Here is a 70990-nt window from a genome sequence, read left to right on the forward strand (position 1 = left end):
CTCTCAGGCTGGCAGAGAGTAGAGAGAATAGGTCCAGCACTGTGTGGAATAAAATTCCTGAAGAGGAGTAGAAAAATGCAGTAGGAGTCATGGTGGGGGGAAGGAGAGGGTGTTCACAATATATTAGGAATCAGGGAAGCATCTATTGCAACCAAGGAAAGCTAGAGGCACCTGGGTGGCTCAGTCAGTTAAGTGTCAGACTCTTGATTTCTGCTCAGGTCATGATCTCACCATCATGCAATCAAGCCCCACAAGGGGCTGTGCACTGAGCATGGAGCCTGCTTAAGGTTCTCTCTCTCTTTCTGCCCCTCTCCCTCTCTCTCGCTCTCTTTCAAGAAAGAAAGAAAGAAAGAAAGAAAGAAAGAGAGAAACGCAAAGCTGGGCATGGGCTAAGAGAACTGCAGTTTCAAAGGTGCAGAGGCAGGAGTTTCAGGGGGCTGTTAGGGAAGACAAGAAAGACATGAAAGGTTGGGGACTCATTGTGGAAAGCCATAATGCTGGAAGAAGAAGCTGGAGTCCAGTCCTAAGCAGCAGGGGGCCCTGCAAGGTCCATAATCACATGGGAACCTGCCTGAAACTTTACAGAAAAGAAGTTTGGCATCCGTTCACAGGTGGATTGGTCAGGTCAGGAGGCAAGGGACAAACTAGGAGGTGACTGACTTCCACAGTTTGGGGGGAAGATTAGGTTTAAGGGAAGATTAGGGGTCTGGGCAGGGATGGCCTCAATGGAGGAGGAAAATGAGCCTGAGAGACTCATTGGATTGTGATGAGAAAACAGGAGGGAAAAGAAACAGAGTGATTTTGAGGCCCTGCTTCCACTTCCTAAGTGTCAGGAGCCAGAAGGAAAGCAGGTAAGGGCAGCTTTTTCTCTGAGAGCTGTAGAGAGGTGTTCCAAGTCCTGCTCACAGTACAGGAACTTCAGCCCCCTTATTCCCCAATTAGAACCCAGATGTGCAGTGCACAAGACAGGTCTGAGTCCTGAGGACACACTAGCCAAGGGCAGGCAGGCAGGCACGTAGTCCTCCTGGCTTCTAGCCACCAGACTCACAGGCTTCCAGGAAAGGCTGACAGGGACTGCTCTGTTCCTTTGAATCTGAGAATATGTGACTGAGGAAACCTAAATTAATTAAGTGATTCTGAGGCCCTGAGGCCTTCCTGAGGAAGCACACAGGGTGAGTAGTAAGATCAGGGTAAACGGCACCCCTCCCCCAGTACTGGAATCCAAAGAGGCTTCTGAGCTTCGTTGGAACTAAGCCTGCACTTAAGTGGTTCCAGGGAGACAAAGAAATAATAAATCAGAAGCAGGTGCCCCGCCCACACACCGCCACCACCACTATCAACCTGCTTCTCTACAGAAACATGGTCATTTTGAGTCTCTAAGTCCAGATGTCTCAGTGAAACAATAAATGGAGTGGCCCTGGAATTAACTTGGCCCATGACCTTCTATAAAAGATTCCAGGATGGGCTGATGCCTTCCTCCAAAGCAGCACCCACATTACAAGTCCCTCAAGATCCATTCTGGAATACACACGCCATACCTCACCCAGGCACATGTGCAGGAAGGCTATCCTTCCACACCTTCCTCATGGACACCACTACTCCCCAAGTCCACAGCAAGCAACACTGGGACACCAGTTCAAGCTTGAGGAAAGGACTATGTTCTAGCAGACAGAGGCCACAACTGTATCCAATGGATAAAAGGAGAAGAAAAGTTGTCAGGAAATCACCAAGCTGTCTCTATCTACACAAAACAATAATAATTAAGCTCCTACTAAGTATCGGGCATTGAACTAGATACTTTCAAGTAAGTTGACTCATAATCTTCAGCCACCCTGGATCAGGACAGCATGGCAGTTGAGAGCTGGATGCTGGAGCTAGATAGCCTGCATTTGAATCCTGTCTCCACCACCTATGAACTCTCCAACTGTGGGTAAATTACTGTCCCTTGATGTCCTTGCCTGTAAAAAGGCAATATGAAGTTTGATAAGAGTATTAAATGAGTTAATGTTCTAAAATGCTTAGAACAATGTCTAGAATGTTATAAGTACTTCTATGTGTCTAAAAAATAATTTTTTTTTCCTTTCCTCATTTGACTTACATTGAGTAGCAGATAGGTACTCTGTAGCAACAGTTCCTATATCTAATTGAGAAAGGAGAGAAGAAAATGTTGCCATTTTCTCCAACAGGATTGGATGGGAAGTTCTCTTTTGCCTGCAAGTTATGGTCAGATAGAGAAGTCTCTGGAAAGGAATTTACCAAGAGTTCTATTGAAGAGCAAGCCACAGACACAGGAAGCCCAGAGGAGCAGGGCCTTTGTGTAAGGCTGGTTGGCCAGAGACGGAGCAGGGACCAGCACCCTGGACAGCTCCCTGCCAGCCAGGGAAGGGAATCCTTCCCAAGTTCTGCCAAGGCTAGGGCCCTAGCCTTTCGCTGAGGCAGGGGGTCCTCAACTCCCAGAGATGCCTGCTCCCTAGGTACTGGGGCTGCTGATCAAAGGGGTAGGGGATTGCCTTCTGAACTGGAAGTCTGAGGGTGAGGGAGTTTAGTGTCCCAGGAGCTTCTTTAGGGACCAGCCAAGCCTTCCTCCTCCCATGGATCTTGATCTGTCCCTCTCCCCTACACTGCCAGGTGTGGCTGCCTTGCAGTTGGAGCAGCAGAGGCACAGTGAAGAACAGGAAATAGGAAGGCATCATGAAAATCACAAGACAGGTGGTTTAAATCCAGGCTCTACTGTTGGGACCTTAGGTAAGTGACCTGATTTCTCTCTGCCCAGCTTCCTCATCAGTAAGACAGGGAAAAGAACACCTGCACTGCTGCAGGACTGAGTGAAATTAAATAATACAGCACACATAACACCCTTGGCACAGAGTCCTCAATAAATGAGTCTGTTTCCTGCCATTGGTGAACGGAGGACTGGAGAGTTGGGCATAATCTCAGAGATAACTTGGCTCCATGCTCAAGAAGAGTCATGAATTATGAGGGCCAGTGGGCTGGGAGAGGTGTCTGCACCTTGAAGTCTCTGGAAAAGTTTCCTTTCTCTAAGATTCCTCTAAGTTCTAAATTCTTCAGCCACTAGACAGAAAAACATCTGCTTTAAACCATCCTCCCCCCCCCCCATTAAAGCAGACAGGGCAAACAATATATGCATAAATAACAATTGCTCTGCAGGCTGGAAGACTGATCCTTTATTTGTATTTATTTATTTATTTATTATTTTTAATATAATTTATTGTCAAGTTGGCTAACATACAGTGTATACAGTGTGCTCCTGGTTTTGGGGGTAGATTCTTGTGATTCATTGGTTACATACAACTACTCAGTGCTTATTCCAATAAGTGCCCTCCTCAAGGTCCATCACCCTTCTTTCCCTCCCCTGCCCCTCACCCATCAACCCTCTGACCCTTTAAAAGCCTCACAATGGGAGAGTCAGAAGAGGCCAGAGGTCTGCTTTGGGAAGCTGGAGCTGGTATACTCAACTGAGAATATGCAGATTATGATCTGCTGAATGAGGAAGTGTAAGCCACCCACACAGGGGCAGCAGGTAGCCCCCCACCCTCCACCCCCCACCTCCCCAGCAGCTGAGCTCTCACTCTGGGAAAGTGAAACCCATGGGATCACCTCAATTGAAGGTGCAATTTCAATACACCCATACAAAGGAAGTAGAGTCACAGATATTACTTACAGATCCCAGAAGCAGAGGGGAGGCTGCAAAGAGCAATGGGGGAAGGGCAGACTCTGTCCCAGGTCACCAGTGAGCAGGAGATAGTAGGGTAGCAAGCACTTTTTACTTATAAAGTGGTTGAGGCAGAGGTCACTAACATTTTGTGTGCTTATTTTTAAGTGGTTATTTTTAAAGGTGCCCCAGGAAAAGCCATGTGAGAACTTAAGTCAGAAATCCTAAACTCAAGTCCTTATCTAAATGTCCAGATTCTGGGGGTGCCTGGGTGACTCAGCCAGTTGAGTGTCCAACTTCGGCTCAGGTCATGATCTCTTGGCTCATGAGTTCGAGCCCTGCATCAGGCTCTGTGCTGACAACTCAGAGCCTGGAGCTTGTTTCGGATTCTGTCTCTGTCTCTCTCTGCACCTGCCCTCCCCACCCTCCATCTCAAATATAAATAGACATTAAGGAAAGCTTTTTTAAGTGTTTAAATGTCCAGATTCTAAATACAAATCAAAACCACACTCAGATATCATCTCACGCCAGTCAGAGTGGCCAAAATGAACAAATCAGGAGACTATAGATGCTGGAGAGGATGTGGAGAAACGGGAACCCTCTTGCACTGTTGGTGGGAATGCAAATTGGTGCAGCCGCTCTGGAAAGCAGTGTGGAGGTCCCTCAGGAAATTAAAAATAGACCTACCCTATGACCCAGCAATAGCACTGCTAGGAATTTATCCAAGGGATACAGGAGTGCTGATGCATAGGGTCACTTGTACCCCAATGTTTATAGCAGCACTCTCAACAATAGCCAAATTATGGAAAGAGCCTAAATGTCCATCAACTGATGAATGGATAAAGAAATTGTGGTTTATATACACAATGGAATACTACGTGGCAATGAGAAAAAATGAAATATGGCCTTTTGTAGCAACGTGGATGGAACTGGAGAGTGTGATGCTAAGTGAAATAAGCCATACAGAGAAAGAGAGATACCATATGGTTTCTCTCTTATGTGGATCCTAAGAAACTTAACAGAAACCCATGGGGGAAGGGAAGGAAAAAAAAAAAAAAGAGGTTAGAGTGGGAGAGAGCCAAAACATAAGAGACTGTTAAAAACTGAGAACAAACTGAGGGTTGATGGGGGGTGGGAGGGAGGGGAGGGTGGGTGATGGGTATTGAGGAGGGCACCTTTTGGGATGAGCACTGGGTGTTGTATGGAAACCAATTTGACAATAAATTTCATATATTAAAAAAATAATAAAAAAAATAAACAGGTACCTTGCACATAAAAATAAATAAATAAATAAATAAATAAATAAATAAATGTCCAGATTCTGGGTATGAGTAGGGCTATCAAACCGTAAAATGCCTACGCAGCAACTTAGAAAAACAAAAGTTGTTTTTCTCATCCCCAGGTTTCAAACTCAAATGACTGGACAAGCAGGTAGGTGACCTAAATGTGCAAAATCAGTCGGAGGGACACTGTGATAAGCTGAAGAGTGTGTGCTAACTCAAGGCCTTCAAATAAAATTTACAATAATTCTGTCACCCTGAAAAGCCCTTCTCCAGTACCCATTTCCCCAGGAAATGCAGTGGGGGAGGGGCTTTCCTCTCACCCCTTACTTAACAGAGACAAAAGCTGGAGTCCAGAGAGAGGCTGTGACTTGCCCAAGGTCAATCAGAGCCAGATCTGTCTCCATAAGGGGCTCTTTTCCTGTCTCAGACACAGGGCAGTTTGGCCACTGCAGAGCACATGCTGGGAACTCCTGAAGTGGAAGGGTTTCTCCTCCTCTCTGGGGTGCCTGGGTAGGTGGAGAGATTGAGTAACAGGTACCAAAGCTGCCGGCTGTCATCCTGACACCCTGGTCCCTATCATCTCAGCCCACAGCCATCTCAGGGATAGAAGATAACTTCCCAATGCCCTTGGGCCTCCCATCAGCTAGGACAGAGCCTGGAATCACAACGCCCACCTAATCACAAGGACTAGCCAGGAAGCCAAGGTGTCCCTGTATCTTTTACCTGCTCTTTACAAGACCCACTACTGTGGGAAAGGAAGATAAAAGAACACATTTTACAGATAATAATGACAATAGCAAGCACTTGCATCACTCTTACTATGTTATGGGCAGTTGATACAATGATTACCCCGTTTTACAAATAAAGAAACAGGGGGGCAGAGAGGTGAAGTCATTCCCTGACGCCCTAACTGGTAAGTGGCAGAGGTGGGAGCCATCTTCAGTCATTTGTCTCTAAAGCCCAAGTTCTTTGCACTGCATCACCAGTGCCTCCCTCAGGGTGGGGAGCACGGTAGAGAAAGAAGATGGATCTAATGCTAGTTTACTTTTGAGACCAGAAGAACGGGACTCTGCAAAGGACACACTGTAATCTCAACGACACAAGCCCCCCAGTCCCAGCTGCCTCAGAGCCTTTCCCTTGCCAGCCCGCAGACTGGAACAAGGACTCCGTGTGCCATCTAGGGTCCACGCTCTTTGGGGGAACACATTAGGCTCAGCGCACAGCCAGGGAGGCTCAGCCAGTCTGCAGAGAATGAGGTGTCTGGGCGTTGCAGCCCTCTCGGCAGGTGAGCCTCCCTCCATCCTCTGATGAGAGCAAAGCTGCTGGGTCCTGCCATGGGAGTGGGCGCCGCACCCACTCCCACGGGCTTTCTTACAGCTGCCAAGAGAGGACCCCGGCCACGTAACTCCCAGAGCCTACCTGGGACTTGGAGGCAGCTCTGGAGACGGGGGGCGGGACCTCACTGAAACTGAGGGAGGACTTGTTCGAGTGCTAAGAGGGGCTGGGAGGAGTTAGAATGGGGAGGGGTCAGGAGGAGGGAAAGGAGAAGAGGCGGAGCTGGGAAACCCGGACAGTTAAAGCTGAAAGGGGGAGTACGGGCTGGGAGAGGGTGGCGAAGCTGTACGGGAGGATGGGAGGGGCAAGGCTGATATTCGGGGCCCCGGGTGGGAGGAGGGTGACTTCTCCCCTCGATCCCCAGAAGCTAACAGTCAGGAATTCTCTGCTATGACATTCTCCCGAAGGGCCGGTCTGTCGGAACCCGGCCCAGCAGTCTCTGCGTCTCCCCCTCCCTTCCCGAAGGTGGAAGGGGCCAAGGGGGTGGGGCCGGAGAAAGGGTTGGGGGGATCTATACCGGGCCCCCCACCAATAGCAGCCCCACATTCCAGCTGCGAGAACAGATGGACGCAGCGGCGGCTCACCTCGGGGGCTCTTTGCCGGCTGTGCGCGGAGATCCAGGCTGAGGCGGAGATCTGGAGTCCCCGGCGCCTTCCTCTCCAGCAGGGCTGGAGGGTTGGGGGACGGCCGCTAAGCGACCCTCTGGGGAGGGGGGAAAAGAACGGGTGCAAACCCCTCGGGTCCTAGAACTGAGAGGGGGCGGAGGAACAGACAGCCCGCTCCTCGCGCGGCGCATCCATCCTCCAGGGCTTGACCAGTACTCTCTTCACACCAAGACCCCTTTCTAGGGTTTCCAGTCCTGGCGCCTCTGGGAAGGGGACCCCTGCCCGGCCGCGCCCCGCCCCCGGCCCCCGCCCCGCCGACGTCGCATTAGCATGAGCAACGCAAGTGGCCCGGGCACCACTCGGGGGCCGAGACTCGCCGCGTCACAGCCCCGAGTGGAAAGGAAAAAAAGAGGAGGCGGAGGAGGAGGAGGCAAGAGCCGACGCGAAGGGAGGGGAGAGCGGCGGCGGGGCGAGTGAGCCAGCGGGCGGGCGGCAGCAGCATGCCCTTCGGCCCGCGCGGGAGGCCTTTCAACGCTTCGGGGACCGCGCCTGACGAGCCCAAGGCGCTGCGCGCTCAGTCTCTGGCCCCAGCCACTCGGCGCGCCCACCTTCCCTGACAGCCCCCGAGCCCAGCAGCGGCGGGTCCGGGCTTGGCTGCGAACGGCCGGAGGCGTCTCGCCGGACAGGGTCTTTGCCTTTCCCGGGACAACGGGCCATGAGCCCTGCAGCCACCTGAGACACAGGGGGCGCTGCGCCGCGCGGACCGCGCCCGCGAGGTTCCGTGCCCTCGGCTCTGCACTGCAGGGCGCCCGCGCCCAGGCGGCCCCAGCGGAGGCGTCCTCGGAAGAGCGGCGGAGTAGAGGCAATGGAACCCGCGGCGCCCACGGGCCAGGCCCGGGCGGCAGCCAGCAAGCTGTCGGAGGCGATGGGCGCAGTGCTGCAGGATCCTCGGCGGCAGCGGCGCCTGGTGCTGGTCATCGTGTGCGTGGCTCTCTTCCTGGACAACATGCTGTACATGGTCATCGTGCCCATCGTGCCCGACTACATTGCCCACATGCATAAGGCCGGCAGGCCCACCACGAGCCCCAAAGTGCACACCCTGCAGGCGCCCACTCCAGCCAGTGGCAGTGACAACATGGGCAACACCTCAGAGTCCCCGACGGAGAGTGAGGACGTGAAGATCGGGGTGCTGTTTGCCTCCAAGGCCATCCTGCAGCTGCTGGTGAACCCCCTGAGTGGGCCCTTCATTGACCGTATGAGCTACGACGTGCCGCTGCTTATCGGCCTGGGCGTCTTGTTCGCCTCCACCGTGCTGTTCGCGTTCGCGGAGGACTATGCTATGCTCTTCGCTGCACGCAGCCTGCAGGGCCTGGGCTCAGCCTTTGCGGATACGTCCGGCATTGCCATGATCGCCGACAAGTATCCTGAAGAGCCGGAGCGCAGTCGTGCGTTGGGCGTGGCGCTGGCCTTCATCAGCTTCGGGAGTCTGGTGGCGCCACCCTTCGGGGGCTTCCTCTACGGGTTCGCGGGCAAGCCTGTGCCCTTTCTGGTGCTCGCCGCTGTTTCGCTGCTCGACGCGCTGTTGCTGCTGGTGGTGGCCAAGCCCTTCTCGGCCGTGACGCGGGCGCGGGCCAACCTGCCGGTGGGCACACCCATCCACCGCCTCATGCTGGACCCTTACATCGCCGTGGTGGCCGGGGCGCTCACCACCTGCAACATCCCCCTCGCCTTCCTCGAGCCCACCATCGCCACGTGGATGGAGCACACGATGGCGGCGTCTGAATGGCAGACGGGCATGGCCTGGCTGCCAGCTTTCGTGCCGCATGTGCTAGGTGTCTACCTCACCGTGCGCCTGGCGGCGCGCTATCCACACCTTCAGTGGCTGTACGGAGCACTAGGGCTGGCAGTGATCGGCGCCAGCTCTTGCGTGGTGCCTGCCTGCCGCTCCTTCGCACCACTGGTGATCTCACTCTGCGGCCTCTGCTTCGGCATCGCGCTAGTTGACACGGCACTGCTGCCCACGCTCGCCTTTCTCGTGGACGTGCGCCACGTCTCGGTCTACGGCAGCGTCTATGCCATCGCCGACATCTCCTATTCCGTGGCCTATGCTCTCGGGCCCATAGTGGCGGGGCACATAGTGCACTCGCTTGGTTTTGTGCAACTTAGCCTTGGCATGGGCCTGGCCAACCTGCTCTACGCGCCGGTCCTGCTGCTGCTGCGCAACGTGGGCCTCCTGAGGCGCTCCCGCTCTGAGCGCGATGTGCTGCTGGATGAGCCACCGCAGGGTCTGTATGATGCTGTGCGCCTGCGTGAGCGCCCTGTGGCCGACCCAGACGGCGCCCCTCAAAGCCCTTCGGGCCCCTTTGACGAGTGCGAGGACGTCTACAACAATTACTACACCCACAGCTAGCAGCCCAGCTACTCTCCCGAGCCATCCCCTCACCGCCCACCCCCCGGGTCAAGGTGGCTACTCTGTGAGAGTACTGGCCAGCTTAGACTCAAGGCCCACCCCTCCAACGAGTATCCTACACTCTCGCCCATCTTGACTTGCCTGCCGGGATCCCCCCACTTTGACCCTTTCTGTGTTTCCCTCCCTCTAGTCCAGTGGGACGTGGAGCACGGAAGCATACAAAACGATACACTCCTGGCAGAGATAAAGAGGTGCGCAAGCCGCCACCTCGGGGCTCCCCTGTGTAGAACCGTCCGTCTGTCTGTCTGTCTTTCCTTCCGTTCCTCTCAGTGCCAACTTAGCCCCCAGCACCGCGGTGCTTCCGGCCCGAATCAATAAACTATATCTGTTCGAGACCGAGTCTCTTTACTGATGAGGGTGGGCGGCCCGGCACAGGGCCAGGGCAGAGGGGAGGGCAGAGGGGAGGGTGAGCTGAGTCTAGCCACGATCCAGGTCTGAGCCTGGCAAGCACTCGGGAAGCCTGTGGCTCTTGCTACCTGGTAAAGGAGATACGAAAGAAGCAAAACCAACAAGGGATCCCACCCTCAGACACCGTGTGGTACACGGCTCTCTTCCCTCGAGACAGCCCCTCCCTCCCAGTCCCAACGCAGCGCCCCAGGGCGCCGCCCGAGGGAGCCTGAGGATCCGCTCCCTCCGGGTACGCTAGTCCCCGCCCCTTGAGGACACTCCCAGTGTCAGCCACTGAGCTCTGAAACGCCAGAGCCCCGCATCCTGCCCGGTCCAGGCTCCGGTGAGGAGTAGGGGCCGAGCTGTTCCGGGCAGAGATCCGCTCTCTGGAAAAGCGCTTGTGTCGTGTGTGCTCGTTAGAGAGTTAGGCTCTATCCTTTGAGGAGTGGGGGAACTGTTGATGTGTCTGCTGTGTCCTGGCTGTGCGGGTCTGAGTCGTGACTGAAGAGGGTGCCAGTGTGGGAGCTGGTGCCAACCCCCCACCCTTACCCCCACCCTTACCCCCACCCTTACCCTGGCCTTGGTGGAAGCAGCTGGCCAAGGCTGTCAGAATTCTCCCCACCTTGAGCGCAGGTCTCCGGAGCCGCAGGCCCCTGTTTGCAGGCCACTCCCAGTCCTGGAGCCTGCGGCCTGATGAAGGCCGAAGAGCCCTCCAATTCTGGCAAGGAGAGGCAGCAGAGTTGGGGTACGCCTGTGTATTAAACAATGCCTGCGAGAGTCTTCACTGCTGGTGTGTGCACGTCTGTCCTCGTCTGTGTGTTGGGCTGTGTTGCGTGCGTTTGGGCAGGGTCTGTCTTTGTGGGTCTGTCTGTATGTGTTGGTGTGTAAGGATCTGTATCTGGGGTGGGGGGAGGAGTGCTTTGTCTGGGAGGAGTGTCTATAAGCATCCCCAGGTCTGTATCTCCACTCCCACACCCCATAGTGCCAGCAAGGATGGGGTGGGAATAGAAAAGGAAGGAGGACCTGCAGTGATCAACAAACAGGATGATAATGATGATGATGATGATGATGATGATGATGATTTTGAAAGAAGTTGTGGTACGGTTTGAGCCTGGCCTAGACGGCGGGGAGGGCAGATTTCTCCAGACCCAACCCTTCCCAGGGTGGTGCGGACGCAACCGGGGCTTGGATAATGGAGTTGGGAGAGCGCGGCGACTGGGGATGGCTGGGCGGGGTGCAAAAGGCAAGGCGGGTGGGGGGGGGGGGGGCAATGTTCTGCACACCCTTCCCCGGCCCGGATTCCGCTGCCCTTACACAAACTCATCCGGGAAGCCGTCCGAGCCGGGGCTAGGGGCCGGGAGATGGGCTCGCGGTAGGGAGCCGCGGGGGCGGGGGCAATGAGGAAGAACGGGAGAGACGGGGTGGGGCTGAGGGAGGGAGGAAAGAGGAGAGAGGGGAGGGAGGAGGAACAGGAGGAAGGAGAAGACAAGAGCGGCCGGTTCGCCGGCAGCCAGTAGGGAGGCCGCAGGGACCCGGCGACGTCGGAGGCTCTAAGGTGGACAGAGGCCCCCACTTCCGTACTGCTGACGCGCCCCTGGATCCCTTCTGGCTCACACTCGCGCCCCCAGTCTTGCTTGGTGCCGTGGAGCAGCGGCAGAGGCGGCAGATCCGAGGAGGGCAGGTGAGAAGGGCTGGGCTGGAGGACCGCAGCGCGGGGAGCAAGCAAAGCTCAGAGACCGGAGGGCCGCGGAGTGAGGCTCCGTCCAAGGACCGCGCCGGGGGCGAGAGACCCCAAGATCCTCGGGATTTCCGAGCCCTGAACTGAAGCGGCCGTCGGGGAACTGCCAGGAGACTGGGCTTCCGCGGCTCTGGCTCTTCCCCACCAGGAGTGGGGGTAGGGGGACAGGGAGCTGAACGGTGAGAAGTTGGGGGGAAAGGGCTTGGAGAGAACTTGACCATCAGGCTCCGAGGTTCCACGTGCGTATCCTCACTTCTCTCTTCTCCTAGATCCCCATCTGCTAAATGCCAAGGTCTGCACTTTCTGTGCCCAGTCAAGGCGTTGGCGGATCTCACCCAACCAGACCCCTCTGAATCGCGGGTGAGCACCCAACTCTCGCGAAGGCGGAGGTGGGGAGCCGCCGCAGGTGGCGAGTATGAGCTGGGTCCCAAGGAGTCTCTAGAGAGCACGGACTGCCTGTGTTGCCCGGGCGGAGCTGGGGTTGGGCCTCCTGGGCAGAGCAGAGACCCCTCCTGGCAGTCCTCGGAAGCCATGCTGGTGGCAGCAGAGAGTGGAGAGCACCAAACAGAGACAGAAAGATACACACACATACACATACGCCTCCTTGTTGTGGGCCCATGGCCCAAGGAGGGAAAGCAGCTCTGCCTCACAAGGACCAGGCCCTCCCATTTGGTCCCCAGGAAGCTGTCCCTGCTCCAATCTTACACCTTTCCAAGATATGGGGTCTCCAAGAGCACTAGGGCTTTTACCAACTTGCCCTTGCCCTCAACAACCTTTCCAATCTCCGCCGTGCTGTGATGGACCCTAACTAGGATGCTGCTGCTTTTATTTTACTGGGAGTGGGAGCAGCTACTACCCTCCAGGGAAGGTCCAGGGACCACCTAGTCTGTAGCATCCTGGCAAAGTGTTCACATCTCTGCCTATAGTCTCTGCCTAGCACTGCCAGGAAGGCTAGGTTCCTCCATTCTGGAGCCTGATTCATCCATCTTTCTGGATGCTCTGCTCTTGGGTCAACTGTGCCTGGACCCTGGCTCCCACCTGGGCCATGCTTGCCTGGGGGGTGGGGGAGGGCGCAGGGGATAAAATGGGCTAAGCATCAGCTTTCTGCTCTTGGGAGAGAATAGGCAATGGGTGAGTGGAAATCATGGGTGCATGGTTCTGAGGCTTACGCTTAGCGCATTCTCTGAAGGTAGAAGGTAGCCTTAAAAATAGGCCTTTGCCCCCTCTTGGCCTGTGTCACTTGTACTGTGAATAAAAAATTAATCCTCTTCTCTCCAGGTTGAGTCAGGTGGTCCCTAGGGGCCTGGACTGTGCAGCTGCCCTGTCCCATCTCCCTCAGCATTCCCATGCCACCTGCTCTAGGAGCCTGGGAACCAAAGATTGCCTAAGTCCAAGTCTGTCCAGCAGGCCCCAGGGTCCTCCACTCCCACCCCTGCCTTGGCCAGAGGCCAGGCTCCCAGTCAGCCCAGAGTGCTCCTGGAACCCACAGCCTTAGAGGACCTGTGTTCATTTACACATGCATTGATGCATGCGTGCATTCCTTTTACTCAGCTACCCAGCACTGATCCTATTCCATGCTAGTCACCCAGCTAGGTCCCAGAGATGAAGCACTGAACACAACAGGAGAAGCTCACAGTCTAGTGGGAAAGAGAGATTTTAATCAGCAAAACAGGTATCTGTTGGGTCCAAGGCAGGAACAAAGCAAGTGCTCTGCCAACACCCCCTTATGGATTTGGAGTGAGTGAGTCCAGCCCTGCTCCCTCCCACTCTGCTCTGGGGTGGTAGGTTGAGCCTGGGTGGCAGTCTTATGGAGTAGGGACCACCTAAAGGCTCACTCTAGACCCCACTCTATCCCATCTGGGGACTCAGAAAGGACACTGTGGTCAGGGGGGGCTGGTCCAGAGATTGGGAGATTGGGACCAGGTCTACAATGAGGCCCTGTGTATTTGGGGCCCATGTCCAGCTCTAGCCTCTTCACAGGGTGGGGGTGAAGGGTCCATGTAGCTTTATGTGGCTATTGTGCTGATGCCCTTCTGCTTCTTGGTCCCCAGGTCTGCACCTCTGCTTCCCCAGCCAGGAGTCACCAAGATGCCCATACTGGAAAAAGCTCCCCATAAGATGGCAGCAAAACCGCCCAGCAGTGAGGAGGAGTCTGTGAGTGACTTTTGGAGCTCTCTCCATCCCTGTTCTCCCTACTCACATACTCTTGCTTCCGGAACAGTCCTGTGTGGGACTAGCCCCCAACCCTGCACTCTCCAGGGCATGAAGTCCAGGCTGCAGTCCTGCTCTGAGCCCACTGAGGAGCCTGGGAACGCCTCGAAGGGCTGGGAGTGGTTTCAGGGGATGCTGATGGAATTCTGACAGCCACACTTCCTAACCCCAAAGCCAGGAAGAGCCCTTGACCTGGGCCAGGTACTCTCTCTTCTCCCAGGGCTTTTTTCCCCTCCCCAAGTTCCACTTCCAATGGCTTTGAGCCTAGTGGAGTTGCCTTAGGGTGAGGCTGAATTCTCTACCTTAAGCCAGGTCACCTCCCAGTCCCGGCTACTGTTACTGGTTCAGCCCTGGAGCCTTAGGCACTATCTTCCCCACTGGTTTAAGACAATGCCACCCCTCCTTAGGCAGGCATCCTCCTTCCTTACCTTCTTAAGTGATGGAGCAGTTTATCTAGTCTGTGAGTTGTTGCAGTGCTGGCCCCTCTGCTAAGTTAGTCTTCTTGCCACTTCTTTACCCAGGGCTTCATTTGAAATCCTAATTAGAACTTTTAGGCTTCTACCCATGAAGTTGCTCACCATGTTGTTTGTCCTGACTTTTGCAGCCCACAAACATCTCTGTTGTTGAGTCTTGCCATGGCATGTCCCTCCCATTGAAATGTGGCTTCCCTGGGAGCAGGCCTTTTCTTTCCATTGTCCCTAAGTCCAGTCTAGGGCCTGGTTCACATGAACTTCCCAGGAAATGTGTACTGACCTGGGACCCTAGTGTCCAAAGACCCTCATTAGTACACCTCCCTGCCTCTATCTAGCCCCAGGTGTGGGCCAGAAGCCTAGGAGAGTCTGGGGAGGAGCCCCATGGGGCTACGACATGTGAGCAGAGATTTTCTGCCTCATTCCATTTTACCCATCGCTGATTCCCCAGAACTCTGAGTCCCAACACCCTGTCAGAGCCCTGAGGAAGGGTGACCTGTTTCTAGCTGGGGCCCCAGCCAGGCCTGCTGGCACTCTTGGAAAGGCCACCAGCTGGGCTTGGCTTTCTGCAGGTACTTGCCCACTCACCCACCAGAGAGGCCTCCAGACCCCAAGACAGGGGAGGGGGAACCAGAGCAGCTGGATGGGGGTCTGGACCTGGCTCTCTTGAAGTGGGCTGAGGAACTGGAATGCTACCCAGACCACCCTGGTCCTTGAGAGTTCCCTGGGGCAGGATAGCCCATAGTTGGCACTGATACCCTCCTCCCTACCCCTAGGGTAGTGAGCTCTAAAGACAGGATGAGGCAGGCAAGATTCTCATTCATTCATCAGCACAGGCTCCCGTGGTTGGTCCTTGCCTGCCAAGGGCCGCTTGGGGAGGGCCTCAGCCCATGCAGCGGCAGGAGCAAAGCAGAGGCAAGCTTTCAATGGGCCCCTTTACTCCACAGCCTGCCAGGGGTGGAAATTCACTGTCACCCCCACCCCAAGGGGAAAAACCCCTGAAAGAAGGTGACTACCTACTGCCAACTTTGTAAACTTTATCGGTAATATGAAAAGTCCTGGTTTCTGACCGTAACTAGCTTAGTGAGGAAGAAGGAAAAGGAGGGAATGGAAAAAGGACCAAGGAGGAAGGGAGAGAACAATCTAGGAGGAAGGAGCAGAGTGGATGTTGGATGAAGACTGATTTCAGGTCCCAACTCTGCTATCATATTGCTGGGTGACCATGGACTAGTTTCTCCACTCTTTGGGCTTCAGTTTCATCTGAAAATGGAAGGAAAATCCCTGCCCAGGTCAGCCGTAACATGGTTGAACACAAGCATGAGATCCCTGGGTGAACACAGCTGGTAAATTAGGAAGCATGGCATCCAGAAAGGGGAGACATTGGTGGAGAGTTCTATTCAGACTCTCTCCACACTTTGGGAGTCCCCAGAAGTTATGGGTTTCCTTTTAGGAATCCCTTTTAGAGGGGGACAGTAACATCATAACATTTTATGATGTGCTTATCTGGGGCCAGTGGTTTCTCTCATTTAATTCTGTCTGTGTTCTGTGCTCCACTCAGGTAGGAATTGTTATTTATGTCCTATGGATTAGGAAGCTGGGGCTCAGAAAGGCTAAGATAGGAAGAACATCCACAGCACTCTCTGTTCTCCCCCCCGCCCTGTACCCACATGGAGCAGAATGGGGCTCCCCGGCTTTCATAACTGGGAAGGGCTTAGTAAGGAGCCAGGACATGAGTCACCTTCTTAGGAAACAACTTGCAGGATTCTGAACTATGCCTCCCGCCATCTTTCACCTGTCCAAATCTCTCCATTAGTATTATACCCTTTGGGTCCAGAGATCAACTGACTTCTGAAGCCCCGGCTGGAAACAATCCCTAAATTAAGAGTGATAAGTATCCAATATCAGTAACAGATCTGTTTCATCTTAGACCCATTCTTTGTGATTTTAAAGCACTTTTCACATAGGATCTGTTTGATCTTATGAGAGGTGGAGGTTATTATCCCCATTTTACAGGAGGGGAAACTGAGGCACAAAGGTGAGGTGGTTTGCTTAAGATCACACAGCTGGTTAGCAGCAGGGTCAGTGCATGAACCCAGGTCTGTCTGGTGCCAACATCAAGGTATTTTCCTCTACACTTTATCCCCTCGTGGGGGCAGGACTGGGGTACCAGAAAAAAACAAATAGAAGTTTCCTAAGTTCATAATTCTGCTGAGCTGAGCCCTGGAAATAGGCAAGACCCAGAGTGTAGAACAAGGATAAGGCCAGATGGAGACACACAGTGGGGATCATCTCGCGGACAGGAATGGACCCCACACAAGAACAGCATAACAAGTGCTGGTGAACTCTCTCTTCCAGGAGTTGCCCAAACTTCCAGTGCCCCCACTGCAGCAGACCCTGGCCACTTACCTGCGGTGCATGCAGCACCTAGTACCTGAAGAGCAGTTCAAGAGGAGCCAGGCCATTGTGCAGCGGTTTGGGGCCCCTGGTGGCCTTGGTGAGACCCTGCAGCAGAAGCTCCTGGAACGACAGGAGAAGACAGCCAATTGGGTAAGAGTTGCTGAGAGGGAGCAGACTAGGGCATGGGGGCAGACAAGGGACCCACCGGGTGGGGGGCAGGGAGCAGACACGGAGACAGGGATTTGGATGAGGGGCAGGTAGGTAACAAAGATGGACAGATGAAGGGATAGGGATGAGAGGAGAAACAGGGGGACAGCAAGGGACAGACAGGATGTGGGATGGGAGATAGGGATGGGGACCAAAAAGGGACAGATGGGGATAGAGATAGAGTGCTGGGGAGAGACAGGATATACAGGTAGAAGACATTAGGGGTTGCGGATGGGGGACAGACAGGGACAAGGATGGAGGACAGATGGGGGATAAGGAAGGGGAACAGGGGTGGGGGCAGCAGGAGATAGAAATGGGGCAATAGGGAAAGACAGGGTACAGAGATGGAGACAGATGGGGGACAGGGATGGCAGATAGTGATGGGGTGGCAGAAGATAGAGGTAAATTCAGGGAAACAAAGAAGGGTGAAAAGCATGAACAAGACACACATAAAGATGGGCAGGGAACAGGGATGAAGTACCAAACACCCAGAATGGGAAACTGGGATGGAAGAGAAGGATGGCATGGGGCAAAAATGAAGGATAGTCATGGTGGGCTGGAGAGCACACAGGCCCTAGCGCATCACTAGGGCTCCATGTGCATTTGCGGAATGAACGAACAAAGTCCATGGTCCAAGAAAGTGTCTCGGTTGTTCCTTGGGCCTGCCAGGATGGGACTGGGTGCTCTCGAGGCAAGGTGCCTTTGTTCAGAGGGGCGTGTGTGACCTTGCGGGGTAATGGCACCCCTCCCGTTTTCCCCAACAGGTGTCTGAGTACTGGCTGAATGACATGTATCTCAATAACCGCCTGGCCCTGCCTGTAAACTCCAGTCCAGCTGTGATCTTTGCCCGCCAGCACTTTCAAGATACAAATGACCAGCTAAGGTGAGGAGGCCATCATGCTCCTGAATTCACAGCTTGAGAGCCTGCCTGGGGTCCTGGCTCCAGTAGCAGGAAGGAAAGGTCAACGCTTGTGCCTTGGCTGAGATTTCTGAGACCAAATGCCTCTGAGACAGAGGCAGTCCAGGCCATGGGTTTGGGAAATTGGTAGATGAGGCTACAATATGAGTGACAAACACAGGGTCTTCCTCGGAATATATTTATTTGAGGTGGAGTGGGCAGTAAATGGAGGTCATGGGCCCCCAGGTGTCCCCATGGCATTCTTGACCTGGCTGAGGCCCTGGAAGGAGGTATGCATCTCTGCCCTACCAGTACTTGAGTCTTGGGTTTGTCACTGGGATGCACTGCACCAGGCTATCTAAACAGAGGCTCCAAGGGGGTGGAAATGGTTCCTTCCTGCCAGCTGCCGCCGCCAGAGCCTTTTCCATCTGCTGCAATTTCAGGGCTCACTGAGCCACGGGAATGGCCTCTGGGCCCACTGATGTTGATGGGGGGGGGGGGGAGTTTACATAGGGATGTGGCAGGGAGAAAAGATCTCCCTACAGGAGTCTCTTAGAGCCAAATCCGATGTGGCACAGCATCGGGACAGTTCAGAGAGGAAAAACCAACCAAACAAAAGAGGCAGGGCCTACCTTGGCCTGTGGGCAGGGCTCAGCTATGCTAGTTAGACCCCCATCCCCTCCTTCCTCACTGAGACTAGCCCAACTGACTGCTGGTCAGGCAGCCTGCAAGCCTGGACCTCCCATGCCAGCAGGAAGTATGCAGATAAATGGATGAGCAGCTGCTGAAAACAGTTCTCCAACTGCTTACAAGGGGACATTTTTTCCTCCTTAAGCCAGGGCCATCGCCCATGGGCAGTTAAGATGACATGGCCCTGTGGCACAGTTCTCTGGTGACTCTATTCCCCCTGGCACTTACTTTCATTTTCATTAGCACTGAATGAAATTGACTTTTCCTGGGAGACTGGATTTCCCCAAACCCAGGTTCCTGGTCCAGTTCAGCCCCAGCACTGGCCTTTCCTAGGGCGAAACCCACCCCTGACCATCCAGCCTTCTCCTGCCTGCTCTGTGGCCTCTGCTCGTTTTCTCTCCCTCCTCCTCCTCCTCCTTCTCATTCACCTTCTGCTTTCCTCTCCTCCTCCCAGTTATCTCCACAGGACCATTTTGAATCCAAGGCTTGTGAAGGACTGACAGCATGATGCGGGGGAGGGGGGTGGGCAGGCAGCAGGAATCCCATCAGATTAGTGTACCACTGAGGCCTGGCATCTGGAGGGTGGTCCTTGAGTTTGGGAGAAAGGAGGTGGAGGGGAGGGAGAGGAATGTTGGAGAAAGGGAAGGGGCCTGAGCCCCTGAGAGGAGAACTTAAGGTTTCATGTGTCTCTGCAGGTTTGCAGCCAACCTCATCTCTGGCGTGCTCAGCTACAAGACCCTGCTGGACAGGTAGGATGGGGCCCAGGCTGGGAAGGGCAGAGCCCTGTTTTGGCACAGCCTGTTGAATCATCTGTCTCCCTGCTACACTAGTCAAGGAGCAACCAGAGGGCAGAGACCTTGTCTTTTTCAGCTCTGTGTTCCTGGCTCATGTCATAGAGCAGGTGGACCAACCCCCCCCCTCCCCGCCCCCACCCCAACTCCTGCAGCATCAGGATAACCTTTACCCCAGCTGACCCAACCATTAATGGTTCCTCTTCCTAGGGTAAGCACTTTCCTTCCTCGATCTCTTTAAAATGCACCCCCACTCACACACTCTACCAAAATGAATTTGCAAAAAAATGGTACAGAGGTACAAAATACACAACCACATATCTTATGTTTACCATAGATTCAACAGACATAAAATTCCTCCATCAAATTGCTGTAGAAGTTTCTGAGAGCTCCCACTGATTCCTATGGTTCAGTGTGGCTCCTGCACGTTGAGCAGCAGGGCCGTGGAACACCCTACCCTCACTCTGCCCCAGCTAATCTTAGGGCTGCCTCTTCCCCTCAAGGCTCAGCTTACATATCTGGTCCTTATTACCCTGTCTCATTACCCAAAACCTTCCCATCTATCAGCTTGCTGCTTATTGCCTGTGCTCCACCTACACATCCCAGGACCTGTGCCCCATTAGAACAGGAGACTCGTGTTTTGCTTGCCACTATAATCCCAGATCCCAGGAAGATGCCACTATTACCCCTGTGCCTGGCACAGAGGAATGCTCAATAACATTTGTTGCCTGAAAGGGAGGGAGGAGAAGTAGAGATGGAGGGAGGGAGGACAGAAGAAGGAAGAGGAAGAGGAAGAGGAAGAGGAGACAGGGATGGAAGAAGGAAGGACAGAGGAAAGAGATAGAAGCAGAGAGAAGGGAGAGGAGGAGGGGGAGGAAGTGGAGGGAGGAGAAGAGGGAAGAGAAAGAAGGAAGGAGGGAAGGGGAGACAGAGAAAGATGAAGGAGGGGGAGAGGGATGGAGGAAGGAGGAGGAGTAGGGAAAGGAAAAGGAGGAGGAGGAGGAGGAGGAGTAAAAGGTCAGGGAGGAAGTAAAGAAGGACACAAGATATGCTGAGACCACAGAAGAAAGAGAACTTTCTACCTTGAATTTAGAGAAGGCTTCTGGAAGAGGCGATGGAAGAGTAGGCTCTTAAAGGAGGGGAAGTTTTCCTAAACAAATTAGTTGAGTGCAGAGGTGGGGTGAAGGCATGCCAGGCAAAGATCAGCAGAAGCGAAGGCACAGGGCTGCCTGAGGCAGGGGTGAGGGAAACTATCTGAGGCTTGAGCAAACCCTGAGGGTGTCCATGGACCTTGGAAATGGGGCACTCCACTACTTTAAAAAGTGAGGAATCCAGCTCTCTTACTACCATCCTAACGCAGTTCTGGTTTTTGTGCCCTGCTTTGCCTGATCAAGTCAAGTAGAAGCAATTCTGATCCCCTGCCTCCCCCCCTGTTCTCCCTCTCCAGTCACTCCATCCCCACCGACTGTGCCAAGGGCCAGCTGTCAGGGCAGCCGCTCTGTATGAAGCAATACTATGGGCTCTTCTCCTCCTACCGCCTCCCTGGCCACATCCAGGATACACTGGTGGCCCAGAAGAGCAGTGTCATGCCCGAGCCAGAGCATGTCATTGTGGCCTGCTGCAACCAGGTCAGTCGCCCCTCTCTGCTGCATCTCAGGCTTGGGGAGGGTGCATGAGTACTTACCCACTCCTATTTCACCAGGCATGCTCAGCCCGCTCTCAGAGGCAGACAGTGAGCTGGGACAGCATGACCCCAAAGTGGGGTTTCTTGATTCCTACTCAGTCCCATTTCTCTCCACGAGTTAGATTTTAAGAACAAGGAGAGTCATCAATTGAGAATGACTTATGTGGGCTCTTATATGGGCCCTGACCAGCCAGGTCAACTCAAAAGAACTTCCTTGATGGACTGAGACCCTGCATGGCCTTAGCAACTCCTCATGAATCACCCAGGCTGTGGCCTTCCTGGAGACCACATGCAGACATATGGACAGCTTAACAGACTGCCCATCGGGACCTCCATGTCCAGGCCTTAGGCTTGGCACTTACATGTATGCACCCCACCTGGTTCTATAGTAACCTTGCAGAGGGGCCTTTAAATCTCCATCTGAAAAAAGGGGAAATGGGACTTAGACAAGTTGAGTGGCCTGTCCAAGGCTGAGAAGGACTCCCAGGCCTGGCCAATGCCCCATCTCCTGCAGCTCAGGTCTTCATACTGGGTTCCAGGAACCAACAAGGACCCATGGGGCCCCAGGGGATAGTCTTAGCATGAGGGCTCCTGACCCCTTACCAGTGCCCACTAGGTGATTTGGTCTGTATATGGAGCCTCCACCTCATGATTTCATCTGACAAAAACCAAAGGATTTGGTTTTTTTCTGGTTTTGTTTTGTTTTGTTTGGGTTTGCTTTGGTTTTTGAGTTTTGGTGGGGTTTTTTGTTTTTTTGTTTGTGTGGTTGGTTTTGCTAAAAACCTACCCCCCAGGATTCCCCTGCTATTTGTGCTACAATGTTTTCTTCTTGGGTTCATCTGACATTTTCTAGGATAGGAGCTCAGTGAAAGTCTGCCATCCTAGGTTAGCGTTCCCACTGGAAGCCCACATGACAGTTTAGCCACAAACAAGAAACTTTCTCCGTCTTCATTCAAAAGTCAAACTCATTTCCCAGCCCCTATGTGCTGCAGTATCCATCCATTTCAGAAATGCTCTTGGGGCTCCTGCTCAGAACCAGGCCACATGTGTGCTTCTCAGGACATGGGACCAGGTACTTATGTCAACCAGCAGAAAAGGGATCTTGACTTGGGGCTAGATAAGACCTTTCACAAAGCCCAAGACTCTGGCTTCAAAGCTACTAATGATAGCTCACAGGTCTCACATACAAAGCACATGCATGTACACCTGTATATGTGCACACAAAGGGATAGAGCATTTTGTGTGTTATTTTTCCATTTGAATCTTCCTCTGCTTATCATTTGCTGACTTGCTTTTTTTTCCTCCACTCACCAGTGTGTTTGAGATTATCTCTGTAGCTGTATCTAGAGCTAGTTCATTCCTATTTACCAATGAGTAGACATGCATTAGATAAATAAACTCATTTAATTTAGCTGTTCCCCTTCTGAAGAACACGTAGGCTGTGTCTACCATTTTGCTATTGCAAATAAGGCTTATATGCCCACTGCTTCACATATCTGGGCACAAGAGTATGTTTCTCCAAGTCTAAGGCTAAAGTATGCATTTATAAGAGTGACTGCTGAATCATAAGGTATGCACATTTTCAGTTTTGATAGACACTGCCCTCCAATAGCAATTGTACCAATTTATACTTAATTCCCCACAAACATAATAGTTTTACATGAAGTAGGAACCATAGAAACAGGTTTTATTTTAGCTAAGGTTAATCTGGCCCTCTTTGATTTGGGGTTAGCTTAGAGTCCAGCCCAGTCAACAGCATTTGGATAGGTCCCCAACATGTGACTTTTCAGGGAACCATCACATACCTTGGGCCTGAGTATCCCCTATCTATACGCACGTGTGAAGGCTCAGTGAAGGCCCTTCGCCTTGGGCCAGCTGCCATGAGTGACGTGTTTGACCTGTTTCCCCCACAGTTCTTTGTCTTGGATGTTGTCATTAATTTCCGCCGTCTCAGTGAGGGGGATCTGTTCACTCAGTTGAGAAAGATAGTCAAAATGGCTTCCAACGAGGATGAACGCTTGCCTCCAATCGGCCTGCTGACGTCAGAAGGGAGGAGCGAGTGGGCTGAGGCCAGGACAGTCCTCGTGAAAGGTTAGCAGCAGTGCCCAGCGCGTCTCCACGCTCATCTCATCCTCATGCCCATTGGCTTTCCTTCCTCCAGGGTTGGGCACCATGCCTCATCCCCATTTGCCATAGCATGGGGAGCTCAGGCCTCCCTCCAACTCAGGACCCTACGGAAAGTCAGCTGAGGCACCTGGAAGTTACAGGCACCTCGTTTTTCATCTGACAATATTCTAGCTTCCTGGGTGAGGCTGATGAGCACTGGAATCCTGGAATGTCTGGGAATATTGAGGGATGGAAGTGTTGAGCTGGAGGAAGGCTGGCTACAATTAAGCAGTTGTGTTTTACTGGTGGGCAGCAATGGTACCCATTTCAGGGGTCTGAGTCACTGGGAGAGCTGTCACCTGGAGATCTGGGATGGAGCGCAGCTCTGGGAGCATGGCTGGCTGCCTCCTTCATGTGATTTCTCAGTCCTAGAACTTTTCATCTTTAAGCTGACCTATCCTTGTGGCTGGCTTGCTGCTTTTATGAAAGTTTCCAAGCATTCCCACAAGAAAGCTGGTAATAGTCATAATAATTTTAAATCATCCTCCGGAAACTAATTTTCAGAGCTAAAGCCAGCCTTATTCCCAGGAATTGGATGGAGTGCTTTCCTTTTTTGTCTCTATTAGAGACTGGGGAATAAAAGGGAGTCTTCTGTGGACCTCCATCTGCCCCTTGGGCTCTCATTTGGCCAGATGTCCATTCAGACTCCCTGAGTGTCTATCAGCTGAGGGTCTGGGCTAGGCCTAGAAAGTCTAAGAGGCAGAGAGGATGAAGCTACTGCCCCCAAGCAGTTCACTGGACAGGGTAAGGGAAGGCATGGGGGAGCAGATTCAGGTACACAGTAAGGCAGCATCTACCCATGTAAAGCAATAGAGACAGCAGGTACCAAATAAGTGCTCCGGGACTTCAGCGAGGAGAGGGAGCCCTTCCACTTGGGAAGCTTTTGAAAGATTTCATTGGAAGAGGTGCGAATTTTGCAAAGCTCTTAGACATGAGTGAGAAGAGCAGGAGGGAGGGATAGCAGGCTGGCTGTGGGCAAAGCTGACTGCCCAGCAGGGACATGTCTGCCCTGCCTGGTTCCACATGGAGACCAACCAGCCAGCAAAGATGGCCATGCTGGACGTGTTGAGAGAATGAAAAGATGGTAGGGCCTGGGTCTCAGGCAGTAGGCACTTACATTTTCTGATCCCTCTCCCTAGAAAGTTCTTTTGCCAGGGTTAACTGGCTCCTTGTACCATCCAGAGCTCAGCTCAGGTGTCACTGGCTCAGACCCTCCTAGTGCATCCCCAACTCAGCACACTCTGTCACCTTGTCCTATTTTCTTACCTTGTTTGCATTTGTAACTCTCTGAAACCAGCATCTCATCTGTTTGATGCATGCTGATTATCTGCCTCCCTCCCCTAGTCTATGAGTTCTAGGGGAACAGGGGCCTCATCTGTTTGGATTAACTTTTCAATCTGCTGTGCCAAACACAGTTGGACCCCAATGATATTTGTTAAATAAAAGAATGAAGGGTTACTAATGATACTAGGCCCTAGACCTATTGCCTACCTACCAGTTAATTCTTTTTCATTCAATTATTGGGTACCCAAGGAATGCTCAGTCCTAAATCAGGGGATGCATGGGACACAGGAGGGTGTGAGAGCTGACCCCATTCTCACAGACCTGACCACCAAATGGGGGAATTAATAACTTGTCATTGGGAAGTGAGTTAATTCCCTCAGGAGACCATAGTGTAATCAGATCCCACTCTCCTCCCCTCCAGGGACAGTGACAGGCATCAAACAATCGCCTTTGCTTCCAATACAGTTTCCACTTTATTAGCAGGCCAAGCTATCTCCCTGCAGTACTGACCGGGATTGCCTTGAGGTTTAAGTGCTTGGGCTGTGCTAATCGGAATTAATTTGTTAATGGCACTTGATCTGGCTTTCTGAATGGAAGTGCTGTTTCTGAGGGAAGTGTGACAGAAAAGAGGGGCCCACACGCTTTCCCTTCGGAAATCCAATTCATCTGGTTAGCACTGACTGTGTCATCTGCACAGCAGGAAACCAGTCCTTCACAGAGACCCCCTCCCTGGAGCATCCCCTACCCACAGAAGGGAAGCCATTTAGGAAATGATTTCAGTATAGATGTGAAAGATCGTGGCAGCTTGGACTAAGGTTGAGAGTAAAGATGGAAAGACATGGGTGAGGTCCAGATATATTGCAAAGTAGAAGTAACAAGGAGGAAAAGAAAAGAGAATGGTTCCGAGGTTTTTGATTCAAGCAACTGAGTAGATGGTGGTACCATTCACCGAGATGGGAACCAGTTTGGGGAAGTGGCTGCAGAATGAAGTCCTTTCTAAGTGTGTCAGGTTTGAGATGCCTTGAGTCATCTAAGTGAAGATGTCAAATTAGATCTATGTGTCTGGGGCTCAAGACAGAGGTCAGTACAGAGACATAAATTTGAGAGCCATCAGCACATAAGTGATATTTAAAGTCATGGACCTGGGTGAGATCATCTAGAAACAGCAGAATGGGTCCTTGGAGGTCAGGTAGGGAAAGATACAAAGAGGATTGAGAAAGAGCAGCCCATGAAGTCAAGAGCAAAACCAGGAGATGAGTCACGAAGATTCAAATGGAAGGAGGAAGTGGCCAACTACTTGGAATGCTGCTGATGGCTCCAAGCAGAGCTGGACAAGAGGGGAGTCAGAGTTTGGCAACCCTAAGTCATTGGTGACCTTCACCAAAGTCAGGCTGGGGAGTAGGAAGAACAAATGGTTGCATGCTGATGAATGCGATCCCACAGCAGGAAGAAATTGTTGATGACACTGTCAATGAGTAGAATCAGTTAAGTGTGGATGACTCTTTTCAAACATTTTGGTATTAAAAAGGCAGAAAAATGGGGCTGTTCCTGGGGGTTGATGGGGGTCAAGGAAAATGTCTTTAGTAGGAGAGGCAAATGCATCATTGTATGTACACACATGTATGGAAGTACTTTGGTAAGAGAAATCATTAATGAGGACAGAAGAGATGAACAGACACATGGGATTCTTGCAAAGGCAAAATGAGATGGAACCCAGAGAATAAGAGGCTTTGGTTGGTACCGGGAAAACCAAAAGCTGGGCCTGTGGTCCATGGGTCTGTAGCTGTGGTGGTAGGAATATGAGGAGGTACCTGACTGGTGGCTTCTAGTCTCAGATCAGCAGAGCGATGGCCATGAGCTGAGAGAGGCAGGGTGGGTTCTGAAGGCAAAAGAGAATGCAAGAAATAGCCTCTTGGAAAACTTGATGAGATTTATGGACTGTGTTGAGCTCGTATTTGAGGGCTTGGGGGCCATACATTTTAAGAGAAACTAATTAGTATTGTTTCGCAATTTTTTTCCTTACAATGTTCAGCTCCTCAGGTTCAGGCAAAGAGAAGTGGGTCATCAGATTCAGCTAAGGTAGGAGAATATAACCAAGGGAGAGAGGTGGAAGATAGGGCAAGGGAATAGTTACAGTATTGGAATCTGAAATGAGTAAGGAGGTGTAGTAGTCTGCTTGGGCCACCTTAGCAAAGTACCACAGCCTGAGTAGCTTAAACAGCAGAAATGTATTTTCTTACAGTTCTGAAGGCTAGAAGTCTGAGATCAAGGTGTGGACATGGTTGGTTTCTTCTGCGTCCTCTCTCCCTGGCTTGTCAATGGCCATCTTCTCCCTGTGTCTTCCCATGGTCTTCCCTCTGTATGTGTCTGAGTCCAAATATCTTCTTATGAGGACACCAGATATATTGGATTAGGACCTCATTTTACTTTTACTACCTCAATAAAGACCCCATCTCCCAATACAGTCCTATTCTGAGATATTGGGGGGGGGTAGGACTTTAACTTGGGGGCTTCAAGAGGACACAGTTCAGCCCATGACAGGAGGGAAGTAAAAAACAAAGGTGGATGATTGATAGTGGAAATAGGTGGTGGAGTTGATGATTTTTAGGGGTCAGTGAGATAAGACATGTTGCAGAGTGTGGAATAACAGAGCTTGTGAATCAGAAAGTCAAGAGTGTGGTCTGAGTGTGGGATGCTTGAGACTGAGACTTCAAAGGCATCAGTTCCTGGTAGTGATGAGCTCCCAGGTTGATTGTGGGAGTGGATGCCAAGGTTGGGCTGTTAAACATGGAAGATTGAGGGACTGAGAAAGGAGGGTCCCTGTGGGCCGGGTCCTCTGCACAGGTGTTCAGGCTGTAGGAAAGATGACTGGAGTGGTTATGGGGAGGAAGAAGGTGAACCAGGAGCCCAGATCTGCATGAGGGGGTGTTGTGAGGGAGTCAGGGAACACAGCAACAGAGGGGTGACAATGATGGGGGTTGGAAGGTAGAAGTCTAATAGCTATGGCTCCAAAGGAAAAACAGTGAAGACGTGTTCAGGAGCAGGAACAGGGAGAAGAAAGCCACCTACCCCACCTGGCACTGGGGTGCATAAGTGTGAAGGAAAATAGTCTCCCGTGAGAGGACATAGGGAAGTGTTTCCCTCAGAGGGTGCCCCCTCCTGTTGAGGCAGAAGGTGAACAGAACACTTTCAGAAAAGATTGGCAATGCAAGGGGACTAGCCATCACTACTCAGATGTCATAAGGGGTTCAGGAAGGGGGAGAGGAGGGGAGTGAAAAATGAGCCCATAGAGGGGACTCATGGCATGGGAGTGCTACTGAGAGTCCCAGGGATGGTGGTGATCATTGCAAACAACACTCTCAAATCCTCAACTTCTGTGGAGGTACTCTCCTGGTTCCAGTGTGGTTGTGGGAGCTGGGGTGGGCATCTGACTGGCCCACAACAGTATCACAACTAGCACAATGGAAAGCCCAAGTCCCAAGGTCTCCACCTCCCTTCCTCAGACCTGGGCAGAGACCAATGCCCATGGACACTGGGCCCAGGCAGGTGCTGTCTAACAAAAGGCTTCAGCCAAGCTGAGCTCCTCTTGTCATGGTGGAGGCCTGGATGGAGGCACCTGAGCTCAGACAAAATCGGCCCCTGAATTGTCATAGGGTCAACTGAGGCACAGTGAGGCAATTGATTTTATCAACTCTCTCCTTAGAAAACGGGACCCTGATCCTTCACCCTGCCTCCCAACCAAGACAGCTCCCACTGCCAGCCCACAGTTTCCCCCACCCAATCCTCTGCTATGACATTGAGAAGGTGGAGCTCACAGAGCAGTGGAGCCAGCTGTCTGCCATAAAGCCCATGCTCCCTCTCTGTACCCATGTCTCCACACCCCCTTGACACTCCCCCAGCACTTCTTACATGAAATCTCTGAGAATATGTTACAAGACAAGTGTGTGTATTGTCATCTCTATCTTTAGCCTAATCATCAACAGCCAACACAGAATGCCCTCCTGGGGGTCCAAGAGCTAAGAAACCCAGCAGGATCATCACTGCCCCACAGAAGCCTGAGGTCTTTTTGGGAGACTGGAATAAGCAGAATTGTTAGAACAAGAGTGGACAGGATAAAACCAAAGGAGTGCCTCCAACAGGTGTCCAGAGGGAATTTGGGGACCTTACCCATCTGCCTGTCATAGCTCAGGAGGGCTTCCTTTGCCAAGTGGGACATGAGGCTAAGCCCAGGTGGGCTGAGGTGTGTGTGACTGGGGCTGGCCAACAACATCAGGATCATCTAGGGAGACCCTTAAAAAAGATTCTGGGGTCCCAGGGATTTTGCCGGGTGATAGGAGTGAGGCAAAGGAATTTGTTGTTGTTTTTTTTAAGTTTATTTATTTATTTTGAGAGAGACAGAGACAGTGCAAGCAGGGGAGGGGCAGAGAGAGGGAGAGAGATTGAATCCCAAGCAAATTCTGCAATGCCAGCACAGAGCCCAAGCCTGGCAGAGCCTGATGTGGGGCTTGAACTCACAAAACTGTGAGATCATGATCTGATCGGAAACCGAGTCAGATGTTTAACCAACTGAGCCACCCAGGTGCCCTAGGAATCTGAATATATATTTTTTAAATGGCCTTGGACCACATCTTTCTTTCTTTTTTTTTTTTAAGTGTATTTATTTATTTTGAGAGAGAGAGAGAGAAACTGCATATAAGCTAGGGAGGGGCAGAAAAAGAGGGAGAGACAGAATGCCAAGCAGTTTCCACACTGTCCACACAGAGCACGACACAGGGTTCCAACTCATGAACTGTGAGATCATGACCTAAGCCAAAACCAAGAGTCAGATGCTTAACCAGCTGAGCCACCCAGATGTCCCAGGAATCTATATTTTTAAAATACCTTTGAATGCAATTCAGGTTGGGACCAACTTCTGCAGATATTAGCAGCTACTATGTATGGAGGTCCACCTTGATGCTGACCTTATCTTGGGCCCTTTCTGTCCCTTGCTTTCAGTCTTCAGTATAGCCTGTGAGGTGGGATTTCATCCCCACAGAACATAGGAGGCTGTGTCTCCAACAGGTTGAGGTAGTGTTCACCCTTACAGGTGGTCAGTGGTGGATCAGGGCATCTGTCCCCCAAGCCTGAGATCCTCAGGGCCCGGCAGGCAGGGTGGGATTTGGGGCCTCAGGAAGGGCATGCATAACCTCTCAGGACCTCCCTCCCTGCACAGCCTCGAAGCTTTGGCCTTCCTGAACCCAGGAGGTCCAACACTGTTATCCTGGTCTGGAAATTCAATTAGACATTCTGCCCTGAGTCTGGAAGACTACAGCACTTGTCAATTTGTAGGAAAAGGATAGCCAACTCAGAGAGCCCACACCCCCACCCTGGAGCCCGCTGGCTTTCCTGGGTGCTGCGTGGAGATCCTGTGAACAGACTTTGGGCAGATGCTTCTGTTTACACAGCGCCGTAAATATTTATCCCCAGCAGCCAATTAGAGCTGAGCCATTGCTTTCAAGGAGGGAACTGACAGAAGGCGGCTGCGTCTGGAGAAGGCCTCAGTCATGGTTTACAAGAACCACTCGGGATGGGCATTTTGCTATTTAAATATTGTCATCCAGAGATAGACAAGTCTGCTGATTTTAAAACCAATTACACATTAGCAATAACAGCCTTTCTGATTTAATTGGCCCAGAAATACCTCCTGGGCTCCCAAGGCTGAATGCTGTTTTCCTTCCTTGGGGGTAGGAGGGTGGTGTTGCAGGGGCCATTGTCCTCCCACAGTGGAAGCACGAAGGCTCCTGTGGATGAGGGTATCCAGACAGGGAGAGGCACAGGGTCAGGGGCAAGAGGCCTGGGCTTGACCTGGCACACCTCCAGGCTGTGCCCTGGAGCCTGGTGTCCTAGGCCAGGACATGGGGATGGCCACCCTGCCCTGCAGACAGGACTGAGGGTTTGCAGAGGGACTACAAAGCAGGTGGTCTTGTGCCTGGCGCATAGAGGCTGTTTACTAAATGATAACTCTTATTAGATTTGGGAAAACACTCTGGGGATGTTTATCCAAGGCCCACACACTTTATGGAAAAATCTGGTGAACTACAAATGGATACCTGTTGAACGTCCATTTGGTCAGTGACAGTGACCCATGGCCTTAGACTGAATGGCCTGTACTCCTTGCCTCGGAACTCTAACCCTTATTAACTCCAAGATACCCTTGGAGGTGCTTCCCCTGGGCTCCCCACATGGCACATACTCTGTATGCTCACACTCAGACACCTCTGTTATTTCCTTTCTTCTCAGATGCTGTCTCTCTGGCTCTCACTTTCCATTTTATGATATTTGGGGTACAAAGCAGGTGGGAAGTGTTTTTTTTTTTTTTAATCTCCTGCCCTTCTCAACTCACCACCTCTCCCCTAATTCTGGAAGTGTGATAGCTCTTTAAATCGGCCTCTGTAGGAAGGGTATTTCAAACCCAGAAGAAAGAGCAGCTCTTGGTTCTTGAGGGTTTTTTTTTTTTAATTAAATTAAACTTATTTGGGAATAATTATAGATGCACACACGCTTGTAAAAAATGATCTCCCCCAGGGGGGCACCTGGGTGGCTTAGTCAGTTAAGCGTCTGACTCTTGGTTTCAGCTGGTGAGGTCATGATCTCACAGTTTGTGAGCTAAAGCCCCACATCGGGCTCTGCACTGACAGCTTGGAGCCTGTTTGGGATTTTTCTCTCCCTCTCTCTCTGCCCCTCCCTGGCTTGCTCTCTCAAAAAAACAAAACAAAACAAAACAAAACAAAACAAAAAACAAAAAACAAAAAAAACTAGAAAAATAAAAATAATCTCACTTGTACCCTTTCCCCCCAGTGCTAATATCTTGTAAAATTCTAGTATGATATCACAACCAGGATATCACAGCCCATTTCCCTTCCAACTCCATCCCTCCTTAACCCCTGGCAACCAGAATCTGTCTTCATTTCTAGAATGTAATTGTTTTCAGAACGTTATACAAATGGAATTGTACAGTATGTAACCTTCTGAGACTGGCTTGTTTTCACTTGGCATAATTCTCTGGAGATTCATTCACACTGTCCCATGTCTCAATAGTTCATTCCTTTTTATTTATTCCTTGGTATGTAGTTGATATCATTCACCCATTAGAGGACATCTGAGTTGTTCCTACTTTTCGGCTATTCAAATAAAGCTACTATCATATATAATAGCTGTAAAATGTATAGTAGCTATTACTATAGTAGCTTTATTTGAATAGCCAAAAATTATATATATTATAATTAATATATAATTGATATATAATTATATTTATATTATATATCAATTATATATATATTTATATTATATATAAAGGTTTTTGTGCGATCATAAATTTTCATTTTAGGAAAAATGTCCAGGAATAAAATTGATATCTGCATGTTTAGGTTTTTCTAAAATGTTTGTTTGTTTGTTTGTTTGTTTGTTTGTTTGTTTTGAGAGAGACAGCACTAGCAGGGGAGAGGCAGAGAGAGGGAGAGAATCCCAGGCAGACTCTGCACTATCAGTGTGGAGCCGTATGTGGGGCTCAAACTCATGAACCGGGAGATCATGACCTGAGCTGAAATCAGGAGTTGGATGTTTAACATACTGAGCCACCATGGTGCTCTGGTAGATTGACCATTTTGTTTTATGTAATGCCCCTCAATGTCTCTGGTAATTTTTTTTGCTCTGAAGCTTACTTAATCTGATATCAATGCAGCAACTCCTGCTTTCTTTTGATTAATGTTTGCTTGATATATCTTTTTCCTTTCTTTTACTTTCAGCCAGTCTATATCATTATATTTGATGTGAGTTTCTTATAGATAGAATATAACCAGGATGTCTTTTTAAATCTACTTTGTCAATTTCTATCACTGTAATTATTGATATGCTGGGATTTCATGTTGCCATTTTATTTTTCGTCACCTCTGTTGTTCTTTTTTTTAATTTTTATTTTTTTTAATTTTATTTTTTATTTTTTTTTAATTTACATTCAGGGGCGCCTGGGTGGCGCAGTCGGTTGGGCGTCCGACTTCAGCTCAGGTCACGATCTCGCGGTCCGTGAGTTCGAGCCCCGCATCAGGCTCTGGGCTGATGGCTCAGAGCCTGGAGCCTGTTTCCGATTCTGTGTCTCCCTCTCTCTCTGCCCCTCCCCCGTTCATGCTCTGTCTCTCTCTGTCCCAAAAATAAATAAACGTTGAAAAAAAAAATTAAATTTACATTCAAATTAGTTAGCATAGAGTGAAACAATGATTTCAGGAGTAGATTCCTTAATGCCCCTTACCCATTTAGCCCATCCCCCCTCCCACAACCCCTCCAATAACCCTCAGTTTGTTCTCCATATTTATGAGTTTCTTCTGTTTTGTCCCCCTCCCTGTTTTTATACTATTTTTGTTTCCCTTCCCTTACGTTCATCTGTTTTATCTCTTAAAGTCCTCATACGAGTGAAGTCATATGATTTTTGTCTTTCTCTGACTCATTTCACTTAACATAATACCCTCCAGTTCCATCCACGTAGTTACAAATGGCAAGATTTCATTCCTTTTGATTGCTGAGTAATACCCCATGGTGTGTGTATATATATATATATATACACACACCACATCTTTATCCATTCATCTATTGATGGACATTTGGGCTCTTTCCATACTTTGGCTATTGTTGATAGTGCTGCTATAAACATGGGGGTGCATGTGTCCCTTTGAAAAGGCACACCTGTGTCTCATGGGTAAATGCCTAGTAGTGCAACTGCTGGGTCGTAGGGTAATTCTACTTTTAGTTTTTTGATGAACCTCCATACTGTTTTCCAGAGTGGCTGCACCAGCTTGCATTCCCAATCACCTCTGTTTTTCAATTCTTGCCTTCTTTTTCCTTCCTATGGGTTACTTGAACATTTTTTAGAATTCCACTTTGATTTATTGTAATGTTTTTAGTGTATCTGTATAGTTTTCTCTAGTGGTTTCTATAGGTATTTATATATTATATTGATAAATTATACATATATTATAGTATATCATATATATGTATATATATGTATATATATATATATATATATATATATATATATATATAATTTATCACTATCTACTGGTGTTGAAATTTTGCGAGTTCTAATGAAATGTAAAAAGTTTATTACCCTTTACTCTCCCCCATTTATAAAATAATTGTCTTAAACATTTCCTCTAATACAAATTTAGAACCACATCAGGCAGCATTATAATTTTGTTTCAGCAGGGAAATATAATTTTAAAAACTCAAAAAGAGAATGAAAATTTATTTACTATAATATTTACTCTTTCTGTTATTCTTTCTTCCTTCTTAATGTTTCCATGTTCCTTTCTTTATATAATTTCCTTTCTTTGGGGGGAAATTCCTTTAGCTTTCCTTTTAGGGCAGGTCTTCTGGGGGTAAATTCTCTTAGTTTTTCCTCATCTAAGAATGTCTTGATTTCCCCTTCTTTCCTGAAGGATATTTTTGCTAGATATAGAATTCTGGATTAATGGTTTTCTCTCAGTACTTGAAAAAGGTTGTGTCACTTCATACCAGCCTCCCTGGTTTCTGATGAGAAATAGACAGTAATTTAAATTGTTTTTCCCCTACAGATAAAGCATCATTTCTCTCTGCTTTCAAGATCTGTTCTTTGTCTTTAGTTTTCAGAACTTTGACTATGATAATGTCTTGATGTGGATTTTTTTGAATTTATCCTGTGTGGGATTAACTGAATCCCTGAATTTATCCTGTGTGGGATTAAGTTTATGTCTTTTGCCAAATTTAGGAAGTTTTGGGCCATTATTTCTCTGAGTGCTTTCTTGCTCTGCTCTTTTTCCTCTCCTTCTGAGACTCCAATAACATAATTAAGGTCTTTTGTCCCACGGATTTTTCAGTATTATGATGATTAATTTTAAAATATTTGTCACATAGTTCTAACATTCTGGTCATATCAGTAGTGGGCATATACTGATTGTCTTTTATCATTCAAGCTAAGATTTCCCTGGTTCTTGGTATAAGTGATTTTCTATTGAAACCTGGATGTGTTATATTGTAAGACTCTGAATGTTATTTAAACCTTCTGTTTTAGCTGGCTTTCTCTGACACCACTCCAGCAGGAGCAGGGAATGGGTTCTGCCTTGATGCAACCAGGTGGAGATAGAAGTCCAAGTTTCTCATGAGACCTATATTAACACCCCAGGGGAGGGTGTTCCTTGTTACTCATGGTGGGAGTAGGAATTCAAGATCTCATATATTCTCGACTAATGCTGTGTGTGGAGCAACTGAGGTGGTGGATATTGCCCAGTGGAAATGGATGTCCCAGCTTCTATCTGAGACCATGCCTTCTCCGATACCCTCAGAAGCTGACATGCTTCAGTACAGACTGCTGATGGTAGAAGTCTAGGCTCCCCACTCTGCTTTTGTTGGCATGGGGGAAGGTTATTATCTAAAAGTTTTCCTGTCTTGCTAGTATGCCTCTTTCCTGGTCCTTTGGCTAAAGAAGTAGGTTTTTATTGGGCTTTTTTTTTTTTCTTTTTGGTCTACATTTGTTTGTGTTTTATGTTATTGGCTATTTGAGCTCCAAGCCTGGCATATTTTAGGTAAAACAGAAAACCCAGTGTATTCGTCTGAGTGGCTTAAACAACATAAATTTATTTCTCACCATTATGGTGGCTAGAAGTCCAAGGTCAAGGTGTTGGCAGCATTAGTTTCTCCGGAAGCCTTTCTCTGTGGCTTGCAGATGACCACCATCTCACTGCATCCTCAAATGGTCTTTTATCTGTGCACACACATCTCTGGTGTCTCTTCCTCTTCTCGCAAGGACATGGTCATATACGTTTAAGGCCCCACCCTTATGATCTCATTTAACCTTAATTACCTCATTAAATAAAGCCTCATCTTTAAATACAGTCACATTGAAGGTTAAAGTTTCCGTATATGAATTTCAGGGCTGATGGAACACAATTTTGTCCAGAACAGGCAGGGAATTCACCATCATATTGTTCCTTGGGTCCTGAGAGCCTCAGCCTGTCCATCTCTCTCCATCTTTCAGAGTCTTCTGATGTTTGTTTTAAATATAATATCCAGGGATTTTAGTAGAAAGAACTGGGAAAAGTCAACTTGATGTTCCTGGAAGCAGAAGTCCTTCCTTTTGAGCTCTTTCAAGAGGATTTTGGAACTCAAGTCAAAGCAATTCTGCTGTGCAAGAGCCAGGTCTTATTGGGCAAGAAATACTTTTGTTGGAATTTTCATAGCCTTTGGGAACTGGGAGCATAAAGATTATTCCATGAGCCATAGAGTAGAGAAGAATATGGGATGTGTGATGGCAAATTTCCATCCCAAAAGGAGAGACAATCCCTTTATCTAGGCAGAAAATCTGCTCAGATGGAACTGACAAAGGTTTAGAAGCTCTAAGCCTCGGAAAAGGAGCCAGTGTCTCCATCTCCCTGGACCATGTGAGGCAAGACAGTAGGGATCTGACTTGAGCCACCTTCCCAGGGTGTAGAACAGAGAAGGCAAGTGTCTGAGATAGAGCTGTGTATATGTGCACACATGTGCACAGGTGGAGGTGTTGGGGAGCAGCACCTGAGTTCTGCAGCCCTCCACAACAGGGGTGCTGTGTTCCTTTTATTTTTGCTCACATTAGTCACAGTCTGTAAGCTTTCAGTCTCTAACAGAAGCTCCAGGGCCCTCCAAGGCCCTGTGGCCTCTGAAATTTCCGTGTCACTGAAGCTGTCAACTCCCCAGGCGTGGGTGGCAGAGCAAGCTCCTCCTATTACTCAACTCCGACTTCTCACTATTAAGCAGGGGCTCCTTGAGGAAGATTGATTTACCACATTAAACGAGCCTCCATGTGCTCGATGAGAATGTCACAAGACAAACGGCTCCTGCCGCATGCCTCCAGCCCACAGCCCCCCGTTTCCATTACATTTGGGCCAGAGTCATGGTGGATGAGTTTGGGTGTAGTTCATTTTCTGCCTTACACGATAAACTTGTCAGCCTTTGACCGATCAGCTACTTGTATGCAGGAGTTCATTTGCAAGGCCACCTGGCATCCCAGCTCTGCTGTCCTGCTCCCATTTCACCCTGTCTAATGAGCCAGGACCTGGTTACTGTTGGTTGGCGCTGAGCTCTGGGGCCCTGCACAACCCGCATGCTCAGCCCCTCCTCAGGGGCCCATCTCTCCTGCCTGGAAGCAGCTACAGCACTGATGCCTGGGGAGATGTCCTTGTCTGTTGCTTCAAGTTGTCCATCTGGGAAAGAGTGTGCAAAGCCTCCACTCTCCTGCGCAGATGTGTTAGGCCTACTCCCCAGCATCCTGGATGGACAGGCCTGCCTTGAGTTTCCTGGGGGAGCTATAGCCTGCCCGCTCCACTTTGGGAGCTATTCTAAGGAAATAGCTTCAAGGCTATTCTAAGGAATTTGGCTTTGGGGTATTTCCAAGGAAATTTTAGTGTAGGCAGGTACCCAGCCTGGGCTCTCAGAGCTCACTGAGACATGACCAACAGGGCCAAGGTATGCAGCATTGGGGATTCCCATGGCCCTTTAACTGACCTCCAGACCCACATCCTTCCCAAGCTGCTGGGCATCCCCTAGACTCTGCTCTGACCATATCAACCCCAGCCCAAGATCCTTTGGTGGTTCCTTGTTATTGCTAGATGAAACCCACATTCCGGATCCTGCCATTCACAGCCCTTGACGATCTGTTCCCAGCCTGGGCGTTGTGGTTGCACGCCTGAGATCAGGTCTATTTCCCTCCATTTACTGGGTGACCTTAGATAAGACATTTAGCTTCTCTGTGAATGGGGATGATAAAAATGCCTATCTCATGTTCGTCAATATGAGGGCTTCAATAGATGCCTGGCACATAGTAGGTGCTCAACAAAGGTTAGCTAATAGCATCACTTCACTGCATTTTTTTCAGCCTCACCTAAATCTTGCATGCCTTTACCTATAATCTGGGGATGAACTGCAGCCTGGGGTGGTCTGCTCACTCAAAAGCTCCACCCATAAGCCTGGGTGTCTATACCCCAGCCCTTAGAACCTTTTCCAGCACTGTTGTCTCCCTCCTGACATGTTTTTCCCTTCCTCTCTGCCTGTTTAAATCTGATCCCAGCCTGGCGAAGGCTTCTCCATTCTCTGAAGTCACCAGCCAGCCTGGGAGCCAAAAGGAACCCCAGAATAGCACACAGGGAAGGGCCGGGCACCAGGGCCATTGGCAGGGACTCCAATTGGAGCAGAGAAGGGCAGGCCTGGGAGCCTTGCAAAGGGTGAGGAATCCCTTCCATATCTCCATCCCCTCCCAATCTCTCACCATTCTCCCATCCCACGAGGCTCTATGCCCTGAGGGTAGTGGTTTTCTCACCCTCAAGAGGCCATTGACCTTTCCTGTTAGCCAGATGGACTCCTCCAGGCTCCCACTCTGCACTGTGTACACAGATCTCAGCCTCACCTGTCTATATACACTCTCAAGTCCACTGTCAGCCATGGACATTTTCCTGTGCCCACCTGGACTAGGGACCCAGGCCTCACCCTCTACAAGCTCACAGACATGGGAGAGTGGACTAGATCAGGGTTTCTGGAGCTGGACTGGCAGTGACTGCTTAAAGTATAGGGAGGTCTGAGGTCAGCAGCAGGGCCTTTTGCTGTAGGGTCATGAACAGTGCAATAGGAGACAACAGGTATAGAGGGGACCAGTCCAGCCTTGAACCCAGGCACCATATAGGTCAGCCTGGTGGACAGAGCAGAGGTTGCTTGTCTGCCCCGAGCAAGCAGCTGAGCTAGCATGCTCTGGGTATGAGGAGTTCTGGAGTGCAGGAACTCTGTCTGGGCCATACCCCCCATGCCAGGCACAGTACCAGCCCTGTTAGAGGATCGGGGAGCTTGGGAGGTGTTTATGAGTGGAGCTCTGATAGGCGGAGTAGGAGAGGAGCCCCCATCCATGCTATGATGTAGAGATGAATGACCCAGGTGTCTAGGGAGTAGCAGGAGGTATGAGGTCCATGCAGGGATTCAGGGGAAGTGATCCCCAGAGGGGCAACATGATGAGCCATTGGGCCCAAAGGGCTATACTTAGATTCAACTTCATGGGCAATAGAAGTCATTTCAGGTTGAAGAGGGTAACCCAGTGACAGCACCACACTGAGGAGTAGAGGGAAGGGCAATTCCCGAAGGCTTCAGCTGGTAAATCTTTAGATCCTCAGGACATGGCCTAAAGCCTTGAAGTTGATCAGATTCCAGGAAATCCCAGGAGGCCATGTGGAAGATATTGAGTCATCCTGGCACCATTGGGATCAAGAGCAGTGCTGAAAGTGCAGTGCTCTCCAAGCCCTCATCTAGATAGGCAGTGGGGAGCAGATGACCCAAGGATGGGCTGGCTTGCCTGTCAACCTCCTTCCCAGAGTGGAAGACTCACTGTGAGAGGGATTTGCAAGAAGTGGGAGGGAGGGAATGGGTGGGTACTGCAGACTCTCTTCACATGAGATTATATGTGGACACTTCTCATGAACTGGAGAAATCATGTGGGCAGAACAGACAACACCCAAGTGGCCTTGACATCTGTGTGCCCAGAACAACGGCCCCACTCAAGTCTCACTCCACTGGGGTGGGGGAGAGTCACCACACACCCCAATGAGGGTGCAGCCCAGAAAGGTTGGGGTGAGGCTAAGAGCAAGGAGGAACAGACAGAACCTTATCGAGGGCCACGCCAGGTCCCTAGCTGGATAGAAGGAAGGACAAACTACCGTTGGCAGCATCAAGCTATATATAGACTCAGCCTCCTATTGACTGGGGAAGGTGCTGTTGGCCTGGCTCCAACCCACAGGCAGGACCTGGCTGGTGGACAGAGGCTGTGGGGAGATCCTGAACCTAAGCCACACCTGCTCCCACACATTCCCTGGACTTCAGAAAAGCAGTTTCCAGATGGCTGTGAGAGATGATGGGCATAATTTTTGGCTTGAGGCTCTGGAAGAAGAGAAGCTTCCAGAGCCAAGGGCTCTGAAAGAGAGAATTCTGACCTATCAGTAAATGGATCCCAATAAGGAGGGGAAGGGCAGGAGCAGAGAGGTATGTGTGGCTGGACAGGCAGAGGGCTGTGTGCTTGGACTCCAGCTGACTACAGGAAATAGGAGAGCCAGCACTCAGGACCAGGGCCTGCCCAAGTGCCTGCCTTAATGGGACAAGAGGAAGCAGCATGGGGGTGGTCCTGATTGTCATCTTGGAGGGCTCCTTGGCCCCCAGAATGTTTCTCTCTGACAAATAGCTTCCTGGACAGGGACCTCGAATTTCAATACTCACAGGGATCAAGGGGGTTGAATGGATGAGAAAGGACTATGATAAACCAAGGGTGCAGCTTCTCAGCTCCAGCCAATTCTTGCAGTGTGAGAATCTGAACCCAACATCACCAGATGGTATAAGTTAGGATTAGATTTGGCCATGTGTGACAGAAAGCCCAAAATAATAGTGGCTTAAAGAAAACAGGTTTTTCTCTCTCTCTCTCTCGTGTACACCAGAAGTAAGCCATCCAAAGCTAATACATGGCGTCTAGGGTTCTTCCATCTCACTGCAAGGATGTGGCCCTGCATCCATATGGTCCAAATGGAGGCTAGAGGTCCAGCCATGACACCGTTGTTCCAAGCAGTGGATAGAGGAAGGTGGGAAGAGGGGCAAAGAGCATGTGCTAGTTATCTTTAAGGAGCTCTCTTAGAAGCTGTCACATTGTGTTTCTAAATGCTGTTGGCAGTGGGCAATGTAGCTTGAGTTCTGGTTCTCCCTGTGCCAACCAAAAACCAGGCACTCTGTGACTAAAGGGAGAATGGGTATTGCCATCTGCAGCTAGCAATCTCTGCCACATAGTGCCCCTTTGCCTCCAAATACCTTGCACCCCATCTTCCATGCATAGAATACTCTGGGGCTTGGAGGGAGGGGTAACTCTGCACTTCATCCTGTTACAGCATCCAGCCCAAAAGACTGGATAGAGGAGGTGGTGGAGGTGGAGGAGGCTGCCTAGGGCAGCCCATCTGGCCAGGCCAGCTCTACTCCAAGAGAAACCCCATGCCCAATGTCCCCCATGGAGAAGCTGAGCTGCCTTGGTGATATGTCTCCTGCACAACTCAGTGGCTTTTAGTGACATGCCTGAAATGGCCCCAATGGGCTCACCCGCATATGGCTTTGGGGCAGCCTGTCCCTTCCATCTGCCCTCTGCATTGAAATAACTGCCAAGGTGGCAGGGGGCAGGGAGGGCAACACCTTGAATCCCTCCCTTCAGCTTTTCATGTGAAACTGACTGATTTTTAAATTTCAGCAACGAATGTTCAAAAAGTGTAGTTCAGGACAAATAAACATGCCTATGTGCCACATGTGGCTCTTAAGTGCCACAATGGGGCGGGTGGGGGTGCGGCTGAATGGGGGAATTGGAGCTCCTCCCCTGGCAAAATCTGGCCAGTGGGTCTAACATCCGTGGAGAAGGCCCTGCATGAGCCCCCTCATCCTAGAAGGCAGGGCCAGTGACCACCCATCCAGGGGCAGAACTGGCCACAGATGAAGAGTGAGTGGGACTCTCGCAGAGACTCTGAGAGTGAGCCGGCTGCTGGGATTCGCACAGAAGCTCAGGACAGTCTGGCTGACTTCACCGCCCACCCGCTGGGGTTCAAAGAGGGGTCGGGACTGGCTCAAGGGCTGGGTGTCTGCCTGTGATATGTGACACTCCGTGGAGGGGACCTCAAGCCTAGGGTTTGGGGGTAGGTGATAAGGCCTTGTTTGCCTGGCCCGCAGACTCTACCAACCGGGACGCACTGGACATGATTGAACGCTGCATCTGCCTGGTATGCCTGGATGCCCCGGGAGGCATGGAGCTCAGCGACACCAACAGGGCACTTCAGCTCCTTCACGGCGGAGGCTGTAGCAAGAATGGGGCGAACCGCTGGTACGACAAGTCCCTGCAGGTAAGCCTCCCCGGTGGCGTGGCCAGGGGCCCGAGCCAGCACATGCTCACATCCAGCAGGCTGGCTCGCTGGCCTGTGCTACCCAGGATGCTGCATCGGGGGCCAAGGGAGCTGAAGGCACTGGAAATGTGCTGCTGGTGTCAGCCCCTGGACTGGCCAGGATGCTTCTCTGGAGCAAGTGCCCGAACCCAACTCAAACCCCTAACCTTCCTGCAGCCTGTGCCAGGCATGTGGGACCTCTGGGGCAGACCTGGGGCTCACTCCCCATCTCCCTTCACACACTATAAGGTGAGGGACATCACTTTCATAATGACCATATTAAATAGCCAGCGATCTCTATGCTTTGGGCTAACATTGCTCACACTGAGAAGCATTTCTAGGCAACATCTCATTTTCCGCTTTCTCTGGCCCCTACGTTCTGGTTATCCTTTTTTATTGGTTTGCACATTGATTCTGCTATTCCTGATGAGTTCTCTTGCTGCTGTGCTGGCTGTCTCAGCCTCCACCAGTGGTGCTAATGGCTTGTAATCTTTCATGGAGCAGCTGTGGGAGAGAAATGATATAATGGATGTACAGGACCGGAAACATAGCAAGCCTTGGGAGTGGTTTTTAAAAGGCACCGTTTTCCTTCCTTTCTTTTAGTGACAGGGACAGAAAATCACTAATGCATGAGTGGGCACAGCCTTCCCCTCCTGCCTCACATGGGTGACTGTGCCCACCTCTGGGCTCTTTCCACGGGCAGGACAGATGATCAGGTGAGCTGGAGGAGCCAAACAGGCTCCCAGGGACATGAATTGAAAGGATCAAGAGCTAGTCTCAGGACAGGAAAGCAGGGGATGTTGGGGAAAAGAGAAAAGAATCTGCAAGGGTTGAGTTTTGAGAAAGATGACGTGGGAAGATTGAAGAATGGGAGGAAAGCTTCGGGTCACCGGCACATGATGTGAGAGACTGGGCAAGACATGAGGAGAGTCAGCTCACGTGTGATTGTTACAGCATCCTGGAAGAGTATCAGTAAAAATGTCAATAGCTTGTTTGTTTGCTTGTTTGTTTATGGACGGTGGACCAGACTCTCTTGAGTGTGATGCTGTGCTGAGCCGCTATAGGCAGCCCCACTTTATCTGGGGTACGCTTTAACAATCAAATCTCAATCTCATTATTTTCTGCCAGCCCTTCTGTACATGCTGAGTATGTTCCTTTTCTAAGTCGGCTAAGTACAGCCTTGGTAAAATCTTTACAGTGCCTGTGGACCTTTCCTATACCTTCTTTCTAATCCTCATAGCAATCCTGTGAACTGGGCCTTATTGCATCCATTTTAAAGGGGAGCAAACTGAAGCCAGAGAGCTGAAATGTCTGGTTAAAGGTCTCCCAGCTGGGGGCGCCTGGGTGGCTCAGTCGGTTAAGCGTCCGACTTCGGCTCAGGTCACGATCTCGCGGTCCGTGAGTTCGAGCCCCGCGTCGGGCTCTGGGCTGATGGCTCAGAGCCTGGAGCCTGCTTCGGATTCTGTGTCTCCCTCTCTCTCTGCCCCTCCCCCATTCATGCTCTGTCTCTCTCTGTCCCAAAAATAAATAAACGTTAAAAAAAAAAAAAATTAGGGGCGCCTGGGTGGCGCAGTCGGTTAAGCGTCCGACTTCAGCCAGGTCACGATCTCACGGTCCGTGAGTTCGAGCCCCGCGTCAGGCTCTGGGCTGATGGCTCGGAGCCTGGAGCCTGTTTCCGATTCTGTGTCTCCCTCTCTCTCTGCCCCTCCCCGTTCATGCTCTGTCTCTCTCTGTCCCAAAAATAAATAAACGTTGAAAAAAAAAAAATTAAAGGTCTCCCAGCTGGCAGGTGGCAATGGCAGACCTGGAATCTGGGTCCCTGACTCGAAGCCCAGGCAGCAGGGAGCAGAGCATCCTCAGAACACCCTTCCTTCACTCCCACCAAGAGACAATTTGTTTCTCCCTAGGAATCTGCACACCAACCGAATTGGATCATTATCTTTCAGTCACTCATTCAACAAAATCACTGAGCACCTACTATGGGGTAGACACTGGTTTAGATCCTGGGAATAAAATCCAAGGTAGCCAGACACACAGGGTGGACTCAGACACATAACCACACAAAGCTGTCCAGGCTTGTGGCCCCAGTGCCCACTGTGATGGGAAAACAGGGTTTAACAGAAGCTGAAGGAACTTGTCCACGACCTGAGCAAAGTATGTACAGCTTCCGTGTGAGGTCTCAGGAATCACTGGGCTACCTCAGCCAGGGAACCTTGGGCTCCACCCTCACTGCCCAGAGCATTTCTGGGAAGGAGGTCACACGACAGAGCTGCCTTGAGGCCCCCATATTCTCAGGTCTTGGCAATTTCCAGAAGCATTCTTTTTGGGGAGATCGTGTGCTTTGGTGTCCCTGGAGGAGAGGTCCCTGAGAGGTTGAGGATGCCTGGCCTGGAGCCAAGGGGCCAGTTTGAAATGCAGACGCTACCAGACGTGCCTCACCTCTTCTTCTTGCAGTTTGTGGTGAGCCGAGACGGCACCTGTGGTGTGGTATGCGAACACTCCCCTTTCGACGGCATCGTCCTGGTGCAGTGCACAGAGCATCTGCTCAAGCACATGTGAGTCTGGGGGCGGGGCCCCTTTGCAACAGCCATAGAAGTCAAAGCCAGACTGCCAAGGGGCTGCCAAGCTAGGCCAAGGAAAATTTGGGTGTCTGTCGGGGGGGCCACATTTGTCCGGAAAGTGTCTTAGCAAAAGATAGGTTTGAAAACCAGCTTGACATCATACACTTTATCTGCCATGGACAGAGGGGGGCAGACTGGACAGCAGGTTTTGGGTGGTTAGAAGAAAGCTTGGCAAAGAATTCTCAGCCAAAAAGGAACACCTGCTTTGGCCCAGTGAAGCCCAGAGCAACATCTAGTGCTGTTCAGAGTCAGGGCTGGGCTGGCTTGACTCCTTCCATCCCCTTGGGCTGCGTCTCTCTCCCTAGCTTCCAAGCCGGCCAGACTGAGTGCTTCTCTATCCCTTAAACACACCGACCCCTTTCCTCTATTTGTGGTTTACCCATTCTCTCCTTCCAGAATCTTCTCTCTGAATCTAAGTTCTAAATCTCTACCATGATTTAAGAACTCTTTAGGATCCCTAAAAGCCCTCATGGACAAAACAACACAATTTGCTTCTTCAATTTCCTTCCAAGTGTTTCATAAATGTCAGTGGCGGAAAGCGGTGGAGTGGGAAAGCATGAAAAGAAATACGGGGCTCTGGAGTCAGGCAGAACTGGCTGGAATCCTGGCTCTGCCACGTGCTCCTTTGAGTGGCTCCTCTGACCCTCAGTCTGTGTTTCCAGGGACAGCTCATACCCACTGAAACTCCAACAGCTAAGACGCATGCTGCCGGCAGCCCGCAGCATGCGGCAGGGCCGCGCGAGGTCACCTCTCTCTGTCTGCAGGGTGAAGAGCAGCCAGAAGCTGGTCCGAGCCGACTCCGTCAGCGAGCTCCCGGCCCCCAGGAGGCTGCGTTGGAAATGCTCCCCGGAAATTCAAGGCCTCTTAGCCTCCTCAGCAGAAAAACTTCAACGGTACAAAGTCCAAGTCTCTTTTAGGGTGATTGCTACCACCTCACCACAACCCCCTCTATCCAGGCTGGATATCCAGAGGCAGCCTGGAAGTTTCTAAAGACCCCAGCTCTTTGCCTCCCCTTGCCCACCTCCACTACTCCTTCCCACCCCCATCATGGAAATGTATTCAAACTAAAGCGGAGTTACAACTCTCTGGGAAATAACCTTGCTGGAGTATCCATCATTTCCATAAAATGCAAACATGGAGCTATTTTTTCGTGGGTTTCACCTGACTGAGCAGAGTCAAGACGGGGAAATCATCCCCCTGCTTTTGGGGGGAGTAGTAAACAACCGGTTTGCATAGGTCATTTGAATCCAAGCTATTTTGATTTGCTTGAATTTACACTGCAACTTGACAAGGGGGCCTTTTTTCCCAAGAGGAGGGAGGCAGTCAAGGCCCTAACGGGACCGTGCAGGAGGGCCCAGGATGGGTCTGGGTATCTCTGGGTGGGCCAGCACTAGAACGGTGGCAAGTTGTGGAGTGAGCTGTAGGCTGGCAACTAGATCCGGACCTTGGTTGTTCATTCCCTCATTCGGTAAGTGAGCATGATTCATTCATTCACTCATTCACTCATTCATTAAACATGTACAGAATTTTAAGTGTGCCAGGACTGTGGAAAGGCTGAGGACATCAAAATGAATATACCACGGAGCCTGCCGTCCATGCTTCAGTGGAGGAAGTAGACCCTCAGACCAAAACGTGTGACACAATAAAGTGCCAAAACCAGGGAAAGGCATACAGACCCGAACTCACAGAGGCTACAGGAGTGGAATTCTACCAGGACATTGGGGGAGGGCTTTGCAACGATGGGCCTTGAAGGATGGATAGGAGTTCATGGTGCAGGCAGGGGAGAAGAGGCAGAAAGGCAGCTTGTTCAAGCTTGTACAGGTTCATAGAAGATCCAGGCTGGCCGGGAAACCAGCAACTGAGAGAATTGGCAGAACTGAGGCACTAAAGGGACGTTGAGGCCACATTGTGAATACACTGCTGTTCTTGTGTTATGGGACCTGGAAGCTGTCCTTCAGTGGTGAAGAGCCCCTGGAGGGTTTTGAGCAGGGGGGTTCAGGGGGCCAGTGAGGAGATTATGGGAAGCGCATGGGTGAGTGGGACAGATCATGGCCAGGCTTGAAGGGTAGAAAGGGCAAGGCCACTGCAGGCTGCTGTGGAGGATGACTGGCTGTGGCAGGAGAGTGGGAGAAGCCGCAGGTGTTCATCTACAAATGGTGCTGATATCACAACCTTACGGGGCTGTTCTTGGGATGAGCAGGCCTCTAGGAGAGTGAGTTGGTAGACTGGCAAGTCCTGGGTGGAGAAAACCCCCACTCATTTTCAGAGATCTGAATGGGGCCCCTGAAGTTTTCTTTTCAGAAGTGGGGAACCAGGAGAGGCCTGAAGCTGAGAAAGCAGGAGAAGCCTTGGGGGTCCTGGGCCACCTGTGGAAGGGAGCAGTGTCTGTGTGGGCAGGGCCTGGGCAAGAGGTTTCCAGGTGGCTGTGTGACCATGAACTCAGCCTGTCTAGAGACAGTTGACTAACAGGTTGGACTGAGGGGTGGGCCTCCATGGGTCCCCAGAACCTGACATGGCCCCACTGAGAGCTGAGGAGCTGAGCTCCCATGAGGAAGGGGGAATAGCTCAAGGAAGGGCAGGCAGGCAACATCTGCAACCTGACAAAGTATGTGCGTGGAGACTTGGGGTTGCCTGCCCAAGGCTCTGTGTTCACTTATGGCCAGTGGACAGATGGTGTGGACCCTGCCGGACCATGTTGCAACGGACAATCAGCCCAGACCCCAAACTCATGAAGAAAGAGACTGGTCAATAGGGGATGACAGGTACTCAAGGGTCTCAGTGTAGACTCAGGGAATCTATCTGTTACTCTGACAGTGACTTATGGGCAGTAAGGACCTGGGCATGCCATGAGAGGCTCAGTAATAGTTCCTGGGGTTTATAGTCAGCGGCCAAGCCCAGAAGAGCAGCCCTTGCTGGGGTGGCCATGACCAACAGGGAGGCCCCAGGTCTTCCTCTCATAGCACAACAGGGAAGAGTCTCTGTGAAGAGACATGGCTTACAGCCATCTCAGAAATAGGCTTTTCCCTGGCAAAGGTGGCATGCCCAGTCTGGCAGAAGAGCCAGGATGCCAAAAGAGTCTGACGATATGGGACACACCTTCCCAAACAGGTCAAATGAATGGCCTCCTTCAGGCCTGCTTCTGTGGGCAAGAGGCTTCTAGGATTTTGTTTGAGGACACTGCTCTCCCTGCCCATGCAAATGCCTCTCAGGCCCCTGTGCTCCCAGGCCCCTCCCCTACCACCAGAACAGGGCCACTGCCCTGCCTGGCCAAGCCTCACCTTCAGCTCAGGGATCCCTGGTCTGGCATGCCCTCTGCCACTTCTGTATGTCAAGGCCTGTCTCTGACACCCGATATGTTCCTGGTGGGCAAGGACTGTGTCCTCAACTTCCAGAGCACTAGGTTGTACACCAAGCTTGAGCAACTTGGTTAGACTTTGTGGTGTGTGCATTCCATTTTGCATGTAATAGCACCTCTTCTTCTTCTGCCACAGAATAGTAAAGAATCTCGACTTTACTGTTTATAAGTTTGACATCTTCGGGAAAACATTCATTAAGAAGCAGAAATGCAGTCCTGATGCCTTCATTCAGGTGGCCCTCCAGCTGGCCTTCTACAGGTGAGCAAAGCCTGCTGGCGGAATGACGCTGCCCAGGCGGGCTGACTGACAAGCTGCCCTAGACTCTAGAGTCTAGAAGCATCCTAGAGGGAGGAATGACTTCCTGTGGGCCTAGGAGATGGGAGGACCAGAGCAGGCTGCATGAAAGAAGGTGCCACTTCATCAAAGTGTGAATCCAGTCTCAGAAAAGAGAAGGAAAGACATCAAGTCAGGAATTTGCCCGAGTGATGGCACAGGTGCACAGAGCTCAAAGCGCCAGAACACTGAGCTAACAACGTGGGTGATGGAGGCCGCTCCTACTCTTGCCCTCACCCAGCCTCTGGCTGTGCCCTGTTTCTTTATAAGGACATGGAACCAGCATACCCCCCACCTCCGCCCACTGTGGGTCAAGTCAAAGAATCTGAACTCATCTTTGATTTGTCCCTGTCTCTCATTCCCCACCCGTGACACCACCATGTCATCCTCCAGATGTCTCTCAGAACCTCTCCCCCCCACCCCCCATTTTCCCTCTCCATCACCATCAGCCCCTCCCCCGCCCCCATCATCTGGTGCTGCTTAACTGCAGCATGCTCCCCCAGGGTCTCTGCCTCCACTCCCATCTTTGCAAAACGTTGAAATATGCAAATCAGATCCTATCACTCACCACCTTGAACCCTCCCAATGGTTTTCCACCATGTTTAGAACAAAGTCCAGGCTTAGAAAGTCTCCCTGTGAACTGGCCTCTACTGGGGCCCTCCTCCCAAGCCCTTTGCTCTGGCTGTGCCTCCGCCCACCCACCCGTTGCCATCACCACTCTTCACATGCCACCTCCTCCCCTCTGCCGGGGTCTGCTCTGGTGTCAGCTCTCAGAGGCCTGCCCTGACCCCCTTATCTAAAGCAGCCACCTCAGGCCCTCGCCATCCAGCTCTCTAGCCTATCCCATTGTGTCCTCTTTTTCTTTCATAGCAGTTGTTTGTGTGAGCTACCTTGTTTGTTGATTTGTTGATTTTTGTTTTCTAGCCTGTTTCTCCCAAGCCTGACACTCTGGGTATCTCTCACACACCCGGCACAGAGTAGGCATCAGGGGCTGAGTCACAGATGTGAGAATACACGACAGGAGTTTTATCTGGGGGGCGGCACAGTCAGGTCTGCAGCTTAGAGAAGTCCCTGTGGTGGTAGCCCTGTGTTGGCAGCAAAGTAGGGAGTAAGGGAGTAAGGGTTGAAGGCAGGGAGCCCAAGCAGTCTTTGATAGGAGGCTGAAACTAAAATGCAAAGTGGATCATCCTAAAGACAAGGCTCCAGTGCTCCTGGAGCAGCACTCATCAGCCGGCGTAGGCGATAAATAGCACTACCCCACCAGGATCTGCCTGCATTTTGCCATATAAGGGGGAGGGGGGCGGTGGGGAGCATAAAGTGACCTTGCGATAAGGCTGGGGCAAGGGTTGACAGCACTCGTGTGGACACAGCAACCCAGATCCCAGTTTCCCCTGGAGGGGTGGTAACTCACAGGGAAGGAAAGTGGCTACGGCCATTCAGAGCATTGGGACTCCTTGGGGAAGGCTGATGTCACCCCACACGAGGTCTGTGCTCATCGTGGGGACACAAAGGCCTCACTGGCATTGAGCTGTGGCAGGTCCTGGTGTCTGGAACTGCAGTCGCCATTCTGATACTGGCACATGGCTGAAATGGGCCATGAGGTCAAGGTTCTGCTGGAACCACAACCAGAGATGCCGGCAGGTGTTACTTCAGAGAGCCCTTCGGACCCAAATCTAGGAGGGGGCTAGTGGACACTGTACAGAGCTCCGCCTCCTCCACCCTTAATGATCTTTGTTGCACTGGATGTGGCCAGCAGTGGATGTGGCCAAAGGCTCCTGTGAGTAGCCCAAATAGGGCTTCTCTGCTTCTCATGGAGAACATTCTTCAAGAGTCTAAGCCATAACAAAAAAATTTTTTTTAATCTGCCCCTAGAGTCTACAGAAGCCTGGAAGCTGCCTAAATTGGGGTTGATCAGTGATTAGCCAGTGATGGCATCTACTTTTGTGCTCAGCATGGCGTTTGCCTCCTGGGGCCATAGAGATAGAAGAAATGAGCTCCCTGCCAGAGTCCTTTCTCCTTGGGGAAATGAGGCATAAGTGTACAGGAAGTTGATTGACCTTCTCACCAAGTTACAGGACAAAGCACTGTGCTGAATCAGACTTGGCCTTTCTCCTCCTAGAGCTTACCCAGCATGGGAGGTACGTGCCCTGACAAGGCCAAGATGCAGGACCATGACTTGTATGTGACTTTGGGCTGTCACTGCCCCTCTGTGATTCTGTGTCTTTCTCCTCCCCACCCCCAACACCAAAGACTTTACTGACTGGTGAGAAAAATGTGTGCCAGCCAGGTATGCAAGCCTAGGAGTGCTCACGGCTCACATGCCTAATGAAAGGACTTTCCCTGGCTGGTGTGGGGAGTGACTCCTGTCCCAGACATCAGGGAGGAGAGGCACAGCCATGGTGCCCACGGGTGCTGCCCCTGGACAGGCGGTCCTTTGCTGCAGTTTCCACTTGTGACCAGTGAAGCCCCCTCCCTGCCTCCATCCATAGGTCACGCTTGAATTGTTCTAAATAAAACAGGATTCCCTCAAGGGTGTGAATGATTAATTGCACAATTATTCCATTCTGTGCTATTAATCAAACACTCATCAGATCTTGAAGAAAATTCTAGGTTCCCCACCAGACTGGGGTTTTTTGAAAAGTTACCAGTCACTTCTTTATTTTATAACCACACAGTGTCACCAAATGTATGAAAGTCATATTAGCGACTCCCCGACACTACTCTTTGGGAAATCTCTTCCAGAATTCTATTAACATTAAAATGAAATACTATGCCAAGTAGAGTCAGGACTGTAAAAATAAAGCCTGCCGAGGCTATTTTTCTTTCAGCGTTTATGGTTTCCTGAGACTGCATCACCATTTGCCATTCATCTTGCATCTTATGCAGGCTCCACAGGAGACTCGTCCCCACCTATGAGAGCGCGTCCATTCGCCGATTCCAGGAGGGCCGCGTGGACAACATTCGATCGGCAACTCCAGAGGCGCTGAGTTTTGTGAGAGCCATCACTGACCATAAGGCTGCTGTGCTGGTAAGTTCTGCTGTGTCTAAAGAGTCTCCAGGAGGCCAGAGGGGCAGCGGTGGGCTGCCTGTTGGCTGGGCTCCGTGACAACCAGCTCCTTTAGCTTGCCACTGAGTAGCCCTTTAAAGCCCCATCTCTGGTCTGTCGACAGGCTTCAGAGAAGCTGCTGCTCCTGAAGGATGCCATCCGAGCCCAGACTGAGTACACAGTCATGGTGAGTGATGTGGCGCCCCCTCTCAGGTGAACTCATGACTGTGGGCTGTGCCCAGAGCGGGGCCTTCAAGAGTAGGGCCGTGGCACAGGACCTGGGTGAGAGCTGGGCCCAGTGGCTTGGCCAAGGCCATGCCTCTCAGAGCCTCCTTTTTCTTATTTTTAGATACTAGATAACATGGCACTCTTTTTTTTTTTAATGCTTATTTATTTTTTAGAGGGATGGAGCACAAGTGGGGGAGGGGGAGAGAGAGATGGAGACAGAGGATCTGAAGTGGGCTCTGTGCTGACAGCAGAGAGCCCAAGGCAGGGCTCAAACTCAGAAACTGCGAGATCATAACCTGAGCTGAAGTTGGATGCTTAACCAACTGAGCCACCCAGGCGCCCCAACAGAGCACTTGTTTTTACATGGATTTTACAAGAATACGATGAATGGTCTTTGAAAAAAAAAATGATAATAATAGCAAATATGTTATAGCACTTTAGAGTTTATACAAGAGAAGTCAAATGTGAGAGATGGTGGCCAAGCCTGGCAAACTGGGGTGGCTTGCACACCTTGCATGATCGCAGGTGAGGCAGTATTTATTCCCACCAAGGGCTGGTTTTGCCTTCTTATTTTCTATTTATTCATATTGCCTATGAATAAAAAGGCTTTGCTGAAAATTAACAGTGAAATCAAAATTTTAAGGGAAATGTTCCCTTATTTAGAGAAATAGTTTATTTTCTAGTATGGCAGAGCCATCATTTGCATACAAACAACAGAGGATAAACTACTACTTGTACTAGTGATCAATATATTAACTGATAATCATTGTGGGGTGCCTGGGTGGCTCAGTTAGTTAAGCATCTGACTCCTTTTTAATTAATTAATTAATTTTTTAATGTGTATTTGTTTTTGATAAAGTCGAGCAGACGTGGGGCAGAGAGAGGCAGGCACAGAGGATCTGAAGCTGGCTCTGCACTGACAGTAGAAAGCCCAATGCAGAGATAGAACTCACGTACCATGAGATCACAAACTGAGCTGAAGTCAGATGTTTAACCAACCGAGCCACCCAGGTGCCTCACCTCTGATTCTTGATTTTGGCTCAAGGAATGGTCTCACAGTTCGTGAATTCGAGCCCCGCATCTGGCTCTGCATTGACAGTGTAGAGCCTTCTTGGGATTCTCTCTTTCCTTCTCTCTCTACCTCTCCTGTTCGCTTTCTCTCTCTCTCTCTCAAAATAAATAAATAAACATAAAAAAAACTTAAAAAAAATCCTCTAGAGCATTGCCCTAGGTTTCTGCTGTGTTAACTATTTTAAGTTGTGGGAACAGCTAAATAAAAGAGATGGGGTGGGAAGGAAAGAGCTATAAGGATGCTTTGAAGGTTAATCTGGTGCCTGGTTGGTGACATGGGGTAAGGGATGGGGGAAAGAAGCAAAGGCAGCTCCAGCTTCCTGGCAGGTGTATTTGGGAATGGTTGTGGAGAAAGGACATCCCAGTGAAGGAGCAGGTGTGCACCAGATGCCCCATCACAGACTCTCACAACACCTTATGCTTTTCCTTCATAGCACGCACACTCCCAGCACCCAGTAGCTTGGGCACACAGTGGGTGCTCAAGTAAGATTCCCTGAATGAATGAAAGAAAGACTGAGTGATGAATCATTCTACTCATTACTACTTGTGGCCTTAATCCAAACAATCTGTTAAATCAACCCCAGCTGCCACAGTGAGCTTGAGGTGGTGAAGACGGGTGGGTGGCTGCTGCAGAGAGTGGCTGCTTCTCCAGATCTGCCACCAATCAGCGATGACACAGAGGTAACCAGAGAAATTAGAAGTACGCCCACTTCAAAGATAGGCTCATAGTTCTTCCCCTCTGTTCTAACGGGGCACGTCTAAAGTGAGCTGAGGTTGTGTGACATGTCTTTTAACCTATAATTAGGTGCACTGGAAGAGACTGGGGCCTCTGAGTCATCTTTATGCGTTCATTCTGTACTGAGAAAGAACAGTTGTCAAATCCCAAAGCGTGCCTTGTAAACTTGAACAGAGTTCATTGTGATGGAGGTTTCCTCCTCGCTGGGGCTCTAACAACTAAGTGGGCATCTTATGCAACTGTGAACCCCCTATGATTTACAATTACCCTGATGTGGACCCAGAGGTCACTACTATAGGCCAGAGGTGGCCCCCAAGTCTACATCACTTCCCATAATTGTCCCAAATAAACATGTAATCCAAGTGAAAGCAGTGTGCATGCTACACACGCCACCTCAAGCGGGAAGGATATGAAATGAGTGCCCCGGCCCCACTACCGGCCACACCACCACTTCTGAGTTCCTCTTCCGTAGAAATCCTGGAGTCCCCACTGCTATATTTTATCCTTTGATAAGAATTCAAGTGTCTTATGATAAAAAGAAAAAAATCTTTTTACATTCAACAAGCTTTCCTCTTGCAAACATCAGCTGAGCCTCTGCTAAGATGTCTAGTTTCTGTCTCAAAATGATTTCTTAGATTATAATCCAGTTTAGTTGAGCTGATTCTGGGCCCATGAAATAGCAACCAAGATTTAGAAACAGACCTTAATGTCCTCTATCACTCATTCATTGGACTTCTGCTGGAGGACAAAGTATTAGTTGTGGTGAGAGTCTGTCCAGTGATATCCCAGGGCACCCCTCCCCATCTGTCCACAGGGCACAGAACCCATCCTTCTCCCCAAACTCTTCTCCTACCTATGAAGTCACTGGGAATGGCCTGGCCCACCTCTTCCACTTAGAGCGGTGACCATGCTGGGGTTGAGAGGTGAGGGATACTCAGACTCATAGACCTTTAACTCAGACATGCTCATGTTAGAACCCAGCCTGCTCTGGACTTGCCCTGTGCACATAGGAAGGGTCCAAGAAGCAGAGGCTGAGTAGTAAAGTGGTCAGTCCTGGGTGGCCACCGACACCCACTGTCTGCAGCAAGCACTGGGTAAGTGCAAGCCTTGACCCTTGCAGTCACCATTAGCATTGTGGACTAGAGAGAAGGGGGAGGGCAGGGGAGCCCATTCTTATGTCCTGTTCTTTGTCCCTAACTACCCAGGCCATAACAGGGATGGCCATCGACAATCATTTGCTGGGGCTGCGGGAGCTGGCCCGGGACATGTGCAAGGAGTTGCCTGAGATGTTCACGGATGAAACATACCTGATGAGTAACCGGTTCATCCTCTCAACCAGCCAGGTACAGCCCTAGTGCAGCTGTCACCCAAGGGGCCATTTAGTGTAACCGGTGCGCTTTCTAAAAAGCCACTTAGTGTAACCAAGTGACTACAGCCCACTGGTTGGAGTCAGGCAAGTCCCAGATCTGCTTCTTATAAGCTGCATGACCTTTTGCAAAATGACTTAAATGCTCAGAGTGCTGGTTTCCCCACTGCCTAAATGGGTATAATCATGGGCGCCACCTTGGCAGAGGTGGATTGGATGGGTACTGGTGCCCTAATCATTACTGCTTATTATCTTTCAATCTGTTACTAGAGGGGTAGTGTTCCACCACGCTGGCCATAGGTTCTGAAGCCCAATAGGACTAGAGTGAAGTCCTGACTCAACAAGAGGTGACGATGTAGGTAGAAAGCCTAGCCCAGTGCCTGGCATGGACAGGATCCTCTAATCAGGTCACAGACATTATTATAAAGGTCTGTGTGGCCAACAGCAGGTGATTGGCTGCCATCCCAGCATCTCCTCACTAGTGCTACATCCTCCCTCTGTTGGAGGACCACTGTTGGAAAGAATGAAATCCACTAGAGAAGGCAGCAGTTTAGGAAAGAAAATAAACCCCCAGAAGTCAGCTTACTAAAACTCTACCTCATCTGCCAAAGGCTGGACATGGGCAATAAAAGGGGCTGACAAAGTTGTGTTTGAGGATAAAAGCCCACTCAGTAATTTGATTTTGTCATTACGGCAGTGAGCTCGCAGACGTGAATAAACGAGGGCAGGACGCAACAACATAAATTCTTCAGGAAACCATCCGTGGGCAAAAAGTGCTTTGGAATGGTTTTACGGCCTTCAGCTGTTGCACGGCAAATTTATCTCACAATGAGGTGACTCTATTAGCAAGACTAATGGTTTGTTCTGCCCCATTAAAATGGCCGCTGTCATTTCTGAAGGCCCGACACAGAGCACCAGAAACCTTAGGTTTAAAACAAACCCCATCCTGCAAGTACTCAAGAATGTGTTTTATTTTCCCCGTAAGACCAGCTAATAAAATTAATTTGGGGTGTGGTGGTTTGGTGTTTTTTCCCTCCCAACTAGAAATGAACATTTATGGCTTGAAGGCCTTCAGAGACACATTTTCCTGATTTGTGATCCGATTACAAAATCTCAGCACTCTGAATTCAAAATGTATTAGGTGCATAACTAAAACTCCAGTTGATGGCACTCTTTGAAATGCCCAATGCTGGGTAATTGTGCATGGCGGGGCTATGGGGAGAAAATCAGACCAGCCAGGCAATACTGACAGTAATTAAGGATGTGGGGAAAATCGACAAAGAAGACAGGCCAGATTTCCTTCTGTTCATAAATTACTCCCTCTGGGAAGCCATCTAACTGTTGGGTACCACCAGGGTCCCATTGAGTTAATTACCCTGATTGCCTCAGTGCCTCAAACAGCCTTCCCAGTGAAGGAGAGTCTCAGCCTGAGACCCAGCACAGGTCACTCTGGGAGATTTTGACTCTACAAGTACAGCACATTTCCTACCAGGGAGTGGCTTATGGACCCTCTTCTTCTGACATCGTGTGGTTAGATAGGTTTGTTTTTATGACTCTGCCTGTGGCCAACCATGCTGAAGCAATTGGTTCATTTGGTTAATTCAGTCAAACGCCCAGGTGGAAAAGAGAAGCAAATATCCCGTTGAGGCCTCTGGGTTTTTGAAACGCCCTGCATTCTAGCAAGTTCGCAGGTTACATTTCAGGACAAGCATCTTCTGACCTGTCCTCTCCTCTAGGTGCCCACAACCATGGAGATGTTTTGCTGCTATGGTCCCGTGGTGCCCGACGGGTACGGGGCCTGCTACAACCCCCAGCCAGAGAGCATCCTTTTCTGCATCTCCAGCTTTCATGGCTGCAAAGAGACATCTTCTACCAAGTTTGCAAAAGCGGTAGAAGAAAGCCTCATTGAAATGCGGGACCTGTGTAGTCTGTCACAGTCTATGGTGGGCAAGCCATTGGCAACACAAGAAAAAGCAACAAGGCCCATTCAAGGGCACCAACCTTGACTCCTGCCACTAGATTTCACCTCCCCAAACCCAGCATTCTGCCGCTGCTAGACCCTGCCAAACCCCTGCTTCCCACCCTCTCCCCAGCTTTCAGTAGCTCCCATCCTCAGGGCCCAACACAGAGACCACACTGAGGCATCACACAAAGCAGGAGTGTTAGGAGGAAAGTGTCCCTCATTACTCATGGGAATTGTCATTATTTACCAAGGTTACCTCTAGCCTGTGTACTGGGAAATAAGACTGGCCTGGCTCTGAGGCAGCCTTGGTGAGATGGGGAAGTCTACAGTGCCTTCCCTGTGTGGTATCAGAAGCTTAATGTTGGTGTTTGCTACCCTAGCAGGACCTAGTATGTCCAGGTGAGATTTTTGACCCCAAAAAAGAATAAGTCAACCTATTACATGCAGTGTCCCTACATGAATCATGAAGAAAGAGGCTAACTCCAGGTCATTACCTCTTTTTTGGGGGGGAAGAGTAGGGGCCTTTGTTTTCAGATTCACAGCAGTCTGATCATGGCATTCAGGGTGGCCTGCACTGAGCCAGACAGTACTGTAAACACCCCCTCCCCTACACACACACACACACACACACACACACACACACACAGCCCAAGTTATTTTAAAATGTAGTGACCCAGGCCCAAAACCACATGTCTCCTGGTTTTCATCTCATCTTCTAGGGGCAGCCTTCCATTGAGTTTGGAAAATCTGGTCCTGCTATTTTGAAAGGGGAAAAAGAACCATCTGCCATTGCATTGCCCTAGAGTGGTATTGCTCTCTGCTTCCCTGGGGTGGGGGGGCATTAAGGACAGTCCAGCAGAGTAAGCAGCACAGTGCCCACCAAGCAGCAGGGATGGAGGGAGGACCAGTCTACGTCCCCAAGGATCCTGCCACTCACATTTTTTTTTTCTCGTTCCTTCCCCACTCCACAGGAATCATGCCCTTATAGGTGATCTGCCTTCTACAGAGGAGAGGGTTACTTTGGGGATTTTCTGTTGTTGTTGTTCATTTGTTTTGTTTTATTCATCTTTAAAATTTTTTTAATGTTTATTCATTTTTGAGAGAGAGAGAGGGAGAGAGAGAAAGAGAGAGAGATAGAGTGAGCAGGGGAGGGGCAGATAGAGAGGGAGACACAGAATCTGAAGCAGGCTCCATGCTCTGAGCTGTCAGCACAGAGCCCGACATGGGGCTTGAACTCATGAGCCCCAAGATCATGACCTGAATCTAAATCAGATGCTTAACCGACTGAACCACTCAGCACCCCTTGTTTTATTCATTTTTAAGAGAGGATTTTAAGAAAACTACCATATAATTAATTTCAGAAAATTATCTCAGTGACCCAAGCAGGACACCTGCAGACAGCTGGGCCCCTTTATGTGGAGGATGTTACCCAGGGATTCCAACTAAACCCCATGAGGAGGAATGCAGAACAGGACTCTCCTTGCCCCCAGCAGGGGAGGGTGGGGAGAGGAGACAGCTGGTGGGGAGTGGGGCCAGGAGGAGGGAATGGCTGTATCCAGAGACAACCCTGATGGAGGGGCAGAGAGTGCACAAAGCCAAAGTTAAGGTGGTCCCGAGAGATTGTGATCATCAAGAAGATATGAGAATCACTTCCTGTTGGGGACTATTTTTATAGTAAATCTAAAAGGCAAGGGAATAGAAAGGCCACACTGCAAACAGCTAAGGCAGCCTGTCTCTGTCCAGAGGAGGCACAGAGCTTGGCTCTCACCACTAACTTCTGCTGTGCGACCAGCAGGAGATTCCTGCAAATACCCCTCGCCCCATTCCCACTGTGCTCTGAGGCATTCTGAGCTCTGCACTCTAGCCCAGGGACCCTGCACATGTCCCTTTGGACAACCATGCAAGCTTTCTGCACTTTGACAAGTATTGAAGTAGGCAGGGCTGAGATGGGGGACCTTTGTTCAGCTCTGAAAACACAAACTGCCCGGAACAGTAAATTCCTTGAGCCCTGGTTTTAAATTGAGGATTTCTATTGGATGATCTAGGAGATTCTGCACTGCCCTTCAAAGTCACTGGTCTGTAGGTGCATACTCCTACAGATCTCCACCTTCCTGCTCCCCTTGGGAAGTAGCATTCTAAGAGTCCTGAGAATGTCTGGGGAATTTCTGTCCACCTGATGTAAGCTGACCCAAAACCACTTGTCTGTTCTCACCAAATGACCACAGTACAGATCTGATTTCTCTTCTGATTTCCCTCCATGGATTTCTGGACATTTGATTTTGGGGTCTGGCAACCCCACTGACCTGACCAAGAGACCTAAATATCCAGAGACTCAATTCCCTCCATCATCAAATGGGGACAAGAATGTCCCAACTTTGCAATGCTTTGAGGATTGCAGATCATGTCTGTAAAGGGTCTTGCACAAGCAGTTGGGCTCTGGTGTCCACTGTCAGTATGATGTTACCCCAGCAGGCATTGTTCAGGTGAAGGTATTTCAAACTTTTACACTGGTTTGAAAGAACCAAGCTCATGTCTGTCATTCTCTAAGCGTAGGGAAAGGAAACTGACTCTGTATATTCAGATATCAACCATACACTGTGAGGGCTTTAAGAAGTGTAGGATTGTGGACATTTGGCAGGAGGGAATACCTCCTCTTTCTGAGGAAGAATCTGGAAGCTGGTCTTCCCCCTCCAAGAACAGGTGGATGCCCTGAGTCTTTATGCAAAGGCAATGCTGAGCCATGGCCATGGGCATCTCTGGGGGACCCTGGTAATGGAGACTGTTTCAAGTGTCCCCAGAGAGATGGAGAATGAAAATTGAAGACAGTCATTTCAGGGCAGTGATGCATAATAAAAATGCTTGTGGCCACCTTACAATACTGCTAAGTTGCCAAAATATATAAAGTTGACATTTGAGTTCTATTTTTATAAAATTGTTCTAGATTTATGGCAATATATACATGTGTATTTATAGTCTTTCAATTTTAAGTTATAGTTTTGTGCTTTAAAGAAATATATGTATGACTAAAGGACTGTATATTGAAAGTACTATATTCAAAATATTTAAAGACTGTAAGCCTGTATTCAATAAAAAGTAATGCCAAGAAAGATGGTGTTAGCCATTGTTTCTACCCAGAAATGCTATAAAAATGTTGTTGTAAATTCTGTGAGCTGGGTTAACAATACATTTGGCATTGTCTGAGGTCCGTCAGCAGCAGCAGTGGATGTCTGAAAGGTACAGGGACCAGGAGAGAAAGGGAGGAAGGAACTTGAGTCTCTCCTACCATGTGGCATGGGGAAAGGGTGAGGGGCAGAGGGGCTTCGCGGGCTGTTTGTGATCACGTTGGCAGAAACCTGGGTGTAGAGATCAGTGTCTCCACTTAAGCCTCCACAAACGTGCATAGCAGAATGGAATGGAGGGGAAAATGCCAGACTCAGAGATGGGATGCCTAGACTGTAAATCCAATTCTATCTCTAACTTGCCATGGACTCTGGGGATGTTGCTTCACCTCTCTAGCCCTGTTTCTTCATCTGTGAAGTGCGGATGTTGACACCAGCACCACCCATTTCCAGGACTGTGGTGAGATGACACAGATGGTCATTGTTTGAAAACTTAGAAAGTGACGTAAAAATTGCTCACTACAGGCTCACAGATACTTGCACACAGGTTCCTTCACCCTGCATAGCCCAAAGATACATTCCAAGCTGCAAGATCCCCTCTGCAACCACAAAAATCCACAGAACCAGAACTGGGTTTCCAAATGCTTTCCAATCAGAGCCTAAAAGGAACCTTAACATGTCTGAATTTGTATACTTGGGAAGCAGAAAAGGCATTATCCAAAAAGACAATGGCTAAGAATATTCCAGGAGGAATGGTGGGGTTAGGAACGAACAGGGTCAGAGTAATGTCAGCTTGCTCTTATTTAGCACACAGATCACACGTGGCCCTAAAATAACAAGATGAAAAAAAATAGAGAGAGAAGAATACAAACAGGCAAGCCAGCCCCCAACATACAAACTAATGCAACTCCCTCCTTGTTGTCTCTGGAGTCTCTGTGGGGTGGATGTTGGTACATTTAGTTAAAAAGGCAGAGAAGAGTCCCTCCCAGGTTCACAAGAAGAACCAGAATTTTCCAAATTAATCCCTGATAGTGGGGGGGCGGGAACTAGTGCCCTTCATTCCCTTTATAAATTCAGCTGATCTCCTTCCTTTTATAGTTCTCTGAGTTTTCCTTCCAAGGAGGCCTTTTGAGTCTGCAGGATAAACAATATGCCATCTCTGGGAAAGCTGGCCTCATATCAAATAAGAGAACCTTTCTAAAAACTGCTCTCCTTCTAAGGGCCAGGTTTCTCCTTGTTCTATTCCTTCTGTTTCTTCCATCTCCTTGGGGGTTTCACTTCCTATTTCTGTCCCTTACGTGATATTGGACCCCAGGGTTCTGTCCTTGATCTCTATTTCTTTTTTTTTAATGTTTATTCATTTTTGAGAGACAGAGCATTAATAGGGGAGGGACAGAGAGAGAGGGAGACACAGAATCTGAAGCAGGTTCCAGGCTCTGAGTTGTCAGCACAGAGCCTGATGTGGGGCTCAAACCCACAAACCGTGAGATCAAGACCTGAGCCAAAGTCAGATGCTAAACTGACTTAGCCACCCAGGTGCCCCTATCTCTATTTCTTATATTAAAGAGCAACAAAACGGGAGATTGAACTGATCCAGAAGGGCCCTTCTACCTATAAAAACATATGCATAGAGAAAATTCTTTGAAATATATAGTCAAATCCAAAAGAAAGAAAAGAAATCCTCACATTACAAGAAGGAGGAGGAGGAGGGGGAGGAGGAGGAGAAGGAGTAGGAGAAGGAGAAGCAGAAGCAGAAGGAGAAGGAGAAGGAGAAGGAGAAGAAGGCCTAAAACAGAACAGTGAGCAGGAGTTAAAGATGTGTCAGACCAGACACAAATTCCATTGGCTAACAGCAGGGTTTACCACTGCTGCAAGTTGAGAGAACATGACCTCAGCTCATGCAAAATAGAAGATGCAGCTAAACTCCCTGCACAAAATCCGAACCTCATAGAAGTGTCCCAACTCTAACACAACAACAATAAAAAGACTAGAAAAACTCTTCCCATCATCCTAGGGGAGCATTGAGGAACCATGCCATTCACTCAGGGCTATAGATGATGGACAAAAGACATCCATGAGAAATTAAACTATAAATGTGTGTCATGTATAGATGTGGAGCCTGAGTTTATACAACTTATTTGCAAAGCAAGAATTCTAAGCCAATAATTTTTTTTTTAATTTCCTGGGTCAGTAAGATCCAAAGGGGCTCAGCAGAGTCTAATACAAAACCACCTTCCACAAAGGGGAAACAGAGGGAAAACACTCTATTAAAGATGAGCTCACAGTCAAAAAATACAAACAGCAGAAATAGTTCACAAGAGGAAAAGCAGCAGATAAAGCAAACATCAGAGTGAATATCACAAAGACTGGAAAGAAAAGATGACTCAGACAGAAGCTGTAAAATAGATATGTTTAATATTATAAAGAAAGAAATAAAAATACAAGGAAGATACATGTAGAAGTTCAGGAAGAAGAGGTTAGAGACAATGGAGGAAAGCACTATTCAAAGATAAAATAATTAGGAATATTCCAGAATCAAAGAATTACATTATTCTAAAATTCTTGGGTCAAAGAAAAAACAATAGTGAAAATTTAGAAATACTTAGATCAGAATGATAATAAAGACACTTCATACCAAATCTCTGGGATACAGAAAAAGTGATACTTTTAGGAAAATTTATACCTTAAAATACACCAGAAAAGAAGAAAGACTGAAAATTGATGAGCTAAGTGTACACTTAAGTGTACTTTTTTCTTAAAAAGTAAGAAAAAGTGGGGCACCTGGGTGGCTCAGTTGGTTAAGCATCTGGCTCTTGGTTTGGGCTCAGGTTATGAACTTGTGGTTTGTGAGATGGAACCCCACATCGAGCTCTGTGCTGACAGTGTGGAACCTTCTGGAATTCTCTCTCTCTTTCTCTGCCCCTCCCCCATGCACATGCATGCACACACCCTCTCTCCCTCTCTCTCTCAAAAATAAAAAAAAACTTAAAGAAAAAAAAAAGGTAGGAAAAAGAGCTGAAGAGTAAACTCAAAGAAAGTAACCAAGATAAGACAACTATCAAGGAAGGAGAAAACAAAAAATAACAAAGAAGCTAAAAAAAAAGCAAAAGTTGGTTCTTTGACCACATGCTTGTGCTCAGTGGAGGTCAGGGAGCTGAGACAGAATCATGGCCAGTATAGGGGCAGCAGTTGGACTGACCATGGCTGCTGCAGGATTTGCAGGCTGCTATGTTCTTCAAGCCATGAAATATATGGAACCTCAAGCATAACAAATTTTTCAAAGTCTACAAAAATCTGCTTTCAGTGGTGGCTATTATAGAGGTGCATTTGAACCCAAAATGACAAAATGAGAAGCAGCATTAATATTAGGCACAAGCCCTACTGCCAATAAAGGAAAAATAAGAGATGCTTGTTGATGAAGTATCCTTTTAAATCACCCAGACAAGGGAGAATCTCCTTATATAGCAGCCAAAATCAAGGAAGCTAAAGATTTACTACACAGTCAAGCTAAAAAAATGAAGTAAATGTGTAATGAATTTTAAGTTCTTGTTAGTTTATGTATGAGTGCCAGCTTCTTATAATAAAATGCCTCAAAGTTACAAATTTTTTAAATGATTTAGTACAAGATGAGCCAAAGCTTTGGTATAAGTTTCTTCTTTGAATTTGAGGATTTTAAATCAGATTATAGAATACTTGTGGATTCTGAAAAACAGTGTGGAGGTTCCTCAAAAAATTAAAAATAGAATTACCCAAGACCTAGCAATTGCACTACTAGGAATTTATCCAAAGGATACAGGAGTGCTGATTCAAAGGGGGCACATGCACCCCAATGTTTATAGCAGCACTATCAACAATAGCCAAAATATGGAAAGAGTCCAAATATTCATCAACTGATGAATGGATAAAGAAGATGTCGGGGCTCAGTTGGTTGAGCGTCCAACTTTGGCTCAGGTCATGATCTCACAGTTTGTGAGTTCGAGCCCCATGTCAGGCTCTGTGCTGACAACTCAGAGCCTGGAGCCTGCTTTGGATTCTGTCTGTCTGTCTGTCTGTCTCTCTCTGTCCCTCTCCCACTAGTGCTCTGTCTCTCAAAAATAAATAAGTGTAAAAAAAGAAGAAGAAGAAGATGTGATATATATATATATATATATATATATATATATATATATATATACACACAATGGAATACTACTTGGAAATGAAAAAGAATGAAATCTTTGCAACAGTGTGGATGAAACTGGAGGGTATTATACTAAGAAAAATAAGTCAGTCAGAAAAAAACAGATACCATATGATTTCACTCATATATGGAATTTTAGAAAGTTAACAGATGACCATAGGGGAAGGGGATGAAAAATAAGATACAAGAAGAGAGAGGGGCAAACCATAGAGATTCTTAAAAACAGAGAACTAAGGGTTGATGGGCATGAAGGTTTGGGAGGGTGCAGAAAATGGGTGAAGGGCATTGAGGAGGGCACTTTTTGGGTTGAGTACAGTGTGTTGTATGTAAGTGATAAATCACTGGAATCTACTCCTGAAGCCAAGAATACACTGTATGTTAGCTAAGTTGACAATAAATAAATAAATACATACATACCTACATACATACATATTTGGAGATTTAACACTCAGTAATCATGGATAAATACACACAATTTGAATAGAAATATTGTTTGTTATTCATTTAGCAAATAATCTGTTACCTACTTCAAGGCAAAATGAATGTGACACTCTCTAGCTTTCAAGGAGCCCCCAGTCAAATGGGATACTGATAAACTGGTAACTAAAATACAGCGTGATAAATATATATTTTTTAACTTGGTTCTTTGAAAACAATAACAAAATAGACAAGGCTCTGGTAAAAACAATGAAAAAATGAGAAATTCAGAAATATATAATTAATAATAGGTAGATACAACTGTAGTAGACATTATAAAGGTAACCAGAGAATATATCAACTACTTTATTCCAATAAATTTGAAAACTTAGATAAAAATTCTTAGAAAAGTATAACTTACTACAACTAATAAAAGAAGAAATAAGATTTCTGGATAGCCTTATAAATCTTAAATTAACTGAAGCAGTAGTTTAAAATCTTCCCACTCAGAAAAATAAAATAAAATAAATAAAATAAAATCTTCCCACTCAGAAAAATAAGTATGGTGGGGGAAGAGGAATGTAAAATGTTGTAGACATTTCCTACCAAACATTCAAAGAAATGATCATTTCAATCATATATAAAACCAATAAGGGAATATTCCCTCTTTGTATAAACGCCCTTATTTATTCCCTGAGGCTAGTATAACTTTAGTATCCAAACCAGACTTGGATATCCAATAAAGAAAAACTAAAGATGCATAAATATCCAGAAATCTAAATGAAACTATAGCAAACAAATTCTAACAGTACTGCACCCATGGCCAAGTCAGGTTTATCTGAGAATGCAAGGTAGTTTAATATTAGAAGATGATGAGCACCAGGCGATGTATAAACGTGTTGAATCACTGTATAGTACACCTGAAACTAATATGATGCTGTTAACTAACTAGAATTAAAATTAAAACTTAAAAAAAAAAGAAGATAGCTAAATGTCATTTACCCATGAATAGCTTAAAGAATAAAACTACAGAACCACTCTAATAGATCACTGAAATGCATTCAGTAAAATTTAACAGTCATTCATAATTTAAAAAAACTCATAGTAAAGGAATTAGAAAATAACTTAGCAACATGGAACATCTGCATAAAACATACAATATACATCATCCTAAGTAGGGAAATGTAGGATAAAGGTGGATATGCACTGGGGGAGCCGAGATGGAGGAACAGCATGGAAGTTTTTTGTGCATCTCACCTCCATGAAATACAGCCAGACCAACACTAAACCATCCTGCACACCTAGAAAACTGACTTGAGGATTAACACAACAAGCTGTACAACCTGAACCACAGCACTCAGGAGGTACACAGCGCCGAGAGTGAACTGGGGGAGAGAGAAGCCACAGAGGACAGGGAGCTGTTTTTGCTTGCGGAGAGAGGACAGAGATGGGTGGGGGGGAATACGGGAAAAACACCCCCCACCAAAAGCAGCTGGAGAGAAAGTGGAAAAGTGGAAACAGCCACAGGGACTGAACTAAAAAGGGAGAAAGGAGAAAGGAGAGGGTTTAACTTCCATTAAGACTCTATAAACAGGGGGAGTGCAGAGTCTGAAACCCTGCAGCTTGATACCTGGTGGTGCTCTGGTGGGAAGGGCGAATCCCCAGGAACAGAATGAAGTCCAGAGTTCTTCGGGGCCACATGGGGAAAGGTGGTTCCCCTGCTGGGAGGACACCTGGTAGAGGCTGTGTGGCTCCCCCAAAGGCCCCAGCGGACCTGGGAGAACAACCACATTTGCTGGGGCTGGAACAAGGTCATTGGGGGTGAAGCCATGTGCCAGATGTGTGCCGTGATTTTCCATAATCCCTGAAACACTGCTGCTGCCACCATCACGCAAACTTTTTCTGGGGCAGGCTGGTGCCCAGCTGCAGTCTCCAGGCATCTACAGCAGCACAGTCCTGTGAACGTTCCTGGGTGCAGCTGACACCCGGCCATTGCTTGGTAAGACCCTCCCACAGAGGGGCAGAATGGGTCAAAGCCGCAGTGCTTCAGAAGTAAGGGGCTGGGAAAAATAGCAACATCTGAGATAAAACTCAGGAGGGAAGTGCTACCAGGGGCTTGGTCATGGGCAGTGTAAGAGCGGAAAGTGGATGGAAGCCAGAGAGAAAGGACAACAAAAGATGGGTGTGTGATTGCTGATCGAGGAGAACAGAGTTCCAATACTAGAGACTGGTAGCTGGGTGACGCCATTTTCACCACTCCTGCGCATGAGCATACACACTTAACAGGCACCACAACACTCCCTCCAAAGCGTAGGCTAAGCAGCACCATCTAGTGGAGAATGGACCATTACACGAAGCCCCGCCCAACTGGGCCAACCTTGTTCTTCAGGAACACAAATCTCTCTGCCTGCTTAGTTTATGGACTATAAAGCACTTCATAGTTCGACTTCTAGGAGAAAACAAAGTAATTTCAATCGTATTTCAGTCTGTTTGCTGGTCCATCTATTCAATTTTCTTTTTTTTTTCCTCTTTCTTTTCTTTTCTCGAATACAGAAAGAGAAAAAAAACTTTTTATTTTCAATTATTTTTTTAAAATATATATTTTTTGGGGCGCCTGGGTGGCGCAGTCGGTTAAGCGTCCGACTTCAGCCAGGTCACGATCTCATGGTCCGTGAGTTCGAGCCCCGCATCAGGCTCTGGGCTGATGGCTCAGAGCCTGGAGCCTGTTTCCGATTCTGTGTCTCCCTCTCTCTCTGCCCCTCCCCCATTCATGCTCTGTCTCTCTCTGTCCCAAAAATAAATAAACGTTGGAAAAAAACTTAAAAATATATATATATATATATACTTTTTAATTATTTCAACTATATTTTTTACTTTTTTGTAAATTTTTCGAATTCAATTTTACTTCCATCATTTCATTTTATTATATTTGAATGTTTTCATTTTTTCAAATTTTAAAATGATATCCTTTTTTTACCCCATTTTTTCTCTATTCTATCAAGACCCTTTCACCACCCAGACCAAAACACACCTAGGGTCTAGCATCATTTATTCGATTTTGTGTGTGTGTATGTGTTTGTTTTTAATTTTTGAATTTTAATTTTTTTAATTTTAACTTTTCTACCTCATTAATTCCTTTTCTCCCTTCAAAATGACCAAACAAAGGAATTCACCCCAAAGAGCAGGAAGAAACGACACCCAGGGACTTAACCAACACAGATACAAGCAAGATGTCTGAACCAGAATTTAGAATCACAATAATAAGAATACTAGCTGGAGTCGAAAATTGATTAGAATCCTTTCTGCAGAGATAAAAGAAGTAAAAGCTAGTCAGGATGAAATAAAAAATGCTATAACTTAGCTGCAATCACGGATGGATGCAGCAGCAGCAAGGATGGATGAGGCAGAACAGAGAATCAGTGATATAGAGGACGAACTTATGGAGAATAATGAAGCAAAAAAAAAAAAAAAAAAGAGGGAGATTAAGGCAAAAGAGTACAATTTAAGAATTAGAGAAATCAGTGACTCATTAAAAAGGGACAACATCAGAATCATAGGGGTCCCAGAAGAGGAAGAAAGAGAAATAGGGGTAGAAGGGTTATGTGAGCAAATCATAGCGGAAAACTTTCCTAACCTGGGGAAAGACACAGACATCAAAATCCAGGAAGCATAGTGGACCCCCATTAGATTCAACAAAAACCGACCATCAACAAGGCATATCATAGTCAAATTCACAAAATACTCAGGCAAGGAGAGAATCATGAAAGCAGCAAGGGGAAAAAAGTCCCTAACATACAAGGGAAGACAGATCAGGTTTGCAGCAGACCTATCCACAGAAACTTGGCAGGCCAGAAAGGAGTGGCAGAGATATATTCAGTGTGCTGAATCAGAAAAATATGCAGCCAAGAATTCTTTGTCAAGCAAGGCTGTCATTCAAAATAGAAGGATGGATAAAAAGCTTCCCAGACAAATAAAAATTAAAGGAGTTTGTGACCACTAAACCAGCCCTGCAAGGAATTTTAAGGGGGACTTTCTGAGGGGAGAAAAGATGAGAATATATATTTATATAAGTAAATACATACCAAAAGCAACAAAGATTAGAAAGGACCAGAAAACTCCACCAGAAATTCCAACTCTACAAGCAACATAATGGCAATAAATTCATATCTTTCAGTACCCACTCTAAACGTCAATGGACTCAATGCTCCAATAAAAAGACATAGGGTAACAGAATGGATAAGAAAATAAGATCCATCTATTTGCTGTTTACAAGCGACCCACTTTAGACCTACAGACACCTTCAGATGGCAAGGGGATGGAGAACCATCTATCACGCTAATTGTTGACAAAAGAAAGCCTGAGTAGCCATACTTATATCAGACAATCTAGACTTTAAAATAAAGACTGTAACAAGCGATGAAGAAGGGCATTATATCATAATTAAGGAGTCTATCCATCAAGAAGACCTAACAATTGTAAACATTTATGCTCCAAATGTGAGAGCACCCAAATATATAAATCAACTAATCACAAACATAAAGAAACTCATCGATAATAATACCATAATAGTAGGAGACTTCAACACCCCACTCACAGCAATGGACAGATCATCTGATCAAAAAATCAACAAGGAAACAATGGCTTTGAATGACACACTGGACCAGATGGACTTAACAGATATATTCAGAACATTTCATCCTACAGCAGAAGAATATACATTCTTCTCCAGTGCACATGGAATGTCCTCCAGAATAGACCACGTACTGGGACACAAATCAGCCCTAAGTAAGTACAAAAAAATTGAGATCATACTGTGCATATTTTCAGACCACAATGCTATGAAACTCGAAATCAACCAGAAGAAAAATTTTGGAAAGGTAACAAATACTTGAAGACTAAAGAACACTCTACTAAAGAATGAATGGTCTAACCAAGAAGTTAAAGAGGAAATTAAAAACTCCATAGAAGCCAATGAAAATGATAACACCACAGCCCAAAACCTCTGGGACGCAGCAAAGGCAGTTATAAAAGGAAAGTGTATGGCAATCCAGGCCTTCTTAAAAAAGGAAGAAAGGTCTCAGATACACAACCTCAGCTTACACCTTGAAGAGCTTGAAAAAGAAGAGCAAATAAAACTCAAAACCAGCAGAAGACAGGAAATAATAAAGATTAGAGCAGAAATCAATGCTATTGAAACAAACAAGCAAACAACAACAACAAAAACAGTAGAACAGATCAGTGAAACCAGAAGCTGGTTCTTTGAAAGAATTAACAAAATTGGTAAACCACTAGCCAGTTTGATCAAAAAGAAAGAGGAAAGGACCCAAATAAATAAAATCAAGAATGAAAGAGGAGAGATCACAGCCAACACAACAGAAATAAAAACAATAATAAGAGAATATTATGAGCAATTATACACCAATAAAATGGGCAATCTGGAAGAAAAGGACACATTCCTCGAAACATATAAACTACCAAAACTAAAACAGGAAGAAATTGAAAATTTGAACAGACCCATAATCAGCAAAGAAGTTCAATTAGTAGTCGAAAATCTCCCAAAAAACAAGAGTCCAGGGCCAGATGGCTTTCCAGGGGAATTCTACCAAACATTTAAGAAGAGTTAACACCTATTCTCTTGAAACTGTTCCAAAAAATAGAAATGGAAGGAAAACTTCCAAAGTCTTTCTATGAAGCCAGAATTACCTTGATTCCAAAACCAGACAAAGACCCCACTAAAAAGGAGAATTATAAACCAATTTCCCTGACGAACATGGATGCAAAAATCCTCAACAAGATATTAGCCAACTGAATCCAACAATACATTAAAATAATTATTCACCATAACCAGGCAGGGTTTATACCTGGGATGCAGGGCTGGTTCAATATCCTCAAAACAATCAATGTGATTCATCACATCAATAAAAGAAAGGACAAGAGCCACATGATCCTCTCAATAGATGCAAAGAAAGCATTTGACAAAACACAGCATCCTTTCTTGATAAAAACTTTCAAGAAAGTAGGGATAGGAAGATCATACCTCGAGATCATAAAAGCCATATATGAAGGCCCAACGCTAATATCATCCTCAATGGGGAAAAACTGAGAGCTTTCCCCCTAAGGTCGGGAACAAGACAGGGATGTCCACTCTCACCAGTGTTATTCAACATAGTATTGGAAGTCTTAGCCTCAGCAATCAGACAACACAAAGAAATAAAAGGCATCCAAATTGGCTAGGAGGAGGTCAAACTTGCACTCTTCACAGATGACATGATACTCTACACGGAAACCTCAAAAGATTCCACCAAAAAACTGCTCGAGCTGATTCATGAATTCAGCAAAGTGGCAGGATATAAAGTCAATGCACAGAAATTGGTTGCATTCCTATACACCAACAATGAAGCAACAGAAAGAAAAATCAAGGAATCAATCCCATTTACAATTGCACCAAAACCCATAAAATACCTAGGAATAAACCTAACCAAAGAGGTGAAAAATCTATACACTGAAAACTATAGAAATCTTATGAAATAAATTGAAAAAGGCACAAAAAAATGGAAAAATATTCCATGCTCCTGGGTAGGAAGAACAAATATTGTTACCATGTCAGTACTACCCAAAGCAATCTACATATTCAATACAATCCCTATCAAGATAACACCAGCATTCTTCACAGAGCTAGAACAAACAATCCTAAAATATGTATGGAACCAGAAAAGACCCCGAATAGCCAAAGCAATCTTGAACCTCATCAAAATAAAAAGCTTCTGCACAGCGAAGGAAACAATCAGTAAAACTAAAAGGCAATCGACGGAATGGGAGAAGATATTTGCAAATGACATATCAGATAAAGGGTTAGTATCCAAAATCTTTAAAGAACTTATCAAACTCAACACCCAAAAAACAAATAGTCCAGTGAAGAAATGGGCAAAAGACATGAATAGACACTTCTCCAAAGAAGACATCCAGATGGCCAACTGACACTTGAAAAAAGGCTCAACATCACTCATCATCAGGGAAATACAAATCAAAACCACAAAGAGATACCACCTCACACCTGTCAGAATGGCCAACATTAACAACTCAGGCAACAGCAGATGTTGGTGAGGATGTGGAGAAAGAGGGTCTCTGTTGCACTGCTGGTGGAAATGCAAACTGGTGCAGACACTCTGGAAAACACTATGGAGGTTCCTCAAAAAATTAAAAATAGAAATACCCTGTGACCCAGCAATTGCACTACTAGGCATTTATCCAAGGGATACAGGTATGCTGTTTCAAAGGGACACATGCACCCCAAT

At 48.4% G+C, this 70990-nt stretch overlaps 2 protein-coding genes and 1 pseudogene across 3 annotated transcripts; all 3 read left to right on the plus strand.

Annotated features, from left to right (window-relative positions):
* Positions 1-6695: 6695 nt before the first annotated feature.
* SLC18A3 (solute carrier family 18 member A3) lies at positions 6696-9697 on the plus strand. Its single transcript, XM_045438014.1, has one exon. The coding sequence runs from the start codon at positions 7762-7764 to the stop codon at positions 9304-9306; it is 1545 nt and encodes a 514-aa protein (XP_045293970.1). The 5' UTR covers positions 6696-7761; the 3' UTR covers positions 9307-9697.
* A 1525-nt stretch (positions 9698-11222) lies between these two features.
* Positions 11223-57100, plus strand: CHAT (choline O-acetyltransferase). 2 transcript variants are annotated; one of them, XM_045438015.1, is made up of 16 exons: positions 11223-11434; positions 11761-11851; positions 13543-13645; positions 16528-16719; positions 17541-17659; positions 19060-19113; positions 20603-20783; positions 22753-22930; positions 41051-41220; positions 43714-43814; positions 44645-44773; positions 47372-47494; positions 50456-50597; positions 50740-50802; positions 53856-53993; positions 55753-57100. In XM_045438015.1, exons 3-16 carry the CDS (start codon positions 13580-13582, stop codon positions 56020-56022), a joined length of 1926 nt encoding a protein of 641 aa, XP_045293971.1. In that variant the 5' UTR covers positions 11223-11434; positions 11761-11851; positions 13543-13579; the 3' UTR covers positions 56023-57100. The 2 variants fall into 2 exon arrangements, with proteins under 2 accessions (XP_045293971.1, XP_045293972.1); XM_045438016.1 differs by lacking the exon at positions 11761-11851.
* Positions 57101-62265: 5165 nt separating this feature from the next.
* On the plus strand, positions 62266-62622 carry LOC123577300 (annotated as a pseudogene).
* The last annotated feature ends 8368 nt before the right edge of the window (positions 62623-70990 follow it).

This window comes from Leopardus geoffroyi, chromosome D2 (assembly GCF_018350155.1).
Source record: "Leopardus geoffroyi isolate Oge1 chromosome D2, O.geoffroyi_Oge1_pat1.0, whole genome shotgun sequence".
NCBI classification, from domain to species: Eukaryota; Metazoa; Chordata; class Mammalia; order Carnivora; family Felidae; genus Leopardus; species Leopardus geoffroyi.

Coding starts and splice junctions, on each gene's coding strand:
- SLC18A3 (XM_045438014.1), top strand. CDS start 7,762: ATGGAACCCGCGGCGCCCACGGGCCAGGCCCGGGCGGCAGCCAGCAAG.
- CHAT (XM_045438015.1), top strand. CDS start 13,580: ATGCCCATACTGGAAAAAGCTCCCCATAAGATGGCAGCAAAACCGCCC. Junction 47,495..50,455: donor CTCCAGCTGGCCTTCTACAG/GTGAGCAAAGCC, acceptor CATCTTATGCAG/GCTCCACAGGAGACTCGTCC. Junction 50,598..50,739: donor ACCATAAGGCTGCTGTGCTG/GTAAGTTCTGCT, acceptor GTCTGTCGACAG/GCTTCAGAGAAGCTGCTGCT.